Here is a 72,089-nt window from a genome sequence, read left to right on the forward strand (position 1 = left end):
AATGAAGCGAGAAATTCCCGCACCCGGAGGCGTCCTTCAGCTAGCCCCTAAACAAATATATACTAGTTCATTGATAATGAACGCCATACTAATTTTCAAATTGTACACAAGAAACTAAAATTAAAATAATACAAGACTAACAAAGGCTAGAGGCTCCTGACTTGGGACAGGCGCAAAAATACGGCGGGGTTAAACATGTTTGTGAGATTTCAACACTAGTAGGCCTCATGTTGATTTTATACTTTTCAACATGTGATCGATTGACACAATACAGGAAATGCATTGAGAGCGATGTTAAATTATTAAAAATATAGAACGGAATTTTATCCGCATTTTACCAATTTTACCTATACTTTATTTTTTAAAAACAAATTGCTTTTGCTACTTAAATAACACTAAGTATATAGATAATAGTGAAATGGAATCAGAGTCGTTTAGTTCAATCATTAACCTTTTATGTCTGGAACATACAGTTATAAAAGTGTCAAAATTGGCGTACCTTTGTATCGGGACATTTACTCGGGACACATAATAGCAAAATAATGCAAAGGGAGTCGGTCTTACATTGTGTTCATTCTTATAGCAAAGTAATTTACTAGTAAGCAATTCATTTAGAGAAAAGCGGTTTGATAATTTGATTAAGATGGGATATTTTGGATTGAGAATTAAATCAAATACATGAATTTAAATATATCCCAAAACGAAAAAAAAAAAAATATATATAAAAAAAAATAATTTAAATGCTGCTGCTATACTTATTCGATTGTCTTTGTTTTGATTTTATATCTTTTCTCATGTCTTGGACTTAAAAAAAAATACCGTTTGTATCGACCAAACTGAACCGATCAAAGGGCAGTATAATTATGCAAAAAATACGTATCATTAGGTGTTGATTGAGTGAAATATCTATTTGATTTTGGATGAGAGACAACAACAATAAACATTAACTAAACTTGTCAGAAAAGACTATATTTTATCGTTAAAACATTGTATAACAGTAAACAAAAATAATCATTATTCTCTTAATACTGTCATATTGTTAATTAGTTCATATTTGTTAAAACTGTTAAATACATTTCGTAGGAATTCCAATACTTAGTATTAGACAACGATATAATGTATTGTTCACCGCTACAGAGATGATAGTACTTATACATTTAATGATCTGATATTAGATGTAGCCATTCATATCTTACCAGATGTTAGAAGTTATTGCAGGCTAACAATTTGATTGGCATTCAAAATTCAATAGCGTGTAGTATTTAAGTATAGTGCTACTGCAAAGCACGTGGTTTTGCTGTATAGCTAATTGTCTGATATGGGGTGAATCTATTGCTTTTTTAAAGGTTAATAAGGATAAGAATGTAGTTTTATGAATTGTCTCTCAACGAGAATTGAAGAATATTAGTTCGTAAAAAACTAAAAAAAAAAACTTTAAAAAAGTATATACAAATGCGGATAAAGAATCGATGGAATAAAAACAATTGAATGGTCTGTTCTGTGGCTTTATAAATAATAATTAATAGAAAGAAAAACTTCAGTTGGATTAACTTGGAAACGAATTCTTAAAACTTTGTCATTAAATCGAAGACTTGATTGATAAGGTCTTTAATGTACTGTCATATAAAGATGTGATCGGGTGGAAAAGATACTTTTCACTGTAGTCAAGGACATTTATTGTATTCCATTATTTTTCTATCGCGGACTACTAAAATCTGCAGAAACAATTAATGGACATTGTACACAAATTGTGAAGTAAAAATTCTACGTAAAAATGGTCAATTAAAAGGGTAAAAAGATGAATAGCTCACCAGAAAACTTTGCCGATACTGCACAGTTGTTGCCAAACGAAACTTTCTATGAAGATCCGTACATGATGCCATGGTGGAGTCAACTTATTTTCCTTACTGCTTTTGTAATTTTGATAACTGTGGCTCTTGGTGGCAACCTGATAGTTATATGGATAGTCATGGCACACAAAAGAATGCGAACTGTGACAAACTACTTTTTAGTCAATTTAGCCGTGGCAGACACTTTAATTTCTCTTCTGAACACACCATTTATTTCAGTATTTTTGTTGTACCAAAATTGGTGGTTTGGAGACATATGGTGTAAATTTGCCAACTTTGTGGCAATCTGTACCGTGTCAGCAAGTGTCCTTACCCTGATGGCAATTGCTATAGATAGGTAAGTTTTTTTTTATTTTTCCTTTTGAAGACCCCCTTATCAAATGACCATAGTAAAATGTTTGAATTTTAAAATATGAATAAAAGCAGATATGACATTGAGACAGTAGTCTATCAACACAAATAACCCAAATGACAACTACAGGCCTATATACATTATAAACTTTAGCAATTATTGTTTTACCAATACAATTATAATTTATGAAATAAACATCAACAGTCATATTGATTAAAGTCTGTTTAAGTTTTGCTGTTAATATTAGTACTTTGAATGTACATTAACACTATTAATTTGAAGTAGCGCCATTTAAGCAGCACCTTCAAATTAATTATATATCTCTCATTTGAAAAGATATGATCTGTACTAGGATTTCATTACAATAAGATTGCTGTTATCAAAATTGTTACTGAACCATGGCTTCGTAATAGTACCATTGCAGTCATCTCTTCTTAAAGTTAACTACACTACGAATATATTGAGCTTTACAAAATTACAACCGTGGATATGAACCCGGATGGTTTCGTAGCAACACTCTTCTAGTGTTTTCCTAGCTTATGATTATATCAGCGAAATGACTAAGAACTGATTTTTTATTGACAATGAGAAACATAAAGACTGCATTAATTGGGACAGAAACATATTATTCTCCAGGAGATAATCTTAGAGGTTTTTTTATTGGTTTTGTGGCCCTCACTTCGTTTTGCAATCAGTGTAATGTTTTTGGAACTTGTTAGTCCTTTCATCTCTTTCGATTGTAGTCCGTACTCTTTTTTAACAAATGATTTTGATTGATCCTTTGAATTTGTACCTTTTGTATTGTAATAGGTATTAATACTTCATTATCTAGACCATATTTCACAAATCACATATAAAATTGCATGATTTTAGCTAGATTCGTATTAAATTCATATCAGACGCATGAGTAAGTCCACTATAGTTCTCTGTGGCAATAAGGTTCATTAGACGCGCTTTTTAATACTTTACCAGTATTTGTTATATATATAAAAACACGGAGCCCTAAAACGTAAAGTGTTCTACAGAACTATATAAGACAGCAACAGAGCAACCCAGCGTGTTCTATGATAAACGGCGAGTAAATTATATGATTTCGGATTATATGATACTCTTTTGAAGTAGTTCCAATAGTTATCGTGAGGCCAGTTCGAAATAATTCTCAATTGGCATGATTTATATAATACCATTTGGTTCATGTAGAGCAAAATTTGCTGTTTATTTTGTTGCTCAGTCTTTTGATTTCTATTTTATGTTTTCTCTATTGCAGTTTGTCTTTTGTCTCTTTTTTGTATTGTCACAGTGTTGTCAGTTTATATTCGACTTATGAGTTTAAATGTCCCTTTGGTATCTGCCGCCTCTCCTTGACAAGAACGCACAAATGATAAATGATTATTTTTTTACATAAAACCTGGCCCAAACTTAAAGACCGTTCATTTTTGTTGTTGGGTTGGTGAAATGTAAATTGATATACAGTTTTGTAGCAAAGTGAGTTGATTAAAGTTTTGGATAAAAAAAGAAACGATAAACTTAAGCGACCACTTTGTTATGCGATTATTGAAAAAAGAAAGGTTATGTTAACGCTCAAAACTGTTTCATCTTCACCTTTATAAAACAGTTTCTTTATTATGTTAGTGCTGATTATGTAACAAATCACAACCAGGTCCTATTGTTATATGAGATCTAAAATATATAAAGTTAGAATTAACCATAATATTTCCCTGTTATCGAATGTTCCACATGCGAAGATGAACCATCGAAGAGCATAGGAATACCACTATTTTCCCCAAAATGAATTGGAATTGAAATGATTGTCAAATAAATGGAAGGTTTGGCGCGCTGCAAAACCTAGTTCAATAAACGACCTTCGTAAATGAAACAGCTTGACGGGTTTCATCAGAACTAGTCAGTATAATTATATCGAAACTGATTATTTTGTAGAAAATACATTAAAGTTGAGAACATTTGTTACTCCCGTTTATAAGAAAATTTCTAAGAATAGACATGAACTTTCAACTATAATTACTAATCAAGATAAGAACTCGTTAGATATTTTTGTTATTACATAATCCTTAAAGTGCAATGAATTTATTTTATCAACGTGTGAAGCGCACATGATCGTATTAAACGGAAACGGAAATGACTATTACATATAGATGAAATGTAAGTCCAGTCACAGAATAGTTTGAGACGCACTATGACGTCACGGTGCCATAATGAATGTGTCATTATTTTTTTAAAAAGCTTTTAGCCAAAGTTCTTATAAATTATACTAGTCATGTCGTAATTTTAATGTAAAGATGTCAAACGAGTCTATGTTGGTAGTCGTTAAAATGAAAATATATCAAGATGCTGGACATATTTGTGTCAAAGCATACATTAAGGCTGCTGTTTTCTCCTTAAAAATGTTTCTCATTTTGCCATTCCAGTACCTCCTTACTATATATATACATTATTATAATAGGTTACATTAGCTGTATTTGGCAATATTTTTTTTCTTCAGAATTTTGGGTCCTCAATGCTCTTCAACTTTGTACTTGATCTGGCCTTTTTTTTACTTTTGTTAATCGTGATATCTATTATGAATTTATGTATATGTGTTTTGATCGTTGAACATCAGAAGAGTACATACATGTATATGTGTTTCAGAACTTATATTTAGTTTTTGAGTGCATCGGACAAGTTTACACATCAATAATCTCCAGAAAAAATATGTTGGTGACCTTCTGCTGTTATGTTTTTTTATTTGGTCGGGTTTTTGTCTCTTTGTCAAATTGACACATTCCCCATTTCCATTCTCAATTTTATTATAAATTAATCCCATAGTATATTCAGATATGTTTCATTGACATTTTCTTTATTAGCGTGGCGATAAAGATACTATTGTAATATGACAATGTATTCAGAGTAATATCTTCCCTTAATAACAATTAAAAAATGTAGGCGATGTTAATTAATATTTAATCAATATGTAACACCATTAAAATTATGACACTGATCGAAGAGAGCATTATTACATTGTACATTTTCTCTCTGTCTGACAAGAATGAGAGACATTTTCATTAACAAAAATATTTTTATTTAGCTTTGAAAAATCCTTTCACCGCTGGACATGTATAGTGAGTGGTATATGAATTTTTTTTTAAACAGAGTGTATTATTCCAAGTCTTAATAAAACAAAATATTGTTGGTTAAGTTCTCGCAACAAATAGAAGAAATTCAATTGATAATGGAAACGGGTGAATCTGCCAAAGAGACAAACAACCGACAAAAGAGCAGTAAACAGACAAAGGCCATTAATGGGTCTTCAACGAGATAATTCCGCACCCGGAAACGGGCTTCAGCTGGCCTCTTAAAAATATCGTGGACTAGTCCATCGAAATTAACTCCGCAGTTTTGGGATTTTGGTTCCTTACCTAGGACTGGCGAACAAATGTGGCGGGATTAAACATGTTTTGTAACATCTCATCCCTCACCCCAAAGCACCACCACCACCTTGTACATTTTGCCAATGTAGAATTTACAATCACACAGCAATACGCACAGCTAAATACAGTTTAATAGAAGTCCGAGTAAAATGACAATGATCAACATCAATTGATAAAGGACTACTAACAATATATGTTACTAAAACAAGCTTCATACCCCAATTAAAGATTCCGAAAGATTATGCCTCCATCATTATAAAAATAAGATGTACATGTACTAGTAGTATACTTGCCAGCTCTCCATATATAGACACAATTACATAGAAATTAACATTGTATACGTGTTTAGGATAATAATGTGATGTAGGAAAATCCTGTTTTGAACTAGACCGACAAGTTGATCCGTAATGTTCTAGCTCACAACGACAAGCCTGCAAGAACATATGATATATTTATCCTAGATTGACGCATACATTTTAGATACAAGCTAACCAGTCTGTCCACTTATTTCCAGATACCGCATCCTTGTCAAATAAGCACCAATACAATTTTCAATGATGTGGTGACTGGTTAGACGCGACTCGAAATCGAACCCATGACTTTATGCACCTACACCAATTTGTTCGGTTAAGTAGTTTCTATCAACTGTGCGTGCTTTATATGTTCATATAATTTCTGAATATGAGGTGCATTTATTATGTTAGGCTAACATACAATTTTATTTCATATAATTATACAAAAAATACAATGATAAGATATTTCGTTTTCTAATTTGTAAGAGGATTTATATGAGAATAAAATCCCAAGATGTTTTTTTATTATAACCAATATAGCAATGGAAGAATGCTTTTAGTACTAATTTATAAAACTAATTGTCATTTAAGCAGTTGTCTAACGGCTTTCTACGATATTTTAAGTGTAGATGACACCTTGTAGCACCAACGAGACATTTCTCTTGATTGAATTAGATTAGATTGGACTCTCAAAGAAGAATGTCCGAAATAAAACTCTCATCAAATTATTATCATGCTGCCAAATTAAGATTTCATCATAGTATTATACTTACAAATGTCTCTACACGCACAAATGTAGGATATAACGGATCACTTTTAAGTAAATAAAGGTTATATTTGAGGAACTTTTTTATATTCTATTTGAAAATCGATATAAAACAAAACTTTTGAACGGAGTTAGATTTCTTGTTTTCTCCTTGTCGTGTTCCTGTCAATAGCTATTCGGTTGGTTTACAGTAAGTTATTTTATATATGTTATATCCCTTTAGATCCTAGTTCAAGGGTTTGTGGTCCTAAATGGCCACCATCGGATTTCCTTGTATTGATACTCCATAGAATTATACGGGGAAAAAGAATGAAAAAAAAAGTACGCGAATATCTTTATTCCATCATCTACAGTTTTTTTCAATACATTTTGCTCTTTAAATAAGTTTGATTCAAGGAAATACGTACCATTGTTGCTCTCTATAAGTCTTTTGTGGTTTTATTGGGTTTCGGGGTTGCTGTCACGATACTGAATACCCCTTTTATTTACATATAATTGATAACTCTCGAACGTCTGATGTATAATAATATTGGTTATTTACTAGTATGTTATATAATGTCAGGTATCTCCCCTTTAAAGTCAAATTAAACATGTTATAGAATTGGTTTAGGAGTTTAAACGTCCAATCTATTTGCAGCACTGCCTTATATTTGTCTGTGTGTTGTTTTTGGATCTGATTGTCCTACCAGGGTTTTGTCCGGTTTTTTGTTGCTTTTGGTCTTGATTGGAGCTACATGTCTTGTAAATGCTACTAATTAAAAGGCCGTTTTGTGTACCACGAAATGCGGTCTGCATTTTCCATTGATTGTTTCTTCGCATACCCCGAAAACACTGACTTTCGGTTATTGAATAAAATTGAGAATGGAAATGGGGAATGTGTCAAAGAGACAACAACCCGACCAAAAAAAAAAAGAAGTTTGATAGTTGGATAAAACACAAAATAGCTTGGATTTTGTAAACAATTGAATGAATATCAATCTAGTAATATTTAAATGGATTTTTCCTTTTTGAATTGCATTGGAGTTCGGTTTGTGCGATACTTTTCGTTAATTTTTAACATATTTCATGCTAAGTTGTATATTTTCATACGCAATATATTAAACCTAAATCCTGTATTGAAAGTGGAAAAACAATGAAGTTCTTTTATCATTTTAGCACAATCAAATCCCATCTGAACAATATTTAATAATCCGGAAAAATAAAATTCTCAAAGAAAACCCCACTCTTATCGATTAACGACGCTATTTACCGAATATTTATATACAATGTGTATACTTGCTTTTAAAAGATTAGTACATTATATACACTGACGTATAATAACTCAGTTCATTCCATCAAAGACCTGTGAGAGTTTTATTAGTTTTTTATGATTAAATGCTGTTGTCAAGAAAATAACAGAGAATATCACCCCTTGTCTTTTTGTGTTTAGTTAGAGGCTATATGAGTAATGATTATGTGGTGTGATCAATATCGTATTTCAAAAATGTCTGATTGATTGGGTATTGATGACTAAATGTCTAAAATGTCTGATACCTAAATCGTAAAGATACAATAAATTCAATTGGTTAAGGTTAGAGTAATACAAGTATCATTGATTAATTGTTGATGTTTACGAAACTATCGACACTCGTGGCTATATTGCGGCAGCTATGATTAAGAACATCTGACTGCCCAGACAGAAACATCAACCTTCAACAAGAAAAGTGGCATTCATAGTCAATAAAAAAAGTGGTTGAAGGTTCAAACTCACAGTCAACACCAGTGCTGAAAGCTCACAATCAACATCAGTGTTGAAAGCTTACAATCAACATCAGTGCGGAAAGCCCACAATCAACATCAGTGTTTTAAGCTCGCAATCAACATCATTGTTGAAATCTCGCAATCAACATCAGTGTTGAAAGCTCGCAATCAACATCAGTGTTGAAAGCTCGCAATCAACATCAGTGTTGAAAGCTCACAATCACCATCAGTGTTGAAATCTCACAATCAACAACAGTATTGAAAGCTTGCAATCAACATCAATGCTGAAAGCTCACAATCAACATCAGTGTTGAAATCTCGCAATCAACATCAGTGTTGAAATCTCGCAATCAACATCAGTGTTGAAAGCTCGCAATCAACATCAGTGTTGAAAGCTCACAATCAACATCAGTGTTGAAATCTCGCAATCAACATCATTGTTGAAATCTCGCAATCAACATCAGTGTTGAAAGCTCGCAATCATCATCAGTGTTGAAAGCTCACAATCAACACCAGTGCTGAAAGCCCAAAATCAACATCAGTGTTGAAAGCTTACAATCAACATCAGTGCGGAAAGCCCACAATTAACATCAGTGTTTTAAGCTCGCAATCAACATCATTGTTGAAATCTCGCAATCAACATCAGTGTTGAAAGCTAGCAATCAACATCAGTGTTGAAATCTCGCAATTAACATAATTGTTTAAATCTCGCAATCAACATCAGTGTTGAAAGCTCGCAATCAACATCATTTTTGAAATCTCTCAATCAACATCAGTGTTGAAAGCTCGCAATCATCATCAGTGTTGAAAGCTCACAATCAACACCAGTGCTGAAAGCCCACAATCAACATCAGTGTTGAAAGCTTACAATCAACATCAGTGCGGAAAGCCCACAATTAACATCAGTGTTTTAAGCTCGCAATCAACATCATTGTTGAAATCTCGCAATCAACATCAGTGTTGAAAGCTAGCAATCAACATCAGTGTTGAAAGCTCGCAATCAACATCAGTGTTGAAAGCTCACAATCAACATCAGTGTTGAAATCTCGCAATCAACATCATTTTTGAAATCTCGCAATCAACATCAGTGTTGAAAGTTCGCAATCAACATCAGTGTTGAAAGCTCGCAATCAACATCAGTGTTGAAAGCTCGCAATCAACATCAGTGTTGAAAGCTCACAATCAACATCAGTGTTGAAATCTCGCAATCAACATCATTTTTGAAATCTCGCAATCAACATCAATGTTGAAAGCTCACAATCAACATCAGTGTTGAAAGCTCGCAATCAACATCAGTGTTGAAATCTCGCAATCAACATCAATGCTGAAAGTTCACAATCAACATCAGTGTTGAAATCTCGCAATCAACATCATTGTTGAAATCTCGCAATCAACATCAATGCTGAAAGCTCACAATCAATATCAGTGTTGAAAGCTCACAATCAACATCAGTGTTGAAATCTCGCAATTAACATCATTGTTGAAATCTCGCAATCAACATCAGTGTTGAAAGCTCGCAATCAACATCAGTGTTGAAAGCTCACAATCAACATCAGTGCAGAAAGCCCACAATCAACATCAGTGTTGAAAGCTTACAATCAACATCAGTGCGGAAAGCCCACAATCAACATCAGTGTTTTCAGCTCGCAATTAACATCATTGTTGAAATCTAGCAATCATATCAGTGTTGAAAGCTCGCAATCAACATCAGTGTTGAAAGCTCGCAATCAACATCAGTGTTGAAAGCTCGCAATCAACATCAGTGTTGAAAGCTCGCAATCAACATCAGTGTTGAAATCTCGCAATCAACATCATTGTTGAAATCTCGAAATCAACATCAATGTTGAAAGCTCACTATCAACATCAGTGTTGAAAGCTCGCAATCAACATCAGTGTTGAAATCTCACAATCAACAACAGTATTGAAAGCGTGCAATCAACATCAATGCTGAAAGCTCACAATCAACATCAGTGTTGAAATCTCGCAATCAACATCAGTGTTGAAATCTCGCAATCAACATCAGTGTTGAAAGCTCGCAATCAACATCAATGTTGAAAGCTCGCAATCAACATCTGGGTTGAAAGCTCACCTTCAACATTAGTGTTGAAAGCTCACAATCATCATCAGTGTTGAAAGCTCATTGATCAGGGTTGAAAGCTCACCTTCAACATCAGTGTTGAAAACTCAGTCAACACCAGTGTTGACAGGCTAATGGCCACTATTAACAGCAAGAGGTTCCAGCCAATGATGTTTTATACAAATGTTTAATTGTGGAACCTGTAGCGCCATATCTTTCATGCACAATTAGGATATAAATAAGTTAAACAATATGACCATTGTCCTCGTAGCCACTTTCAGCACTATAACATGGCGACCATTTTTATGATAGTGAAGAAAATCGGAACACTTGGATAGAAACACCGACCTTGGGCAATGAAGTTGATAATCCTAGTAGAATATATATAAGGAAGGATTATGTCTACATCAACATATTAGGAATAATAAAAATGCTTATATATAAGCAGATTAGGCACTTAAAACTTTTGATTACTGTTTATTGTATACGGTATTATAATAATGGTTTCAACTTGTCATCTGCACAGCACAATTTAGTTTTTTTTTTCTTTGAATCGTTAAAAAGGGGAAAACATTTTTTGGCTACATGTAATCTACTGAAAGTCTAGTAGATTACTGACTAAATAAGATAGGGTTCTCAATGCTCTTCAACTGCGTACTTTATTTGGGCTTTTTAACTTTTTTGGATTCGAACGTTACTGATGAGTCTTTTGTAGACGAAACGCTCGTCTGGGGTAAATACAAATTTAATCCTGGTATATGTGATGAGTTTATTTATGCTTGTTTTTAGTTCGGAATCAGTAGTTGTTTTTGTCTTTGTGCATTAAAGCAATCAACCAGTACTGTAATATGTTGAATTATTTCGGTTCGAGACCAACATTTAAAAAGACAATATATATAAAATTGTTTAGTTTATTTTTTTGTAGTGCTCTGAAAAAATAATTCTACAATATGATGTCGCTGCTAAATATTATGAGAAATGGGTTATTGATAGATCAAGTGCTAAGTATTGTTCTGAGCCGACCCTCCTTGTCAATGTCAATGCACAAGCCTATGTCTTGTACTTGAATTAGTGAAGTAAAACAACGCAAGAAAGCTTAACCTACTTACAGTTTGAGATTCAAATAAAAACCAACTAAGAATCCTGTATGAAAAATATGTGTCAGGGAATTATTTGAGAGCTTATAGTTTAATCTTGGTTAATATCACAGAACTTTTAATACTAAGTACATTATGTTCTATTTCACTATAATTCAAAATTAATGGCAAGTCTGTCAAAATGAATCCTCCGGTTTTTTTTTGTTTGAAAAAAACCCGGAGTGAACCCTGTATAATATGTTTGACCTAAACAATATTTACATATCTATTAGCTGCAACTAAAGAAAAGAATCCAGTATAACAACTAGTAATAGAAAGTAGCTAATGGTCTGCTAACAGGATTAGTGAAAACCATTGTACACAAGTACACAAGAACTTCAACGGTATTGCAATATTCTTTTATGACTAATTCAAAGAATATAATCATACATTTTAACAAGGTAAAATTCAATATTGCATATCTCTACGTTAAATTAGACCTAAGCTGTTATAAAACTGAGTAAAAGGTTCACTCGATAGGCATACTTAAGTCTATGAAACTTTTCAGGAAAAATGTAGTTCTTTGATAAATCGTGTCGTGCGTGATAAGATGATAACAAAAGTATTGAATGAATGGACTAGATGTCGCTCTAAATTGAAAGATGTCAGGATCTTTTCTTGAAATATATTTAATATCGTACAAATGTCTAATTCCTGCGATAATCTTATAATAAAGCGTCTGCGTCGGAGACAAACCCAATTGTATTTCGTGACATATCAATATCATATAAATATATTACAAAAAGGTATGCTTTGACCTAAATGACATCAACAAAGTTGATCAAAATAATTGAATTATATTTTTAAATACAATAAAATTTAAAACATTCCAAATTTTCTCTCATGTTGTGTTATTAAAAGCTAACATAGTGATGCTTGATTTATGTCTGTAATGAGTCACTTAACGATTGTATTAAAATAATGTTTTAGCAATTTCCTACTCACCAATACACTGAAATTATAAACACGTGACGACATGGGCGATTTATATTATGCAAAATCAAAAAAGTCTAAAACGAATAAAACCACCAGTGTACCCGGCACTAACACTTTAGATATGTTTATACATGACGAAAGCAGCTACACAAACACGACCGACATGTATGTATAATGTCGAAAAATACATATTCTTTTTATACCAGCTTTAGAAACAGGACGAAAATCAAGGCTCGCCAAGGTTTCCCCCTGTTTCATAGCGAGTACATCTACATTTGTTTTTTCCGACGATACACGCATATTGTTTTATCCTGTTATTTTTACCCGATATTTTAATGTACAGTTGTTAAAATCCAATTAGTTGTGTCTGATTTTCCAAAGAAATCGACATAGCAGACTACGAAAGGGACACCAAAATAAATTGTTTCACAAAAATAAGTATTCACATTGCCGTTTGCTCAACATTGGAGCAGAGTAACACGAAACTTTATTTGTACGAGTAAATAAATTAAATATTTACTTGTGTACCTGTTCTTTTGTACAACAGTTGCTGACTGCACGATACAACTTTTCCCATGTTAAATTGCCAGGAATAAAGTTTTTCTATTTTCTGTTAAGAATTACTTCGAAGAATGAAAATTAGAACAAGTAAATTGAAGCTCACAAAGTATCTTATGATACAACATTCAAGCCCCTACTAAAATGGAATAAAAGTAGCATTACTTCTTCAACCCTTCCACATCGGCTTGTGTGTCAAATAAAAATAAATAATCTCCTTTAACAAGCCAATAACAACGTCACAATTGTACATATACATTTGCAGTAATTATTAAACAGATTTATTGTATCCATATCTTTTGATGATAACATAGCATGTCTCATAAGTGAATCTGATTAACAAAATCCTTTTCTGTCGTACTATCCCTAAAGACAAATAAAATTGTAATGAAAAGACAATTATTCTAGGGAAACCTGTTTTTCTTTGCTATTAAAGTTGAAAAGAATGACTCAATTCGATTCATGGATTTTTTCGTCTGGAATTTATTTGCGATATTTCGGTGCTTGTGAAAAAATCGAGAAATTCCCCTATGACACCCTTTATTAGTTTGTTTAATCATTACTAAAAGCATAAGATTGTCATCAATATTAATAATAATGAAAGTGACAACATATCATGGCATATATTTATCAACCAAAAACCTTCCCTTATTTTGCGCAGATTACGAATTTGTTTATTTACTGTTGGATTTGAAAAACATAATTCACTCTAGTTTCGGTCATCATTTTATTCTTAATTCAGTATATGATTTTATATGGCTATACAGTAGGATAATAATAGCTTCGAGGAAAACAACAAAATCGGGTAAATTTACATAAAAATTTCCTATTATAGACATACAGATCTGTGATAAGTGTAAACATAATTAAGAGGTCCTTCATTGGGGGATATATTGTGTTGTTCGATAGTAAATTAAATTGATTTACAAAATGTATAGCTCTTAAACTATTAAAGAGCTTTTTGTTCTGTCGTATTTTTGTACCAAATTTAAGAGTCTATTTGTGACGTTAGCGAGAGATTTGACGTAAAATATCATTTCCCGTTACGAGAAAAACAATAAAATTTATTTATGATAAATGATTATAAAAATAAAACACACGACAGTAATTTGAAAATTTGATAGTGAAGTATGTTTTCTGAACTATCTTTAATCAAAACCCTTCTTTTATCCATATCTAAATTAAACCCTATCCTGAACCTAGAACATCTAACCTTACCATAGAAACAATACACGAATTCGTACCCAAAAGTATAGAGCTGTATATAGAGACCTCTGACGCAAAAAGAGGCAACTTATTTTCTATTTTGCAGTTTAATATTAACCATTAATTAATATGATGATGAGAAGAGAGAGAGAGAGAACAAGTAATTTCATCTGCATTAATCTGATTTATTGCATTCACCCCTTTTATAAAAGTAATAAAGCAATTTATAAACCATTATCGCGGTGAAATAGTTAAATTTACTTCATGTTAGGTTTAACTTCTATTTCTGGGTACAACATCAGTAGAACTGTTAAAATTAGTAATATTAGAATTGTTACAGTCATGACATTTCAATAAGAGACTAATGAAGGGCAATACTAAATGACCTTACTTTAATTTCTCTAGAATTTAATTCAACTGTGCAGTTCAAATATGCCCGCTGTAATACGCTAGATTATTTTCTGGTATATTTTTTATTATAGATTACAAAACGTAATAACATCAAATCTATTATTGTAAAACTGACATTTTGATGTTGTTATATAGGTATGATAGAAATCCACGCATAAAATGAAAATAACTAGTAAAGAAGGTTGACAACATCCAGTTAGACTAGGCCATGCATAACTTAATTTAATACAGACTGAAGGTGGATTGGCAGTGTGCTTGATATATGCAATGTAACATGTGCTTACCGCATCTGGTTCCGCCCCTTTTTTAGTTCATGATATTCCCCAGTCTATGTTGTGCACCTTCATTTGTTTCCTCTAAATAGGTTTATAATCGAGATTCGAACATCAGCAAACTGCTGTTGTGTCTAAAATATCATAATCATAATAATAATTAATAAGGAAACAGGTATCTACACTTAAGCTGAAATGAAAAAAAGGTTGAAAAACATCCATTTAGTTTTGGCTAAATTTGATCAAATACCGATTTAATACGGATTGTCAGTGTGCTTGATGTCTGCATATCAACAGATATTTACCATGTCGATGCATCTGGTCTTGTCTCTTTAAGTTAATGCTATGACCCTCCAGTTTTTGTTTTGCGCCTTTATTTGTATCTTCCCAATGAATGTATGATCGAGATTTGAACATTAGAAAACTACTGTTGCCTCTTATCTGTCACCATAATAAGTAAGCAAATTCGTCTCTTCTTTAAAACAACTGAAACACCCCCATACATGGTACATAACATTCAAGTTTCATTGTCTCCACTGTTGACTATACTTTTTGGACCTTTTTGGAGTATAGCTCTTCATCTTTTATGTAAGCTTTGGATTTCAAATATTTTGGCCACGAGCATCACTGAAGAGACATGTTTTGTCGAAATGCGCATCTGGTGCAACAAAAATGGTACCGTTGATTTTATTGTAAAGTATGTAAAATGCAAAATAGCAAAAACAACACCAACTCGAGACAGTTCAAAACGTAAAGTCCCAAATCAAATCGCTAACTAAAATTTCGCAGCAAACAAATTGACATATTGACTAACCAGGTTGCTATGAACAACTCAAAAATGATTTACTTTCTATTTGACTTTTAAACTCAGGGGCACATTCAAGACTGAAGTAGTTTAAAAATACTTCAATGCAGTTCTTTTTGTTAAATATCCTCAAGAAAAAAAACGTTTAGTGTTTCGCTATATTCGAAGCGAACACACGATAGAGCGCACACCGGCAATACGTTTTCAATTCAAAAAGAAATTGCAGAGAAAAGTGCAATCTTTCAAATAATTTTGTGGACTTAATTAGTATGGGTTAAGATTATATCTTGGTAATAGGAATAATCTCTTTTGTTGATATTACGTCCATCCGTCTTTATTGTTATCACTTTTCTTTTCCAATATAGTAACCAATTAATAAATTAATGTAGCTTCTTGTGCTATGTCAGATAGACAATAAGCAATTGTAACAAACTTTTGTCGGAAATAAAAATGTAGGTTGATTAATTAACTAAACACAAAAAAAACCCCAGATAAATCTTCCGTATAGGTTACGCACATAAGAATGATAAAGGCTTCTTTGTCAACTACAACCAAATGTACAGTACAGGTCTTAAATTGGTAATCTTTAGGTGGATCTCAGTCCTTATTGAGAAATTTTTCCACTCAAGGGTGGAGTTGAATGATGGTTTTATATAGTCCTTGTAAATCTATGCATTGAGTATGGCAACGTTTTAATGAAGGTTGAGCGTATTCTCGTATATCTATTGCGACTTCTATTTAAACACGGTTGTCTTAAAGCCTTTTGTTCCAGAGAGGTCAGATCGAATAGTACTAGTGTTCATATAATGTATGGAATACTTCTATTTCAAACTTGAAATTATATTTTAAGGTTAGAATTTGCTTTTAACTGATTTTGTGACATGTTGAATATTAAAGTATGTAGCATATGTTTTATAAAACAATACAAACATTATGCGCAAGGTAACGGACAGTTAAGGGTGTTAATGCAAGTTTTGAATTGCAGTTTTTTATTGATTGTATTTTAGGCTCACACGTTGTCAGTATAAAAGAATTTTACGCGAAAGTAAGAGGTTTTTCTAGCTTTAATTCCAGGTTAAATCAACCATTTCTATATAATGGAAAGCCTATAGCAAATGAGGAGTATACAAGTTGTTTTTCATTCGTTTGATGTGTTTGAGCTTTTGATTTTGCAACTCGTTAAGGAATGTTCCATTTTGAACTTTCCTTTGAGTTTGATGTTTTAGTTATTTTCCTTTTTTCTACCAATCTTTCATATTGAATGATCCAAATGACAGTTATTTTGAAGCATGTTTTTTCTATATCAAATTAAGTATCGCAATATATTCATTAATGAAACCATCGTGAATGTGTTTCGTTTGTACTCTCACGATAATTGAGTTTGAAAGTACTTTAGATTATTAATAACCCGAGTTTGCTCTGCAGTTCAATACACAATTCATATATATGAAGCTTCCCAAATGAAATCTTTATTTCGATAATACCACTTCATTCAAGGACATTGCTTATCTAGATAGAGTCATTACTTTATATGCACAGGACTCATTTTAGGGCTAAATTTTGACGTTCTAGTATTTTTATGAAATAAATCCATATTGATATACACTTGATAATTCAATAAAAATCCATAAATTGTCCTTAATGTTATCTTGTATTAGTACCATTCGTTTTACATTCCAAGTAAGACCATGTCAGGTTTATGCAATGACCAACTTTTAAAGTCAACTGTAACAATTGGAATATGAAAAAGAAAATCATTTGTGTTTCTTTTTGGGTATATCAGCTCGCTGAAATAGCATATATTCGATAATGATTTTCAATTTTTTTTGAATCCAGTATCACTGATGAGAAATTAATTGTCCAAGTGCGCATTAAATATAATGCTTTTAGAATAGTAGAAAATATAGTCTGGAAAAAGCTATACACAATAATTAAATAAAGTTATTGCCAACTATCTCTAGTTGATGAAATATGCTCCTCTCAAAGTATTATATCAAGATTATTAAATCTAACGAAGAGAATCATTCTATCATTGATATAAGTGACATATAAGAAGTACATGTAACATCTATGGTACAAATGTCTGAATACAATGTAAAACTACTATACTCATAATCATTCCTGTGGTTTGATAACGTCAGAATCGCCATTTGCTTGATCGTTCTTCTGCGTTGTTTCTGCATACGATCAGTTATTAAAGATACAGACTTTATATAGAATTACATATTGCAATATTCACCTAGTAGTGTTATGGCAAATGATTGACAAGTTCCACTTAAGACAATTGCTTAAAGGTTGAAATATAATAATAACCTAAAACATTACCTTAAATATTTGCTGATGTTTAATCTAAGTTCAAAATTTTAATCAAACTACAACAATACAAATTTCAAATTCTATATGTTTTTTCCTGTACAGGTATAATCATTAGTTAAGTATTATTCTAATAATAGAGAAAGGTTTTTTTTTATTATCTGTTATAAAGTTACTATACATTTCACCTGAAGGTGTAACATATTATATATACTCTTCGAAGGAGATTCGAATACTCTGTCGTAATTTATTTTTATTACTGTTATCATGTTTGGTTGAATATTTAAATTTGTGCTTTAAGATTAGTTTGAGTAAAATATTTCACGAATTCCTTATTTTAGCTTCTGCAATTAAATAAACACTGCTTTGGCCAGTGAAAACTATGTTTGTTATGGGTGATCTTAATTCGTTGGCAATTCGTTGATTTAGACTTAAACAATCGACATTAATTAAAGATCACTCGACTTTTAAACATTTACAATGCATTAAATACAGATGCTGTTGACCAGTACTGTTTTTATTGCAAGCAAAATGTCAACTCAAAAGAAAGATAAAACATGAAAGAAATAGTCAACTTTAACAAAGGCTTTAATATTCTAATGGTTATATATATATAATATTACATATACATTGCAAATGATTACAAGTTCAAATTGGCAGCCAGACTTAAATCAATTAACTAGTAAGACAAAGTAAAGTTTTCAACGTGTGATTTGTTTGTAGAGATGATTATTTGAAGATATATCATTTTACGTTTTCTAACTTACGGGTAAAAGTTACTGGTTATCAATAAACCGTAACGATTGGTCGTACATGTACTTTTTGTACTTAAGATTTTTCAAATGAATCAACGAAATTATTCTAGGCAATATAGTAACAGACAGTATTGATAATTTACATAAAAGGCTTTTAAATAAATCACATTACTTTTATACTTTGAATTAATTTAAAAGCTAACTTTGAAATATGAAAAAAAATATTTTCGTCAGGTTTAAAATTAACGCCATCACACCCAACAAATAGGAGTTGATTAAATAAATTGAAATATCCCAACAACTATCTGTTAAAAAAATAATATGCTTTGTGTCGTTTGAAAAAAAACCCACCTGTCTGTGATTTAAAATTTACCAATTAACCGATTTAAAATGTGAAAATTTGTTGTACGATCTGTCAAGTTATATTAAAAATGCATTAAATAAAGGCAAAAGTAGCTTACCGCTGTTCAAAAGTCAGTAATCGATTGAGAGAAAACAATTTCGGGTTACAACCTAAAACCGAGGGAAAAACATCTACTAACTAATTAAGAGGAAAACAACGCAACAACAGAAACACTAAGGTGCAACAAAAAACAAACGACAATGCAACATATATAGAAACGAAGTATAGGATAGGAATTGTCGTATTCCTGACTTTATACAGGACACTTTAAGAACACATAGTGGGTTGGACCTGGTTTCGTGGCTAGCCAAACCAAAAAATAATAAAGTAGGATACAGATTGAAAAAACCTCTACAAAAGCGGACTTTTTGAACTTTTGGTCGCATTGAATTTTGTATTTTGAATCAGTTTTCATAACAACTATACGTAAAGTTATTGGTTTTTCTTCGGCTAATGAGTGTGAACGTTATAGTAGTAACTTTTGCCACTCTTGTAAGTTTGTTTTAATGATCCTTAAATAAGTTTCTCATTCAAATAACGAAATAAAAGCCAATAGTAAAACGAAAAATGTAAAATAATATATCAAACATAAAAATACCTGACTATCATTTTAGTAAAAATATGGCAGACCTCATAACGTTTTTTTTCCATTGCATATTAGTTTGTCCTACTTTTTCCTTCAAATGCCTGTTAAATATGTCAATATTAAGTTCAACAAACTTCTACTAGAACAGCGAAGATGGTCTTTTTATCAATAAACAATCAGTTTTGTATAGTAAGTATATGATGCAGAACAAGTATTGTCACTTCTAGTTGGTTGATAATCTGACGAGCCTCGCTATGAGACAATCATCATTAACTAATGGTCAATCGGTTGCAAGTTGATTACATCGTCATATACAATATTCGATATTGAACACACAAGATCAATAATAAAATAGTTGTTCAAATTCAGACAGTTTTTTTGTGAACTCTTGCAAGCTAGGCTTGCATTTCAATTTTAACCAAGGAGAACGTATTGAAACATCTGTGTTGGCTTGGTTTTTTTTTTTATATAACGTCATTATATGGTTAATATATATGTTATTTTGAAGGAACAGATGAGTCAGACATTATTTTTGAAAGTATATATCAAAATGTCTTGATTTGGGACATGTAAAAACGTCCTTAAAAAGAACATGCAACCAATGGAGAAACGTTGTTTGAATTTTTGATGTACGATTAATAAAATTCACCCCAATCCTTTAGACTTTGAGATGGGGCATTATCAGGGGTAAAGTGAATTAGAGAAGTAGGTTGATTTAATTTAGGCAAGATAGTATGTACTCCTTCTACTTGAGATCATGGCCGTTGAAAGCTTTATTAAAGTTTTGTTCTCAAGCAATTACACAAAATTTGCGCAGTGCCGTTTAATCAAACTTTACCAAAAATACACCCGTGAGAGGACAATTAGATGTAATAACAACAATATAATGATGAAATTACAATTTACATAAAAAAAAAAAAAAATTAAACCAAAGCAATAAACACAAAAAATTACCTCAAGTGCCCCCTGTCCTAAGTTCAATAGACTGTTTAATAAAGGAGCAGAAACATTTTACTTGCTGAATAGTGTTTGGATTTAGTATATATTTCATTTTAATATCAGAAAAATCTTAGTATTGAGTTTTGAAATCATTAATGAACGAGACTAAAATCTGTGATATCACAGGCACAAACTGACAGATATATTGGTTCTATTGTACTTTTTAACGGTTTCTAGGGAACTATTGCATATGTAATGTATGATATAATACGAAATAATAAGCCTCAGACATACATGTCAGCTTTAGAAGACATTTCAATTTAAAAAACAATAGTGTAAATACGTTAACGACAGACAGCTTATATTTTTAGAAAAAAACTTGCCAAGAGAGACAAACAATGTGTAATATAATCATATAGGGGATGTTTATTTTAACTGAAATAATAGTGCTTTTCGATAGCAACAGCTTAACTACCAAGGGAAATAATAAACGCAACTGAGCCTATCAAGACATGATGAACCTTTTCGCACGGAGTAATATCTAAATAGCATATTTACCAATATATAGGACTGTAAGTACTCTACATAGATGTATTCTTTCTCGAAGATATGTTGATGTTGTCGACAGTATAGGCTACTGTGAAATCATTTATTTTCAAGGGTATCAAATTTTGTGGATTGATGAAAACTTGCATTTTCGTGGATATTTGATTTCTTGCTTTTACCTATCTCTGCATACAAACCCTATGCAATATTTGTGATAAATTGAACATTTGAATTCGTCGTTCACTTGCACTCACAAATTGAACGAACATTGATAGGTAACGAATTATAATGAATCCACAGTATATATATGCACGCACAGGTAAATAAGACTTAAATGGACAATGCAATCTGACATGTCTAAGCATGCAATTGAGACTAGCTCTGGTCTTGATTGGTAGTTGGTACTATTGTGCAACTGCAACGTCTAGTATGACGCGTGTTCTTTGAAACAAAGGAGTGGTATAACACCTGGTCACCAAACTGTCTTATGACTTTAATTTCTGTTCAATTAGGACAATCGTGTGTTTGGTCTAATAATATTTTCGATGGGTGCTACCAAAATTCTGATCGTTAGGATTTACTGGTCATAATTGTGTTATCAATGTTGAATATTGTACCATCTTTAAAACGGGCATAAATAAGTTTCTTGTCTAGTGCATATGGCCGCTAGTGTCTACATATGTACCAGCTTTCCTTGTTTGTTTGTTGTGATTCCTTTTGTACGTAGTAGGTGAAATCTGGTATAAACATTGTTTATTTGTCTGCTTACGTATCTTGATCTCTTGTTATATTATTACTGGCGATAACATTACTCGTGTTATCTACCAATTGCAAATATAGTTGATGAGATTATATGTTTAGTTGTGTTTACGGAGCAATTACAATAAAATGAGTCTTTGTTACAGGATTTAACTTACAAGATACATTTCAATTCTGACACTTGTCAAGCAATTGTTATGAACTGAATAGCGACTAACAACTCGGGTGTGGTCACTTGTAATGCTAATCTTTAAGATGATATATTCATTCAGTCACTTTGTATTTTCTTTTCAATCACTATCCTATGATACTGAAGGAGTTACTAGTACTTACCGTCTAGCTTGGTTTAGACACGGTTAATGTATTTCGTACAGAATTGCTAGGTGTTGGTTGGACTTTCATGTTAGATTTAGTAACTTTAAATACGATTTGCGATCATTCCATTTGCGTAGTCTTTATATCTAAGACTGCTTAAATACGTCTCTATTGAGTTGAGATAGACACATCAGACTGGTCTAGCAATTTGTCATTGTAAGAAATGCCCTGTATTCGGCGAACTGATCATGTAAGGAAAATACCACTTGATAAATATCGTTCATCCGATGCGCATTCCTAGTACGTTTAGTACCTTCATCATAAAATACCCAACGCGTACAATATAAGATATAACTGGTTCTTCATTATATCGCTGGGGAAATTTTAAACATGAAGCTCTGTCCTTCACAAATGTCATCTACAGCAACGAATCATTATAAACTTAAATGTTATTGATGCTTTGTAACAAACTTTTAATACGGGGTTTTCCGTTCCCTGTCACTTGCATGTTTTAATTGAATATGCTAATTACAATTTACAAAATCAACAGGAGATTTATAATATCTCACAATTTCAGTAGGCATGCATGATTCATATTATTTGAATGTGTGTTTCAACCTGGTACATACATGAACTAAATATTCTCACATTCTTATTGGTCAAAGTGTACACATTTAGGCAAATTGCCTATTTTGAACTTATTTTCTCTAAGGTCACAGTGACCATCTGCACTTTGAGATATCACGACCTTCCGTATATTTGTCTGTAGATAATATGTGTATGTGATTTGCCTTTTCGATAGTAGTACAACTTTATTAAATTTGCAATGCATTTTACAGCCGTCAGACAAGAAATTTCTTAATGAACCATGTCTCCTTATGCATATCTGAATTTCATGTATCATTAAATGAAAATAAATTCTGACATCTACATGACATATTAAAGATATTTTGATTGTTTTGACAATGATTTTACTATCAACTGTTCTTAAAATCAAATATCAATTAACATATTTTAGTAGCAGACATTAAATCATCGCGAAAACAGTTCCTCCTTGCAAGCACATAATACGTAGTGATGATAATTATAGTTAAATTTACTGAACACTGTTATTTGCTAGCTTTAATATTTTTGAAGAGAAAATCTCTGATTAAGGTTGTGAAATTGAAAACAAGAAAGTGTATTTTTTAAATATTTTAAACCAATCAATAATATATAGGAAAACATTGTTTAATTGATCAATTACTATTTTATTTTAGACATTACCAAAAAAGGGTAAAAACTTGACAAGAGAAGATAATTTAATGATCAGCTAAATGAACATATTAGACATTATTATGAAAAATGAAGCTTAAAGAAATGAACACTCTAAAAAAAAATGATAAGAAAATTAAGCAACAAGTTGTATTTTTTTCGGAAAAGACATGTACCAAGTCAGAATATTAAACAGCTACTGTCTTTTGACGAGGTAAATGTGTGGTTTTATTGACTTTTGAACAACTGTTATTCACTGAGGCCAACGACCGAAGCGAATGTCAGTTTTTCAAAAGTCAATAAAATCACATATTTTCCGAAACAAAAGACAGTATTTGTTTTATTCCATATTTCGTGAAAAATGTATGGTATGGCAATTATTTACCAAAACCCAATTGTACATCAACAAACGTTTTTTTTATTACCTCAAGTGTACCCGTAAAAGAACGCGACGTTTTGTGCGGTGAATATACTTTTTCCACAGGTGAATATGCTTATTTTTTTCAAAATCCCGTTCATATAGAAAACCTACTAAATTTGACTCAATATGGAATAATGACAGATATTTTGTACCCGTTCCGTTGGTTGGTAACGTTTATTTTTTCATCTATTATGGACTTCTCCTTTTTAATATACCTTGGAGTTCTTATTTTTAGTTATAACTTTATCCTGCACCAGAACTCGTAAATTCGTGTACAGTCAATAAAAGTATGATCCTTATAAACGTGTTTAAATAGTAGATACTGAATTGCCTGAAATGGCACTGAAAAAAGGCTAACGTCCATCATTTTAAATGAATTGCATTACAAGTGACTGAATCTAATCAAATGCATACATGTATTAATGCTTTTAGAATTGCAAGATAATTAATAACACCAAGTTGAAAGCTACTTAATTCTTAAAGAATTACACGTAAAGTAACTAAACGAACATGAAAAGTTACTGAAATCATATACATTCTTTCATAATTGCATAAAAGTGACAGTTCTTATTCATTATGTTTACCTACCGCCTCCACATATGTTCAACACAACTCAAAGTATGATTTGAAAAAAGGCTTGAGCTTTCATTATTCGACTATTTATTGAAAGTTGGATGGCGAAAGAATAGGTTTTACTTATAAAAAGAAGTTATAAATCATCCAGAACTACTTAATACCGTGGCATTTAGTAAAACTATAATAGGGTTAATTGAAAGAAAATAGACAAAAAATATGTCTTTACCTGTTTTTGATTTTATTGAAACTAAACAGACTAGGTATTTTTGTAACAGATAATTTGGAATATCAAAGTGCAATAATAAACTTGTCATTATTGTCATATTGCATTCAGATTTTGGCATGTGACATTTCTAAAAAAAGTTTTTCATTGGTGTAACAACCGATCTGTTTTTAATAAAAATGTTCACTGAGGGAAGATAAAATGTAGACGAAACAACTAAACTTCTGCATTTTGACATACAGAGTGTTGTTTATAACCTTAACTTGTTACTTTTGTTACAAAGTATGGCATTTTCATGTAATATCTGCTTGGATAGAGCAATGAACGACGGTAAAGGTATTTAGCAAATGAATTTATGCTTGTTGAGAATAACAGTATGATTTGATCTATTGAACACAGTTTCCCTAAAAGAACACTGTCGTTTAACAAAAATGTCATTTGTATGAGACTTACGAATACATTTGGTATTTCATCATTTCGCACAAAACAAATCTGAAAATTACGTTAAGTTCTCTAATTCTAAACTTGCAATCAAACACATGGAAATAAAGACTATTTACGATAATTTAATTGCAATTAGTGTTTAATCTAAATATTGCTGCCTTTTATCTCAAATTGATGCCATTACGGTTTAATTTGCAGAAATTGAACTAACAGATTTGTCCAATCAATATGCTAAGAAAGTTGCTTTATAGTAACAAATGATATAAGAAAACCATCAAAACATCATAATGGGAATGTTTATATGTTCCTGATGTATGTAAACTACATAACAACAGCTAACATAGCAAAAAGGAAGAGTTAGGGCCAATTGTTCTTGAATTTCTTTCACAAAAAGGTCATTTTTCAAAATGTCATCAAACGTTTACTATAATTAAATGTATGAGAGATGCACGTGTGTGTTCTTCCAGATTAAAAGCACGATATGGCAATATATGGAAACACTAAGCAATGTCTTAAGTAAGACAAATAGCGAAATATTGGTAGATTTTGTCCATTTTAATGAAAATTTTTGAAAGATAGTTGGTATTTGTTTTGCGTGAATTATTGACATTATTACTTAAAACGCAAGATTATAATATTAAAGTTAGCATATATGTTGTTTTTCTTTCAAATATATATTCATTCATATTGAATCTAAATAACGTTGATGTTCTTTGATGTAAAAATTCATGAAAATTAAATTTGAGATGTTACATTTGTGTATCAATAGTTATAAAAAGTACCAGGATTTGTGAAGCCATACGCGCGTTTCGTCTAAGACTCATCAGTGAGGCTCAGATTGAAATAGTTGTAAAACCAAACAAGTTCAAAGTTGAAGAGCATTGAGGACAAACATTCCAAATAATTGCGCAAAATATGGCTTAGGTTATCTATGCTTTGGTTAAGAAAAATCCTTAGTATTTCGAATAATTCATACTTTTGAAAACAGTAAATTTATAAAAGTGACCATATATTAAATTGATATTCATGTCAACGCCGAAGTGATGACTACTGGGCTTGTGACATCCTCGGGGACGAAACGTTCACCAGTAGATATGTGTGAATACTTTTTATATCACCCCTAGTTTTTGGTGGGGTTCATGTTGTTTATTCTTTAGTTTTCTATGTTGTGTCATGTGTACTATTGTTTTTCTGTTTGTCTTTTTCATTTTTAGCCATGGCGTTGTCAGTTTGTTTTAGATTTATGAGTTTGACTGTCCCTTTGGTATCTTTCGTCCCTCTTTTATACCTTTTCTGATTTTTTTGTAAGTTTTTACTGTAACAGAAACATACAAAACCAGCAATATAAACGTTCATAAAAACTGAAAACAAATAATGTTTACTGTTACTAGAGTAAAGGTTGGCATTGGAAAATTGAAATAATATTTTACTAGCACACGACTGCTAAGTTATGTCTATGTAAGTACATGTATCAGCTGTTTAATACTTAGATGTTGAAAATGTATACTTATCTTGTGGAGACGGGTAAACTTATTTTTATTTCATACTAACATCCAATAAAACACAACCTTTCTTAGACTAATAGATCTCAAGGAGTCTCTACTGGAGTTTTTAGTAGGTTTTTCTATATGAATGGGATTTTGAATAAATAAGCATATTCACCTGCGGAAAAAGGATATTCACCGCGCAAAACGTCGCGTGCTTTTACGTGTATAATTTTTGTAAAAAACGTTTGATGTACAATTGTTTTTGGTAAATATGTTCCATTACATTAATTTCTCTCGGAATATGGAATAAAACATTTACTGTCTTTTGTTTCGGTAAATATGTGGTTTTATTGACTTTTGAAAAACTGATATTAACTTCGGCCGTTGGCCTCAGTGAATATCAGTTTTTCAAAAGTCAATAAAACCACACATTTACCTCACCAAAAGACAGTAATTGTATACTATTCATTTAGGTAATGCACCGTCATATTTGATCAATTTGTTAAATTCTCAAGTGTCGAAAAAGTCATCTTTTGGTTGTAATGCAGTCCCATATAACAAAAAGAAAACTTTTTCAGATAGAAGCTTTAGTACTATTGGGCCAAAATTGTGGAAGGAACTAGGTACAAATGTAAGAAAAACTGAATTTTGGATACTTTTAAATGTCGGCTTAAAACATTGTATTTCGAAAATTATTTTGAACTTTTCTGACTTTTGTCTTGTGTATCACAGTATATATTTTCAATTTTTGGTATAGTACATAAATATTGTATTTTTGTATAGTATTTTTGTATTTTATATGTCATTTATGTACAACGCCATTGAATACACATTGTATATGTAGAAATAGGCGTTTAATTAAGTTTTCATGTTTCATGTTTCATGTTTCATGGCATTGTCTTTCCCTTACTAAAATATCTTTTTCGTTTTTCGTTGGAAATTTGAATGTCTAGTCCTTCATCTCAGTAAACCAATGTTGCAGAAATTACCTTTTAAATCTAGTAAGGAGTTAACCTAACTTTGAATTCGCCTGACATATTTTCCACTGAACGTTAAGCTCACATTAGATAATAAATACTTTTTCTTATATAACACAAGATAAAAATAGCACATTTTATATAGCTTAAGGTATAAACAATGCAGGACGTCTTGATATTTTAAATTCAATGTCTTTGATAATAGCCATTACGGAAACTTGCTCAGTGAATGAAGATTCATACTTCAAAAGCAAAATACTTGAGTACATAATAACAAATGTAATTCCAAACAGATCAAATTTATATTTCTTTGAAGAAACAAGGATTGTCTTGCATTTGTTTTGTAAAAATCAAACTACACAGATTTATTGATTTCTGGTTATTTGTGATTGCAAAATTATTAATTTTTCTGAATTTACGACCAATCTAATATACTAATGAAATGGTTTTCAGACTGTCATACTTTATTCAAAGTGTCATTTATTACAATCATACATCTTCGAGCATTGTCTGAAAGTAGTTCACCTTGATCCCAGATCGTGACATTACATAAAAGACCCCATTGAATTCTTCATTATTCAGCTTTTGAGTAAATGACAGCAAAATATAAACATGACAAGTCAGGTTCAGGTGGTTATCGTGTTATAGGAACAATATACTTTGTCATAGAAATAAAAAATGAAAAAAAATTGTAGTAGGCAGGCTATCAACAATAGATAGTGTAATTTAATTTGTATTACATATATTCAATCTTTACGGGCAGTTGAAAGGGGGGATAAGATGTGTTCGTTACACAACACTCGTGGTTACAAATGTAACGACAATAAGTAAACTTTTTTAAGATGCATTCATCTGCTGCCGACGATGTCAATTAATGTATCATGATCTTTGATGTAACTTTTGTTCATTAAAACGATTCTAGTTCGCTGATTTTTGTATGTTAACAATGTTAACTCCAAGATACAAGTCTATGATTCTTCTTATTAACTACTGTAACATGTATAAATGGCGAATAAAACGTTATCATGCACAATCATGTCTTAGAAGTCTAGATTTAAAAGTTTAATACGATCTTTTTGACCTCGACAATATTAAGATAATCACAGTTTACATAATGCATCGTTTTAAGCCTCTAAATGTGGTTGTACATGTTATTTGTTTTATTGGAATCTTTACATCCTCCGAAGTTTTAATAAGGTTGATATGTCTCTGACCACATTTAAGTTGAGGCTAGACATTCTTATTTCCGTGATACCAGCTATCAATTGGAAGCCTGTATTTTTTTCTTTCATGATTTATAAGTGGCATACACTTATCTAATTTAAAGCATTTCAGCAAAGTTTTCACTTTAGTTTTATTCAGAAGCCTAATGTTTTCTGAGGCATCAATTTATCTTGATACATGTAGATGTCGTTTGTGATTTTCTATGGCTTCGTCTTGAACAACTCCACAGAATGGCTGTCACATAATGATATAATAGTGATTTCACGTGATCTTGTCAACAGGGTATTTTCGGTTACAATACACATACACGTCATGGATGTTTTGATCGACATTATAATCGTTAACTTTGATGGAATGATATGTCAACAAAAAGTCAGTACCCAAAAACGTATTGTTTTTTGTGTTCATAAGAAGCAGAATTTATGCAAAACTCTCTGGAGACTGAAGAAAAGACATACTGATTATGTCTTTTCAGTCAAAATCCCACATTTCACTGAGTGATTGCATCTCATATATTCATGTTAACTGCAGATAAGGGACACAACAGAAACTCGCAAGTCAGCTTCATATCGCAACCAATTCCTCAATATTCGTACAGACGAACAACTTCAAACTAGAATCTATTATGATTTGAACTTTCCAATTGTAAATTGCCATTTTTCTTTATCAGCATACCCTTTGCCAATCGTTCGGCATCTGCAGGTCTGAAACCAGTTACACCTATGCATGTCCACGCTTTACGGACTTCATTAAAAGAGGTGTATTACTGTGTGTCTTAAACATAAACCTCTCGTATAGAGTAGTGAGGTATAAAAAGAGTTATCATCACAAATTGTTTGAACGATACAATATACTAGTAGTGTATGTGTCTAAAATTAGAAGCGACATGTTAACGGTATTGTATCTTTAAATACCAGAAATACCGTCTAATATAAAATTGATAATGGAAATGGGAATATGTCAAAGACACATCAACCCGACCAAATAGGAGACAATGTTCAGCCGGAGTCACAATAAATGTAAATACCGATTGTGTTCTATTTTTAGTTGTGACTTAAATATGGGTTGTATAATAGACGAGAGACATCAAATGAATATTACGCTGTAACCAACATCTTCAGTGACTTATTGTTTTAAATTCAATTTAGTTAATCCAAATTTAATACCGTTAAATTATTCATCAACGCGATAGTCTAACAAATTTCAATAAGACGATTATTCCAATAGGACGTAGCTTTGTACATGCTAGAAACAATAGAATGGATTTTAGGATTTGCGAATCGCAGCTACTAGTTATAAATAATTTAAATTAATGTATGCATTAAGGACGGTATTGTTTCCGTAAACTTGCATATTAGTATGTCAAGTTCTTTATTTTGCGCAGACGATATGTAGGAACTTCTTATGCAATAAATTTATAAATGATTAGCATGAGCAAAATGAAATTAGAATAAGGCCAAATTAGTTCTTCAGTCTTCAGTAAAAATATTAATTAAAGCTATCCTGCTGTTGAAAAAAAAATATCAATCTAATTTTGTTGTCTGCTGTTTGTCGTAAAATAATAAATTTTTTTTATATCTTTTTTGAAACGGGAAAGACAAATACATTTTATAGATTAAGACCGGAAGGACAAGTATATTGAAATAAAACTTGTTCATGATAATTCAAGTTCTATAATAAATTGTTCTGATTTCAGAACGTTCAAACCGTGAGTTTTATAGTAACTGTAACACAGTTATCTGTTGTGATATACAATTTGATTCCATTTTTTTCTTTAAAAGTTGCTTCTGGAGAAGTAACAAGTAAAAATTATGCAAGTCAATACTGTAGATGCAAATTTTTAACCGACTGTTTCACAAAATTGAGCGTGAAGATTACATTCGAGTTTCTAAATCATTTGACATAGAAGCATACAAATATTAGGCACTTGCACTTTTAGAATTAATTCATGACAAAAAGTTTCCCATCTGTTCTTCGCACTCTTTCCATATATTAAGATACTATTTAAGTAATAAGTAATTGTTGTAGATAAAACGAGTTTAATTTGGCAATGATTGACACTTTTGATCACATGTCCTAAATGTTAGTCAGAATTTGTTTTCAAATAAAAACGGCAGTATTCTGTACTATAAAAAAGAAGATGTGGTATGATTGCCAATGAGACAACTATCCACAAAAGACCAAAATGACACACATTCACTTATTCCGCTAAATACTAGTATTTAACTTATATCTTCTACTAATTTGGTCTAGTGACGACTTATTAACTTAAAGATTTCACATGCTGTGCTTTCGCAGGATGCATCAAAAATTTGTTTTGGCGCACGGTGCTAAAAGGTTAAACTTCGACGTTGTTGTAAAATGTTTGAAACCATATAGCAGCTGGAACCATAAATCTTTTAGTGTTATTTTAAAATTATTTCCGATTTCTTTTCATTCAGCAATCAATAAGACTGGTTCTATTGTAAATGAAACAAGCAATGTTTACGACTATATAATAACCTTTCATAATATTATTTTTATTTTATATAAAATTTTTAAGTACAAAATATAGGTTTTATTATTTTAGATGCAATACATGTTATTTGTAGCATAATGATAATAAGCCTCGAACTTGAAAATTGTCATCACCAGGAGATTCAACTCCTTAAGATATGGGTTCTTTAAATTGTGGTTGGTGTGTGGACAAAAAATGATATCAATATCATAAAACAGGTGAAACATCGCTGCATTCAAAGCAATTGACCACAGTAGGTCAATCAACATATTATGACAGACACAAAAACGATGAAAGAAACTGCTCTAAAACTAATTTATATGTTTGATTTAACTGTGAGCGTATTGTTCGGATTTGGCTATTCCTTAAATCATTTTTGCTTTTATCTCTTATTTTCAAATATTGTTTTAGATTTTCAAATATTTTGCCTCGATCATCCTCAAATACGCATTACTTATCGAAATGAGCATCTAGTACTGTTAATGTTAATGACATACAATAGTCTAAGCTATATAATAATGCTTAGATTCGACAGAAAGTGGTAATAACTTCTGACTGTAGAACTCTTTCTTTATTTGTATGTGGGTGTGTAATGGTTAGTTTTAAGTAAAATGTTTCATTACTAATTCTGCGGACGAATATCAGGTTAAGCTATTAACCTTGTAATTTTGTTCCGATTGGGGTGAAAAATGGATAAAAAACATTATTTTATAGTGATTTCAAATAGTCGCAATTTTCAATTGTCACATATATCATCTTAATACGCTAAATGGACAATTGGAGCTGTGTGTACAACGTTAATTTGGTTGGCTCATAGTCTTATATTACAAGTAACAGAAATAGACATATAAAGGCCCTTCATTGACAATGGACAAGGACATTGTATATGACAAGCGACCCATTTGTATGACAGCATTACTAATGAGCTCCTGTTTTTTTCATATCCGCTGATTAGCTTACTAGGCTAGCAACTTTACGATAAGAAACTATATTTTGTTTTGATTTTGTTTTTGGTGTCATTTACCGATAGAAACCTTTAAAGCAACCTTTAATTCACCCCCCACCCCCTTTCCCAAAAAAAAAAAACCAACAACAACAAAATAAAAACCAACGTTTAGTCAAACTCGAGTAGAAACATGCGCATAAGTCTTGAGAAATACAGGCTAGTCGGACACGTAAATCTTATAAATTTCAGAAAAAAGATAAAACAATTCAAAACCTTTACCATTAAACATTAACAATTTTAAAATAAATAATTATAGTATAACTATTCGCCGTATTTGAATATCAAAAATAAGACAACGCGTGACCGAACGACGCATGGATTAAACGAGTGCGCAGCACGAGTTTAATCCATAGCGGCGTTCGGTCACAAGTTGTCTTATAGTCCAGTCAAACTAAGATTTAACCTCAAACTAATTGCAACAGAAAATATTTTAGTTCTAATCTATAGTATTATGTCCTTTATATACACAGAAAAAAGTCCCATAAAATCTAACTTGAGGAAAACTCAAAATCAGCATTTTAAATTTCCTATGGAAATTAACATTGGGAGGAGAGATAACTCTTGCAAAAATTAGTCTTTTTTGGTCAGTTTTTGGTTGTTTTTCTTGAAATTTATGTATAGTATGATATTTTGATGGGGTTATAAGTTCATATTTGACTAAATTATATAATCTTCTGCTCATGAAATGTACAAAACAGAAGTGCTATGTTTTTACAGTGTTTATAGTTTTATATTTTTCGTACATTTTTCATTAAAGAAATTGCAAATTTGAAGCTTTGTAACCATTTAAAAAAAAATAATGTGAAAATTTGGTATTGTTTATATCTGTATATTATGTTTTTTCAGCAACTTACTTATCTTAAGAAAATTTAAACCACAAAAAGAAGAATACATGCTTAATAATTTTTATTGAATTTGAGATTCTTTACCTTGACATGTTGAAAAATTGATAAAATGATCAACTAATAAATTACGAAATGTAGATTATAGCTTCATAAAATATATGAAAACACCTTTAGAGTTGTTTGTTATACTCTATAAAGACCACTTAAAAATCAAGAATCAATACATTTTGATGAATAGAAGCGGTAAAGTTATAATTTTGTATCAATTTTTATAGATATTTCTGCCTTTTTTGCAAGAGGTATTTCCCTTTTCAATGCAAATCTCCATAGGAATTTTAAATGGTGATTTTTTTAGTTTTCCTCACGTTAGATTTTAAAGGACTTTTTTCTGTGTATATTTGGGGTATAATACTAAAGATTAAAACTTAAATATCTTCTGTTGCAATTACTTTCAGGTTAGTGTCAAATTTATGCTAGATTGACTGGACTATTTTTTTTGATATTCAAATACGGCGATTAGTTATACTTTTTATTACATTGTCAAATTGCTTTTTTTTAATGAAATTAATGCAGAAAATGTAAGGAACTATATGGTTTTCCTACGCATGTTTTGTTTCGACGTTATCGACGTCTTGACAACGCCTATTGTTGTATGACGTCAGAGAGTGAAATAACCACGTTTATTTCACATGTGAAATTATCGGATTTATCGAACTGGGAATTCAATGTAATTCATTGCAACCAATGTAATAAATAGCTTTATTAATAGAAGGGAAAACCTTTGTTCAAAATGCCATATATGTCAGTAGCATATTCTGATATTTACGTATGATCAGCTCATATTCATACCAGCAAAATCATATGGAGGTTTTCAACAGAAGAGAAGAAACAAAACTATGCCAAGCCTTTAATCGCACTAAGTACCGAAAAGTTTGCATGATTGATAAAGATTAACCATGATAGAAGTTTTTCTAAAACGTATAAAATCAGAGTTTAAATCCGTGTAAGGAATGAGCAAAATGTTTTTGTTCAATGATACATCATTGAAATCCTGTATTTTCTGTACCTTAGATTTACATTTGCAATTGCTAATTTATACGAGAATGAAGAATGCTTACAAATCAGTTCTTTTAATGAAGGATTATAATTTACGTATCGAGACAAAATATATGCAAATCTGGTTATTTTTTGTCCCTTTTGATCGACATACGTCTGTACAAACGCCTCCATCATGTCTATTAATTGGCTCTACATTTTGCTGCTTTTATTCTTAGAACCTGACATTGTGACAAAAGAACGGAAATACATTTACATAAGTAAATGGAATTTGTCTTTCTCATGCTCTGTCAAATTGTTAGTTGTATACTTATTCTGTAATGAAGATTATGTGTTTAACAGTATCATGTATATTTTATATGAAATACAATATAACTTTTGTCCAATATTTTAAAGTGTTATTAAATTTTCATCATATATCTAAGTAAGCCTGAATGGATTTGACATTGACTGGATTTATTTCGGATTTTTGTTTCTTTTGTCAACTTTCTTTTCCTAAGGTTTGGTAAAAATATAATTCGTTAAAAGCCTTTACAGTTTATGTGTCTGTAATGCTAAGATATTCGTAATCATCCAACTTGGATCCATTCTAAATTTTGCGAGTATCCGTTGGTATACATTTACACCGTCGCATAAATCACGTTCCCACTTTACATAGGGTTAGTGCCAATATGAATGGAACTCCATAACCTGAAACCAAAAGACATTTAACAGTCCATATCAATAAAAATGTTGTCTTTGTTTATTTAATATGCATCTTAGTTTCTTGCTATCTGAACAAATCACATAGAAGACCTGTAATAAAAACAAGGTACGAGTCAAATTTACATTGCTTTAGATTAACTTTTCTTGATGAAAAATACCTACAGTGGGTTCATTTGTTTTTAGTTATTTCGATGATTGAGAAGAAAAACAAAACAACATTCAGTAGACACTTTCGTGGTTTTATGCACACAAATCTCTATTGTCCAGCAATAAAATGCGTAGTTAATTTGTTCCCTCAAATCAACAAACGTTAGCTATAGTATCCATGGTATCGCACGAACTAATGAATCCATATTATGAACTCTGAAATAAAAAATAAATCGGTGTGTGCTTTCTAAAGATTCAATTTCATATAGACGAAAATAATGGTTTCTTACAATAAAACTTACAATGCAAATTCCAATTAATCTCGTAGGCCAACTTATTGTCGATAGAAATATATTTGAAAAAGGGAAAACACCGATATGCCAGGTACAGATAGGACTTATACTTTATTTCTGAACATCAACATTCGTATAAAAGAAGTTAGTTGCAGCGCCAATACCATGGCCTGTAAAAGTAAAAGTTTAAACTTGGTTGTAAACTTTGTAACTGCAAAATTGTTTTCTTCTTTCTAATTTTTTCGTTTTACTCCAGGCTTTTTTTCTTATATATCTTTTAACGAACTTATCTATTGTTTCCTTTAGTAAGTTCATATATATTGTACTTGTAACATTTGTGTACAATTTACAATATAACTTTTTTTTTATTTGTATACCCTTAGGGTATAAGGTCAATTGAAAGAAAAAGTAAATAATAAATATCTTACACTAATAATTTAAAAATAGTTCCTTCTTCATTTCTGGTTAATTTTAGTTTTAATCATCATTTCATCTTTGTTCTACGAAAGTATGAAAAAGCCAGTCAAATAGGTGTGAAAAAAATATAGTGTAATAGATTTTTAATGCGTTGTCGCCAATTTAGGAATGGTTCCCAAACGCTTACGTTAAAGCGCTAGCTGGTATTCGTTGAGAAGTATCCCCAAAGGTGTCTGCAACTCGAAAAGAAAATTTCCCAAAACAAATTATATCTTTAGAAATCAGATTTGGTCCCATGCGATCTGATTTAGTTAGTGTAATGAATTGCATTATAGTTTCAATTGCGTCGTTGTTATTTCAAATCTGTTATTGTATTTACTGAACCTGTCTCAATATTATAGTCTTGACACAATGCACTTTTATTTTATTTTTTTTCACATCACAAACTTCTATAAAGATAAACATTTGTACCAACAATGACTAAACTGGTGTATGAAATTATATATAAAAATTAGAGATGGTCTCTTTTGCCATACAACATCAATTGATTGAATGTTTTTTGTTTAACGTCACGTGGCAAATATTAAATGTATATTTTAACAGGACGAGTTTTACAGTAAATCCAATAGTTTGTTCGACCGAGATGAAGGAAGAAAACCTTGATCGCTACAAGAAAATAAAATTGAACCAACTTTTGGCATTGCAGAAGTGCACCTATGAATCCCTCACACACACACATGTTTGTGTTGGGAAGGGGACAATAAAAGTGTTATAATTGAAGTTACATATTATCGCTTAGCTATTTGACGATATTTTGCTATATAAAAAAGAAGATGTGGTATTATTGCCAATGAGACAACTGTCCACAAGAGACTAAATGCCACGGAAATTGACAACTATAGGTCATTACGGCCTTCAACAATGAGCAAAGCCCATACCGCATAGTCAGCTATGCATTTATATGTTTTATTCAATTAATCACACTTCATTTTATTCAGTTTTCAATTATATGTTCACATGGCCTGTGTTTTCACTCAAACGTTGTAAATATATTTCAAAACACCTGCAATTGATGATTTATTTATATGGAATTAAAAGATGATGCAAACATTCTTCAGATGGCGTACGAATATGTGTAAAACAGCTGAAATAAAGAATAGTGTACAAACTAGATTTAAACTCTTAAAAAGAATCGACATTAACAGCTGAACAATGTTGAGATAGTTTCCCCTTTTATCTATCATTTCCCTTTCAAACTTTATAACTGCTTCAGATTGACTCGTCTTTGAGGCATACCTAATGTTTATACTTATATATCACATATTATAAATAAACCGTTTTCATTCAGATAAATAAACTTAAAGATGGATATATCTTAAGGTTACCATGTTACTGTTTACAAGACAGCTTTCATCGATTGAAATCATAACACGCGACCTACCGCTTGAAGTGATGATGTGTTTTGTTTTCGTTTACCCCTTATGTTTATTATATCTACTGCATGATGACATACCATTGAAATTATAAAGAAATTTATTGTCAATAAAGCTTGTTGATGGATATATATTGAATATACAAATGTAGAGTAGGTCATTCAGCCAGTTCTATCGTTGAATCTCTCATATGTTTCGAAAAAATATTTTGTTTAGAGAGGGCTTACATAGGCTTTGCCTGTTGCCCAATCCAATTCAATTTATTTGAATCAAATATTGTTTAAACTATAGTAAATTACACTAAAAAATATTTCCGAAACAAATCTGTACCATGGTTTAGATTATCATAAATTGACCTGTAATATTGTTGTTATACTGACCATCCCATCAAAGAATGCACGTCTAGCATAGACAAATGTTCTTATATCAATAAGATGATAGCGTAAAGTAAATAATCTAAGAGTATTTATCTGATAACCAATTACTAAATGGTATATTCATTGAACCTGCAACAAAAAGAAATTGGCTATACTGATTAAAACCTGCTGTGGTGGAAAACAATTAAGAAAACATCAAATACCATTATCAGAAAAAAACATATTGTGATATTTGCAGCATGCTTGTATTGATACACATGTATGTAATCAAGATAAGCGTAGGAAAACAATTTCGCTGTTCGCCTATGACATGCCAATTATAACTCCTTCATTTCAATTTCCAAGCATTACTTTCGTATTTTGACAAAGAAAGCACAGTTTTGGGCAAAGATTTCTTTAACATTTTTTAGTCGTTAAAAAACATCGATGAATCGAGTTTATCTTTCACAATAATAACAAAAAATAAAAACCTTAAATGACAGAAACATGGGAAATTTAGAAGTTGATTCAAAGTTAAAATGGAACTACATGATTGTATTCTTGTACATGAGGGATGTCTAAACGACAAAAAAATAATTCGAAAAAAGTTAAATTTGTTGATAAAACCATGGAAGTATTATATTGTCAATATAATACTTCCATGACAAGACAATATATCACTCAAATAATTACATGTACTTTAGTCTAGTATAATTCTACTGTAAAGTGGACAAGAGGTAATCGAATAATCACTATCCCTACAAAATCGCCTTCCTATAAAACCTCTTGGTAATTCAAATAAAAAGGCATTAAAACAATCTTATCACTAAATAGTTTAAATTGAATTAAGGTGAACAGAATCAAATCGAGTTGACACCTTATGTCATGACGCTGGCTAACTTTCCCCGACAAATTGATTCCTTTTAAGGATGGTTTCGGAAGTGATTACCATTTTTGACGCCTTTATCCTTATAGTACTTTAAAAAGACACCTCTCTCTGACATTTATTAAAAGAAATGAGCTGTCGTTATTTTCATGTAGTTTTGATAAATACTAATATACAGTCTAGACGTTTGTAGGCATACTGCAGTCTATGTCCATGGTCTTTAAAAGATTATCCGTTTCAGATATATTCGTAAAACGTGTTAATTCCATAGCAAGATTTATCTATAATGTAGGCGTTTAAAAAGATGCAACGTTGTACTTTTTCAGTTATTGAAAAATCATCCGTTAATGTTATTGCTACCACTCTGGCGATGTCTCTGCTAGGGGACTGCTAGTACCCGAGAGTATTACTATATACCAATATCCAGTGCTGCGGTAGTTTCATAAAAAAAAGTTCAAGTTATCAAACTATGCTGTTACAAAATTTTGGAATTAGAATGTATGTCCCTCGTGCACAGCTCTGATTCCTTGCCAGGCTTATCATTGTTGAAGACCGTACGGTGACCTATAATTGTTAATGTTTGTGTCATTTTTTGTCTTTTGTGGATAGTTATCTCATAGGCAATCATACCACATCTTTTTTATATTATACGTATACTTCATTGTCTTTATTACATTATGTATATTTTTCTATAGCTCTTAATCTTTCAAATAAAATTCGGATTTTAAATATTTTGACATTGAACATCACCAAAGAGAGACATTTATTCATTTACTGTAGATATAGTGGTACCGTGAATGTTTCTTATTGTCCAAGGGGAAACATAAGGCGATATGACCCCAACTAAGTAAAATGTCTTCCAAACTTTTCATGACGAACACTTTTGGAAGATTCATTTACACATCTAAAGGTCACCATACGGCCAATAATGGTCAAGGCCCCATTTATTGAACAAAGACATAAAATACTCTAGTGAAAAATATAAAAATGTCAGATTATTCCAATAAAAGTCCATTGTTATTAGGCCCTAAAACGATATATTCATTGAAGAGAATGGAGCCAGATTCTTTTTATTAAATGTCATTATATATAAATATATTTACTATGGCATCATATTACATTTACTTTTCTTGCTTTGATGTTTATTCAAGACCAGAGTGTCGTTAATAAGGAATGAAAAGGCGATATGAGACTTGACTCCTATACTTCTGCTTTAATTAAACAGTTACAAAGTAAATACATGTACTTCTACTGATAAGAGACTATTCCATTTATGCACAAATCCTCAATTGAATTGTCACAAGGAAATTCCACCTTTTTAAAAGTATCTTTTCATTATATTTGTAAAGGCGGGGATTTTGATAAGTAATATAAAACACAATCAACATTAAATAACTGATCCCTGTTTAGATAACAATTATTATAAGAAATTTTAGATTTCAGCAACATTTAAATGAAGATTCCCCTTTTTTTCTAATTTACAAGCAAAATGGTATAATAGTTACCACATGTAATGCTACATGTATTTTTTTTTTAAATTATTGCGTCTCAACATTTAAAATCAGCTAATATAGATATAAGAGTAAATTCGGTTTCATGCAAACACAATAATTTGTTGAACAGAACTTTTTTGTTTTGATTTCGTTTCTTTATTTCCCGATAAATCCTATGTTTTTTTTGCCTTTAATCATTTCATTTTTAAATTGTTTACATGTACTTTTGACAGACAATCCGCTAAAAACTTTAAAGGTAATGTGAACACGTTGCAAGATGTCGCCACATCATTAATCTTTAATTCTTTTTCTCTGATTTCAAAGTATTCGTCACAGTTGTAAACACGGCATGTACTTTGTAATTAAACAGGATTCAGTCTAAATTACAAAAACCGTTAAAGACAAACTGAGAAAATGTATAGAAACCGAATAGTTTGCGAGACGATTAGTAGGCGGTATCCAGTACAAGATTATTTTTCGTTCCGGTTCACCAAGTTTAACTGTAATTAACGAAGAAACCTTCTCAGTGATTCTTTTAATTTTCTTTAAAAACATTGAAGTTGGAATTGATGATAGCTTTTTATGTTTCATTCTTATAATAAGATTAAAAAGGGTATCAGATAATCAAATCAGTCAGTATAGAATGGTTTAACCAATCTAACTTTTGAAAGGTATCCTTGTTTTTGTTTATTCTCCTGTACTTGAGATGTAATGTTAACAGAAAGTGCACTTAAACGCAAACAAGATCATGTTATGTTATTTAAGTACGCAGACAGCAAATTCTTATAGTCATGCTTATATGTAAAAAAATTTAATTATTTTATGCATAGATATTGTTTGCCTCCGCTTCCGTTCGGCGTAATGATGACAATAAACATGATAAAGAAATGTCTGGAATCTGCCTGTCTGTAACTTGTCCACTAGTGCATGTGTTGAAAAAGACACATGCACGTCTTTATAGGAGACATAAAAAAGAATCACAATTAATGCATATAGGTATCTCTAATAGAAGGCAAATCATTATATTAAGATGGAACAAAGTAGCTAAACAGATATTTCTGAGATCCCATCCCATCTCGTTCTAACAACATTCTGAAAAAAGCTTATTGGAGAAATTAAATTTTCTTTTGTTTTGCTGTAAGTAGGGAGCCGAGAAAGATATTGTTTTTTTTTCGCCGTCTTAAAGGTTGATAAGTTCAATATTGTCTCTGTTTTTGATCTAGTGCCTTTGTAAAAGAGGGACAAAAGATACCAGAGGGACAGCCAAACTCATAAATCGAAAATAAATTATCAACGACATGGCTAAAAATAAAAAAGACAAACAGACAAAAAATAGTACACATGACACAAAATAGAAAACTAACATTTCTCTTATTTGTATTTACAGGTATATGGCAATTATTCACCCGCTGAGACCAAGAAAAACCGGAAGAGTAATTGTCGCCATTATTGTCATATGGATTGCCTCAACAGTGTTGTCATTTCCAAATTTGATATACTCAACTACAGTGAACTTTAATTACACTGAAATTTGTACATTTGAATGGCCAGATGGCAACTCTGCTAATAGCAGGATAGATTTTTGGTAAGATATATGTATTGAGTTTCGCCTACTTTTTGTTAACTTTAATATTTGTAGTCAACGAATTTATTTTGTGAAAATAATATTTGTATTTCACAAACACAATATTCAATATGTTATTGAAAAAAACCCAGCAGGAAACTCTTTTCTAGAGAACAGCGATATTATAATTTTACAATTTTCTAGAATTCCAAAGAAATTATGAAAATACTTAATTAATAACGTTCAGGAGAAACCAGAGATAAAGCACAGTTAAAAGACACAATACAAATTGAAAACTCCACGTGTACTGCAAATTCTACTATATTATGACGTAGCCGAGGATATGTGACCATCTTTTTGAATGAATGGCACAAAGAAATGACGTAGTTTTTTTTTTATCATTTTACAGACATAATATGGTAAATTATTTTCTCATATTGAATTGAAAAATGAATCTATAAAACGGATTGTGGGTTTATAAAAAGACTTAAGAAATAGATAATGAAAATCTGCTGCTAAATAAACTCATCATAGATGCAAGGACTAAATTTTATATATACGCCAGACGCGCGTTTCGTCCACAAAAGACTCATCAGTGACGCTCGAATACCAAAAAGTTTTAAAAAGCCAAATAAAGTACAAAGTTGAAGAGCATTGAGATCCCAAATTCCTTAAAGTGTTGCCAAATACAGCTAAGGTAATAAATTAAGGTTGAACGCACTATTTCATGGTTAGGCTTTCTGGTTAACATTCTGGAAAATATGGCGGAGGTCGTTTGAGCGCATTGATAGGACACATTGGCGAAAGATCACATTTCCGATGAAGATAACAAAATGTACAGACATATGACAGTAACAGAAAAAAACGCCAAACGTGCTTTATAATTTTATAAATAAGTTCAGATATTGAATAACTTGTGGTCTTCTAATTGAATCGTGGTTACTATCTGTATAATTTACGCTTAATAAAAGGATGAAATATTTGCACGTGGACATATATGACTGGTTAACATGATTAATTGATCGTTGGTTGATATAAAGTTAAGATCTTTGGCATCCATATACCCTTTTTTGATTGTTTTTAGTTCAAACGAAAATACACGGACACTTTGTGACTACGTGTTGAAGTTGCATTGTACCAACATTTTTCAGCGCACAATTTAAATACATATCCAACAAGAATTGGAAAATATGCCCTTGTAGCAAATACTTCAGATTCAATGTTAACTCACTGCACATAGCACGTGTAACCTAAGATTGGACTCGTGCTGGTACTTATATTCTCACCTCGTTGGGCCACTACGCATGGTCCTTAAGTTTATTCGGTATGCACTGTACATATCTCCACCCTGTATTGCCTCTCTGATTGTTCCACAACAAGGAAGTGACACTGGTTTGTTGCATATCACTTGACACATTAAAGGACACCAGGGTATTACGTAATCAAAATAATTTCGTATTCTGAATAGAGGAAATATGAACTTAGCAACTTCCTATGGGAAAAAACATGTCATTTATTTGTTTTCTTTCTGAAAGCTAATGCGAACGGATTTTGAATAAACATTCGTTTTCACAAAATGTCAACATGAGAAATTGAAATGTAGGTGCAACGGGAATACATTCAATCTAAGGGCATTTTAATTTGCTGTTTACATTCCATGCAAACGGAAATTAGACTGCTACGGCTTTGTTGATTAATTTAAAGAAATAGTCAGGCAACAATCACACTGATTGTTTCAGTTGGAGAATTAAACGCCCACAGACAAACGGACACAGATTGTCGATCGAACTCTAGACTGAAAGGACAACGTATATGCAAGTACCACACAGTTCTAAACCAAAATGTTTTGTAGCTAAACAACTTTTAATTAATTAATGCTTCAAAGAAATTGGTACTCACAAAGGGAACACCAAATAATAATGGATAAAACAAAATATATAAATGTATCACATAAACTAGATTGAGAAATATGAATAACTCAGAAAAATGATTAGAACCGAACACTCACACACATATATATATGTATACATGTAGTACTCAAATGATTTATAATGTATAATTTCAGAGATCGCTATCCTTATTCGCATATAAAAGTTTACAAGATTTTTTTAGGGCACCATATATTATATATAAACGACCATATATACGACCCGTGTTAAGAGAGAGCCATATCTCCTGCACGTTAAAGACACCCTTGTAGATTTCGAAAAAGAGTAGGCTCATGCCGCTTCAAGACAGCACTCGCACCCGCAAAGTGGAAAGGGATTCATATAAATTGCAAAAATTGTTTCCTAATCCACTATAAATAAATATGTTTAAACTATACTCAAACATATCACAAAAAAGTTATTTTCATTGATGCTGGTGAAAGTTTCTATATTTTATTCATCAAGGAGCATGATGACTGAAAAACTCAGTCTGTTTTACAGAGGTATTTTCAGACTGTTAAAAATGCACAACTTCGATCGTACGTAACATTGTATAAAAAAAAAGCATTTTTTCAGAATATTTAGTTTGATAGTTTGATAGTTTATTAGAGAAAACTCAGCCGCAGAAGACTGCGTAACAGGAGCATATTTATATACACAATATTAATTACAACATAGTTCATCATACAAACATAATACATTTTTAAATTATACATCTTCAAAAATAAGTTTGTGTTTATTACAGTTTTAAATTATACAAGCATCTTTTCTACCTTTTGAATAAAAATTGACAGCTTAGACAGCACATTACTATTACTATATTTAAGCATGCCAAGTACTTTTTTTTCATTTGGATATTTTAAATAATATGGAGGTATGAACTTCCCCCTTAAATCCTTAACTTCATAGTTGGTACATTTACATATATAGTGGTATACATCTCCAAGACCAGCTTTACAAAGTGGACAAATCCTCTCATTTCGTGGTACACGGGGCATAAACTCCAGTAGATTCTAAGAAAATCAAATGAACAGGGATTGTATTAATGGTGCCACAATGTTCTTTCTGCCAAAAGCAGTTGGTCTAATGATTAATGTTTAATTTGTACCTTGTGTGTTTTTATAACACTATTGTGCAACAAGTATATAGTATTACCAAGTACCTTGATATGATCTAAGTACTTTCTGACGTATTGTATGCTGTGTGTGCAATACAGCATATAATACTTCACATTCATATGGAACTCAAAATTGTATGAACAATATAGACACAAGGATATGTGGTATGATTGGCTATGAGACACCTCAACCAGGGTTCAAATAAACTCATCATAGATACCAGCTTTGGTCCAGAAATTGAGAATTTGCACCAGACGAGAGACCCATTCGTGATGTTCGAATATAAAAATACTAAAAGGCCAAATAAATAACGAACTTGAAGAACATTGAGGACCAAAAGTTCATAAAAAGTATGTCAAAAACAGCTTAGGTATCTATTCCTGAGGTAGCAAAGCTTAGTATTTTAAATATTCAAATATGCAAAGCTTTGTGAATGATCCGTAAGATAAATAATTGAAATTTTTCAATCCTATTGGTTATTGATAGTCAGACATTATTTTATTTTAGGTATAATATCATTATTTTGCTTGCGACATACTTGATCCCAATGGCAACATTGACAGTTACCTATACAAGAATTGGTGTTGAGCTCTGGGGTCAACAAACAATAGGTGAAAATACACCAGTGCAGTTTGAAAGGATGAAATCAAAAAGACGGGTAGGTTTTACAATATAAAGAAACTTTATTTCGTCCAAAAGTTGATAAACATTTGTGATATTATTACATATATCTATATCTAGAGATGAGCGTATAGACGAAACAAATCAGGAACAATTTGCAAAGGTTACACGCTATGAAATTATTTCCTCATGTATGCTGTTTTCGTCTTTTAAACATTAGAATTATAAAAGATCCAGATTGTGTTTAATCCTCAAAAAATTGTACAACTGGTACTTAAATATTTCGAGGCCGCCGAGGCCACTCGGTCGTCGTTCATGCCTGCAACTAAATCGCAGTCACTTAGTCAGGAATATGAAAGACAGTTGTTTTCCATTCGTTTCATGTGTTTGAGCTTTTGATTTGTCCATTTGATTAGGGACTTTCATGTTTCTGAGTTCATTCTTTTTGTGATTTTACGTTCACTAAGATTCCTAAAACATTTTTTTTTATATTAATCAGTCTTAAAACAACTTATTATGATGAACAGAAACTAGTTTGCAGTTCTGTGAGAAGCAACCAGAAAAAAATACATGTTATGACGTCGATAACACTAAATCGTCAAGTAGTTCACTTTTTATGGAATATAACAATTGAATTTGTAGTTCTGTTTCTTGAAATTTCATTATCTTATAAATTAAAACATTTTTTCCCTGTGCAAAACAAGATGATAAACATATCTAGTCCATACTTTAATTAAGAATAACAATTTCCTCTCATTAGTCTTTTAAAATTTATTTCAGGTTGTAAAAATGATGGTTATGGTTATCATAATATTTGGTATCTGTTGGCTGCCATACCATCTATACTTTGTGTTAGTATCTACCACTAATATAACCCGGATGAAGTATATACAGGAGTTTTATTTAGTCATTTATTGGTTAGCTATGAGTAATTCAATGTACAACCCAATCATCTACTGTTGGATGAACGCAAAGTAAGTAGTCTTTACAATGAATGTCATACAAGTGAGAGGTTAAGCTAGCTACAAACTAGGGTAAATCCACATTTTTTTACAGAAGAAAATGCTTGTACCAAGTCAGGAATATGAAAGTTGTTATCCATCCGTTTGATAATATGCTTTTGGTTTTCCATTTGATTAGGGACTTTCGTTTTGAATTTCTCGGGAGTTTAGTATTTTTGTGACCGATAGGAAATATCTGTTTCAAAGTTGAGGATGGATCTGTTCCAGTTGTCGCAATCGCAAGTTCGTTCTATTTTCATCGAACTTGACATCATAGTATCAGCGAATGTTTACACAAACAACTCGACAGATGAAGCACATTAATTAGATTCACACTGTTTCTTTAATTTATACATATTTAGATGATGAAGACCTTGTTTTCTTACTGAAAGTAACTTAACTTTTATGATACTATTTCATAAAATATTGCACTGTAGAATAATGTGTTTTATTGATATCAGAAAGGAGACAAAACGCGATGTCATTAATTTTTTTTTTGGATTTTCTGGTAGAATTTGATCAAAAGCATATTTTCATATCATAATTTGAATATATTGTTGTAAATGTTGTTTCGTTGATATATTTTGGTATTATTCGTATCACTCCCTGCGAGAAACGAAATATACGTAACCAGTACAGGTGCTTTACTATGTTGATTTGTCCTGTTGGCTTGCTGTGATTAAAAAAAAAAAGTAAAATCACAAAAATACTGAACTTCGAGGAAAATCAATTCGGAAAGTCCATAATCACATGACAAAATCAAATAACAAAACGCATCAAAAACAAGACAAGAACTGTCATATTCCTGACTTGGTACAGGCATTTTCAAATGTAAAAAATGGTGGATTAAACCTGGTTCCATAGCGCTAACCCTCTCACTTTAATGACAGTCTCATCAAATTCCGCAATATTTACATTGATGCGTTAAAATAAACAGACACAATAAATAAAATAGTCAAAATATGGGTACATCAGTCATCATCATATAACAATTTTAACAAAATTCTAAGGAACAATTTAACAGAAAATACATCCCAAATCTGCTTTAATTTGTATCACTAGTTCATTGGTTGAAAATGGTTTAAATCTAAAAAAATAAAACAATATTAATCTGGAATACCTTAATTTGTCTTGACACGGCAGATGAACATGATATCAAAATATTCGTCTGATTCAATAAACTAAATCACATTTTATATATTAAGCTTATCTTTCTAATATGCTGCAAAAGAAAAACATTTATTTTTAAACAAATTTCGCGTGCTTGGCAAACATGAAAATGAATTAAAAATATACTTGAAAGCAATTATGTTTAAAGACCCCAACAAACGCGAAAACAGAAATAGACATACAAATATTATCCGAATGCATTTATGTCAACTTTACCTAAAGGAGTAGGACCCTTCGTTTGTAAATAAAAAAAACATTAGAACATGTTTCACATACCTACAAATAACTTCTGAAGCCAATAATCGTTTATACTTTTACTCATTAAAATCAGCAATGAAATTCCATGGAATATTATTTTTCATTTATTGCTTGGGTTTATGACTAGTCTCATGACTTCCATTATAATTTTTTTTCTTTACATAAATGAAAAAATAATCACAAACAAGATATAAAGTGTATGAGATATTATCATATGACATCTGTCAAAATGTGAAATTGGTTTGTTTATGTTTTGTCAAACTTTTGTCTTAATAAGAAATACAAAATTGTGTAATTTTTAAAAGTCAATACAAAATCATGTTTTATATCATGGAAAGAACATTGTTTTGTCTAATAACACCTTCACAAAGTTAAGCAGACATTTCATATTCTATCCTTTTTCAACACGCTAGAATAAAAAAATAAAAATCACAGAAATACTGAACTCAAAGGAAAATTCAAAACGCAGTAGATATAAAACAGTGCAGATTGTTCTTCCGTGCATGTAACTAACATGCGATTCTTTATGCAGTTTTGTCATTTGATCCCGGGTAAAATGGTGGAGAGTTGCTTCATTGACAATCATAATTCGTATCACCGTTGCCAAGTTCTCAACTATCTGAAGTCTATAAAAATAGAAAATGAAAATATGTTTTTTTTTAATTTCGTTTGATATGAAAAATTAGAAAGAAAAGATTGTTTAAGAACAGAAACACTTGAAGATATATATGACAAAAAGGGAGATAAGATAATAGACAAATGCCTTTAAGGTATGAAGTTTGCCTGAGGGTAGAAGTATCTAAATAAGTATACGTCAGAACATTCTAAAAAAAGGTAAAACTAGACAAAACCACAAAAATCTTCTGAAGTCACGTCAAGTTTATCATGTATTTACTACAGTCATAAAGAAGTTTAACTTATTAATATCAATAATAAAATAAATGTAAAATGTTTTGTTAATTTGTTGGTTGGGTTTATTAGTCTCGTCTCCAGACATCAATAATAAAGATATTTCCTACACAATGAATATAAAAAAAAATAGATCTAAAAAAAAATAAGTCTATCAAATAAGATTATATGTTATCGGTCAAAATATGAAATCATTATTTTTTTTATATATGTATTAAATCTTTTAATATAAAATACTCCATATTGATGTGACGCTGAGAAAAGGTTAAACGTTGTTTAAAACTATGCAAATGTTTCATTTGTTAAGCTTTAATTACAATATGTCAAAAAAAATAATTTTGCAATGTATTATAATTATCAATCTCTATATCAAAGTCATAGTAAGGCCTTCAACGCGCAGAATTTGTTTTCTCTCTCACCTCAATGAATGCAGATTAAACCGGCCCCTAGATCCAGTTTTGAGCGAAATACCTCTCTTTTTTTGGTTTTATTAACTATAAGAATATCATGGTTCAACGGTATAAATTTAGAAAGTTACTATAAACATGCCAAGAAATATTTGAAACCAAAAAAGACAATAAAAAATCAAAATTTCCGAAAGACTGACGTTGGTCCATTCAAGAGTTATTATTTTTCTTTGATTGGTACCTAACGTTAATTTTTTTTTGATAAACCCAAAATATGACATCCCCATAAAAGGAAACAAAAAATCAAAATCTGATATACTAGTTTGAAAAACATTTTATCAAAATAAGTACTTTTAGAAATACTATGAAAATCGTGATTAATTTTCACGAATAATGGCACATCAAAACTGAAATGCTATTAAAATTTGTCTTTTAAATCAATACTATAATAACCTGAAAATTAAAAGACCAAATGTTTAATTTGTATCAAAACAGTAGGAAATTATAAATCTAAATCGTGCTCCTATCGGATAAATAAAGAATACTAGTACAAACAAGTAAATTCAAAAATACGACATTGAAAAGAATACATGGATTGTTCTTCCTGTTATGTTAGTTATTTTTTTATTTAATGATACCACCATTTCAATAATGTTTCATCTTTTGCTTTTGACAGAGTTGTTTTTAATTAATGAAACAGTAAGAGTTTTCGTCTTTGTCATAAAATCGAACAGTTGTCTACTGAATATGTTGATCCTTCTTTTCTTATGTAAAACTCGAAACTTCTTTTGAAATAGTGCATGTACATATACATGTTTTGGAGTTTAATACGACATCCATTACTGAACTAGGACACAATTTTGTTTAGGGGCCATCTGAAGCATGCCTCCTATTTTTTTCTCATTTATTGTCTCCCATTGATCTCTTTTTTAAATATTTTATCATTTATTCTGTATACCATAAATAGACCTTTTATAGGGATAGACGAGTAATAATCACTCATTTGTCCTGCTTTTGTGGAAGCTACTTTATATAATTCTGCTAAGTAGTAAACCACATGAAATGAAAGGTTCAGCAAACAAGAGATTTGGTATAATCTTGAATAGCCTTCTCCGTAAATTTCCTTATCTTCATTCCGTTTTTAGCTTTCTTTAATACCTTTATTGTTGTCAAATGATGATCTGTTTATAAGAGTGTAGTAAAATATTTATTTGACTATGTATAATGGGTTTGACTTGATTTGAAACAAATTAGAGAGATATTATTAAATATATTTATGGAAAACATACAGAAACTTTTACGGTAAACTTTCATATAAAGTATGAAGGGTTTTTGTTCTTAAAGATATTGTCTGCACTTCTTGCTTATTAATTATTCTCATCGCGTTGATGTGAACCATCTTTCCGATAGAGATTACGTAGGCACTTAATGCATATTTGACATTTTGAAGTACTTTGAAGTATCATATGGAAACAACAAGTACCATACGTTATATAATTCTGCGTGCATTGAAATCGTACTAGTTAATTGAAGTATGTTATATCAGAAGATAAAATTGTCTAAAAATCTTATTTTTTTTAAATTATGCTTTACTATAATCATGATAATAAATTAGATGAGTTGTTTTGCATTTGACATTGTTACACCAAAATCAGTTTTAAAATGGAATAGTTTGATTCTTAATTATCAAATCTTATTAGTACTTTTTTTACTTCATAATAGTACAAATACGTTTACAAACTGCAAATCTGTTTTTGAGATTTATATGCTCATACAATCCTATCTTTGCACTAGAATTGTTTATCGTTGACAGATCTTATTGTACTGCAATGTCACTAAACACAACGATACATATATTCTGTAAACAATAAAATTGACTTTGAGTCAGTAATATACCACTGTGTTTTCGTTAGCACAAAATCAAAGTGCCGTCAATAAACAAAGTACAACGTTTATAGTAACTAATTGTTACTGTGATTTTCATTAAATGAACTGCTAGTTGGTGTTAAATGTCTGTTTCAACATTTTAAGCTCTATCGTGGAGACCATGTTTTTTTATGAAAAAAGCTGGAATGATTGGATAGAACCAGCATCAACAGGAAAAAATGGCAATTCTCGCTTATTAGTCACCAGCACCTTCATATAATGGAGCTTGAACTCACACTATCTTCATTGACATGATTGTGATACTTTTAGGACTTTTAGGAATTTTGGTCCTCAATGCTCTTAAACTTCGTACTTTATTTGGCCTTTTAACTTTTTTGAATTTGAGCGTCACTGATGAGTCTTTTTTTTTAGACAAAACGCGCGTCTGGCGTATATACTAAATTTCGTCCTGGTATCTTTAATTAATTTACTTGGACCACATGGTCACCGACCCCTTGATTCCAACTATAAATACTGTGACACGTAAATACTTCTGGATCTTTGATATCTTCAAAGTTATAGATGTGGAAAAAAGAAAAAAACAACACGTTAATAATGTAATGCGTCCGAAGCGCTTTTCTGGATTTACCTTATCTTTAATCATACATTTGATCTCATATTTTCAGTTTATTTTTATGGTTGGAGTAGGAGGAACTCCCTAATGCAAAATTAAAGTATGATACGTTTATTTTTGTTTGCTATAGCTCTTTTTGCAATTATTCAATCCATATGAATTGCAATCTGAGTTATACAATTCTGCAAGGCTTTCTATTTATTATTACTGATAAGGTTGCAACCACAGGTGCCTTTGAGCTCATACGAAATTACATTTTCATCTTCTTCTCTGTTACTTTATGTTTCACTTGTTTTACATTTGAAATGAATAGGGTCTCATGTGCAAGATTGTGCAGTTGAGAACTCTAGAGTTTATGGAACACATTCTTCGTTCTGATCTATATAGCTATTTTTATATAAATTGATTTAAAATGGAACGAACAAAAAAGTAAATATTGTTTAATTCAAATTGCTGTCAAATTAGAAGGAGACTGGATAAATATAGCGGGATTGAAGAGTGGTAATTTTTACGACTCATCGTCGATCTCGATTAGTAAAAGTCTATTTAGAACATTTAGTTTAATTTACGATGCAAAACTAGTAAAACAGTAACAAAGATACATTATTTACAGGGAATGTCTGAATTTTATAGTAATAATGTCTTTAGCATGTATGAGATATTTTAATGTCACTTTCTACTTTATAAAACATGACTTGTATTGAATATAGCTGGTCATGTAATGTATGCTGTTTTATGTCTTCGTCAATAATATAAGGATTAGTGAGTGAAATTTATGCCTCCAGACTATTTTCTAGGATTATTTTCTCTCATTTGTGAAATGTTTTTTTATTGCGGAGAAGACTGAGAAAGAACTTATTGATATGACTATAATATACCATACAAATCAGACATTTATCTCTTCTGCTCGAGATTTCATACAAAGATATGACATTTGAAAATGGCAAATTGAGTTATGATATTACGATTTACACACAATAACCACTGTTTCCGACATAAGAAAAATGTCCATGGAAATACAGCCTTTCTTTATTAGAACACCTACATGTAAGTTCATTCCCTTTTTCTTTGTTTGAAATTTGGTTCTTTAATCATGAACATCTAAAATGTCACCATGATTAAATTCTCTGAACCATTAATTTAGTCTAACATTAATTACGTCCAATCTCATATATATATAGCTTTTCATGTAACGAAAATTGATTTAGAATTCCGTTACATAATGGTAAATTACTGTCTAATTTTTTTCTCTCTTGCATGTGAATCTGAGTAAAGGTTTTATAAAGATAGACTTTTAAGACAATTTTACAAAGTTAAACAAATAAATCAGTTAAGACATGGTAATTTTGACTATTCAATTAAGTTTATTTCAAGAATGACGTATACCTTTTTTCAATGTTTAACTCAGATGTAACCCAACTAATGTAATAACGATTTCTTTTTATAGTTTTGTCAAGGCAATTGACAATGACAACTCTCATTGAATTCTTGTCGCTGTCGTTTCGTGGTTTTGTTATTTCCATAAACTATACAAATGCTACTTCCAAAATGTAGAGACAGAAAGGTCACAACTTTTATAAGTATCACAAACTTCCGGGTTCACAAATACTTCTAGATTGATAGATTGGAAATATCTGATCTTTGATTATCCTTATCTATTGAAATCTATTGAAATCCGAAAGTGCATTTTAACAACGAACTTCGTAAGGAAATGAAGAATGATAATTAGACGAACATAATATCAAGACGAAACTGAAGTTTTGACAGTTAATGAATTATTTCCCCCTGACTGGAATAATTAAACACCTAACAGTGCGATAATGTACTTTAACAATAACCACTAGATGTCTATATTTGAAAAAAATATTGGAAAACATCAACCCCTTGTGAGTTTGATAACATAAAGTGGTTGCCAACATTGTGTGATTCAATTGTTTAAAATTTCCACAGATTTAACTGTCAAAATAAAGCCACAACAATAATTTTTATCAGTTATTTTATACCAAATCTATTAATGGAACACATTCTATATATGTGAAGAATAAGAATCTTCTATCAACTTTCTATGTCAAGAACATAACAGTTTGCACTTCTTTATGATGTACAGCCGGATAGAGAGTAACAAATGTATTTAAACTATACAGGGTATTTTGTTAAATTATCAATGTCATTATATACATTGACATATGTTCAAAAACAGGTAGGTTGTGTTGAGAACATATTTTTAGACAATTAGAACAACTGTCTGACGGTTGACTCTTATTGTCCTGTCATCGGGCAATCTTTTAACAGTCAAAGTCACTGGTTTGTTCTATACTTAATCGTTTTTAGTGTCCGTTTGAAGTATGACAAAACTTTAGCAAAATGATAACTGTTATGTAACAAATATATGTCTTATGAGCTCACACTTAATAGTTTTTACCATATGAAGCATTTCTGTTAAATTAATTAAATACATTGTGTGTTTCAGATTCCGACAAGGATTTGTTCGTGCATTCTGTTGTTGTCCTTGTGCACCATGTAAGAGAATTCGGACAAGAATGTATCATGTTCGTGCTTTATATCCGGCTGGACAATTTACAATGTCAGAAAAGTTTTATCACCGGAATGGTTCATCAATGCATACAGTGACGGAAGACATGGATGACACATCATCCTCGTTGGTTAGAAAAAGTATCAAACATAATCCACACAAATTAGTGGACTAAAACGGTGTTGTTTATTGTTATATCAAAATTTGAATGTTATTGTTGTGATCTCATTAAAGTGTTTGTGTTTGTAAATATGTTTATATAATTCAACAACTACAGCGGTATTAATACCAAATGAAATACTATTGAAGATATTTTCAATTCACAAATTTGAGGAAATTAAAACAAAACTAAAGTGTATGTTATATGGTCGGGTTGTTGTCTCTTTGTCGCATTTCCGATTTCCATCCTCAATTTTATGCATAATTTTGAGTATAAAACATGACTGTGAGAAAAAATTGTCAAACACTTATTGGCAACATAAATATTGTTTTGGTGATCACTACTAACATAGCACATAAATAGTGTCAATGTCAGTAATTGACAGAGATGGTTCTGATTACTTTTAATTTTATGTATTAAATTACAATTTCTTTGTCATTTGTTCGAGTCAATTAAATTAATTATTATATCATTTCTGAAAGTGTCTGATAAAAATAATGATTACATTGGCAAAGTAATCATGATTAACTCTGATTACAATGAATACAAAAATACATTTTGAATGATGTGAATGAATTAACCTTTAATATAACTATAGTTCTTTCTAGAAAGTATTTGTTTTACATATAATTAACGTATAATTCGGGGTTAAAGAAAAGTATATTATTGCTTGAATATAACTTTTTTTTTATCAAATATATATATATGTACATCTTTAAATTGTGAATAAATGAACATATCTTTTACTAAGGCCTTCTTATGCTAATGATGACTTTTTATTATTGTAACAGTTTATTTTTTTTTACTGAAGTATACAAATGAATTAACATGCTTGATAAAGTAAGCCAAACTATCTTATCTTCTTAAGTAAGAAAAACAAAAAGGTTCATTTATTGACAATAAACATAGTTCAAGATTTTTTCATTGTAATCAGAATGAAATCAAAATGTAATCAGGATTACAGGGCATTCTGAAAAGTAATTTTAAATTAAATTAAATTACATGTAATCAGAATTTTGGCTGATTTATGATTACAATGATTACTTGAAAAATTGTAATCAATTACAGCTGATTAACGATTACAATTAAAATTACCCCAAGTCAGGTAATTGATTAATGAAAAGTCCGAAAACATCATGTTTTCTATTCGTAAAAGAACAAATAAAAGTGATTCATGATCTGCACGCGAACTTTTGTTTTAACTTATTAATTATAGGTATTGGGTATAAGTAAAGGGAAAGACATCCTTGAATTGAAAAATAGACAGTTGTCCACAAAACATCAGTTTTAACGCTTTGACGATTCTTTTGAGTAATCAATTGGAGTTGATTGATTGTACAAAGATATGACACTAAATTGTCCAAATAAAAAAAAACCAACCGAACATGTTTAAATTGTTTGTGAACTACACAATCCTATAACATATGTTATCAGCATGACTTAAAGAGTCTATGATAAAGGTGACGTCATCAAATCTAGTAAAGAAACAACAACAACAACAGTTAAAGCTCAAAAAGCATAAGAGATAATCTGAGTATTGCCTTATTCTTTTTAGACGAAGCTAAACAATTAGTAGTACAAGGATATAAAAGAAAACGTAAGTTTGTTTGCTCAAACTAATATTTATTCTCGTGTTGTACTGAAAGTGCAAGTAAGTAAATCCAATTGTTTACAGTTACTATCCATGGATAAATGTCAGACAAATCAAACAATATATGACTTGATTTTGTACAATGACTGTTGATTTTAGATGTAATCCTGCGAAATGAACTACCTTTGATGTTGGTTTTTGTCTTCTTAATGAACAAATACGCAAGTTCCGAGATAGTAACTCTCCTGTGATGAAGACGCAAAACGTCGCGTAACTAACCGGAAGGTGGGACACGTATCCACAACAAACAACAAAGTTAACGATGGCGGCGGAATTAAACAGAATGCTAAAACCAGCTTTACGCACATTTTTAATGGAAAGAGGAATGACTGTATCAGATTATAGTGTTCAACAGCTGAGAGAACTTGCCTTTAAAGCTGTTGAACTGGATTTACCGGTAATTTCAACACCAGATGACACAGACTCGTTTCTTCAATTTAGGAGTACTGTTGTATTAAATGGAGAAAAAGTAACTTTTCCGACTGTCTTTCAGTGTGAGCAGAAGGGGTGGACAGATGATTTAAAGAGTGTCCCAGTATTTTCTATGGCAGACGTTTTTGCCTATCTTGTTTCGTTTGCTAAATGGACACCATCACGATTGAGAACATACAAGAATGAGAGAGGCTTCCGACTTTCAAAGTCAAATCATATTTCTTCTGCTGAAATCTTCAAGTTACCACATGAACACTTTTACATAAAAGCGAGTTGCATCAGAGAAACATCACAGAAAGCTGATCCCTACATGACTTGGTGTTTGGTTAATTCTGAAGGTGTGTGCATATCAGCAGGATGTCATTGCACAGCGTAAGTAGTAAAGAAGCAATCATGATCAATCATGGCACAGTGGCGGATCCACAACTTTTTATATAATTCCATTAATGGGGCCCACTGACTGACATAACAGGGGTCTCCTTCATTCATGCTTCAGTGATTCCCTTTTTAAAAATCAATAAAAATTTTCTCATGAATTAAATAGTGATTTTAAATATCTGGGAGGGGGAGTATTTTATCTCCGATGCATGAAATATATTCTGTCACAGCCCCAAAAAATATATTTTATTTTCTAAAAAATTATGAAGAAAAAAACCCTGATTTCTTAAGGTCCCTTTAGGTGTCCAAAATTATATATTTTTTTTAATTTAAGAGGGAAAAGCATACTTGTTTTAATATTTTTCTGTATATGAGACATGTTCATGCAGTTGGGTTCATATATATGTTAAAATGCAAAAAAACTACTATAGTTGGATGTTATATATTAACAAATTCATAGTTAATTCAGAGTCCTTGTTAAATCTCTTATCTTCAGTTCAGTTAAATAAGAAATTAATTGAGAGTTTACTAATCTCAGTAATTTAATCAATAACTTATTCAAATATTGCTTTTCCTCATTTGATACTGAAATATTTTTGTAGGTCAATAAACAGTTCATACTTTAATTAGTAGATGTACAAATGTATAATGTAATACCTTAAATAATAAACTAATTATTTAAATGAAATTCTTTTTTGTCCTCAAATTCACAATGTGTTACATATTCTTTTTATTTAAATCAAAAAGGTCTTTAAAGTTATAATTATTTATTTATTTAAAGTCTGATGTCCATATGCATTCTTCTATTTAGACAAAACTAATGTAAGCATACTTCTTTGATATTCTATCCTTAAATTTTCTTGACAAGTGTGTAAAAAAAGGTTTTTCCATCTATAATTTTCTAGTACACTTATTTATATCTTCTACGTTTACCAGTCATTCCAATTTGTGTAATAATCATATTTACTAATAAAGAAAACAATTTATTTAACAATGCCTATGCAATTTTGTGGTATAAGATGTAGGATATTCAGTTATTTTTCATTTTGTATGAACTTACAGACTCATTATTTGTTAAAACATTATATGTACAATGTATATAATTTTATGTACATTGTATTTATTAATGGTATATGGATAAAAGGTATACATCAGTGAAACAGCAACTGAACAAAAAAAAAAATGAAAAATGAAAATGGATTTATATTGGTTGTAATAACTTGTTCACAACCATGTATATATGAGTCACTTAAGCTTTGAACTTTGAACTTTGAAAAAATGAGAAGGTATCCATATTTTGAGAATTACATGATATTTAAGGAGGATAATAAATTCAAGAGCCAATTTACAGTATACTTTCAATAAATCTTAGTTGTACATTTTTTTTTTGTGAAACCTACTCCAGTGATAAAGTGAAGTAAAAATAAGAACTTATCTTAAATTGTCATCTGGCCATAATAATCTAAACATATAATTGTTCTTTACATACATGTATATGTGGGCATAGTAATCTTAACATATATAAACTGTTCTTTACATACATGTACAAATGTATATATATCTTTTATACACCTGAATTTTTTTCTCTATTTTTTCAGGGATGATGGAGGATGTAAGCATGTTGTGGCACTGCTATTTTGCCTAGCAAACTGGTCTGACAGACACATTGATAGAAACACAGAGACATGTACAGATACCAAATGTGGTTGGGATATTCCAAGAAAGGTATCTGTTCCTATGAAACTGGATAGTATAGAACATTCAGTAAATCCCAGGGTACAGCCATTTGAACATGTGTATGACCCAATAAACCATGATGACAACATGGCTGATGTAGAATTTGAAGCAGGTCTCCACAACTTAATTCAAGGTCATGACACCCAGATTATTGAAGTGCTTGATAAATCTGAAGACAGTTTAACCATGCCTAAATCTATCATTGAATCAGCAGAAGACTTCTTGGAAAATTCTTCTTTTTTGGAATACCTCAAATCAAAAGTGAACCAGGATGACTGTGATCAAATTTATTCTTTGACAGAAGGTCAGTCTGATAATCAGAATTGGTATGAGTACAGGCTAGGTAGGATTACTTCATCAATCATTCCTCTTGTGTATCACTATCAGGGTAATGATAAAAACAATTACATTGTCAGACAGATATTGGACAAAAACAACAATTTTTCAACTCCTGCAATGATTTATGGGAAAGAAAGGGAGCATCTTGCAAGAGACTTATACAGCAAGGAATATACTTCTCAACATGAAAAGGCTGTAGTTGAACTATCAGGACTGATAATAAACAAAGATATTCCACATCTAGGAGCTTCTCCAGATGCTATTGTTAACTGTAAATGTTGTGGGAAAGGCATTGTAGAAATTAAGTGTCCATACACATTCAAAAATCTAACATTAGATGAAATCAGTGAAAAAAAATATCATCTTACCAAAACGTCTGATGGTGTCATTGAATTAAAGAAAACTTCAAATTGGTATATACAGATTCAATCTCAAATGGCAATTTCTAATTTACAATGGTGTGACTTTGTACTTTATCTTGAAGGAAGTATTAAAACAGAAAAGCACAAATTACATGTTGAGAGAATAACATTTGATCCCCAGTTGTGGACTAGTGTATTGGACAAAGTTAACTTGTTTTACAGTAAATATGTTGTCCCTAAATTAATCCAGGATTAATAATCACAGATCTTAGCATGCTGAGCATATAATATACTGATAATAAATTATTTTATTAATGTTCAGTGAACTGTGTTATTAGTTCAATTACAGAAACAGTCAATGTGCATGTAAAATTTGTAATGGTGACTACTCTAATAATATTTGGGTCTTTTAAAATTAATATTTTTATATTACTGTTTTATGGATGTTGAAAATCATAAAAAAAAGTGATATTAAATTGCAGTTAACAAGTACTGTTTTCAAATTCATATCGTTTGTTTTAACATATATTTAAATTAGATGTATAAATACATGAACATGTACTGCTACAGGTATCTTATACTGGAGTACATGTATGTTTCTTTCGAAGGAAGATTAAGTTCATGTATTATTGCTGTTGAAACAGCTATCCAGCAGAGATCAAAGGACAATAAAACAACAACTTTTTGTCACCTCATGACCTTATAGTAGATGATAGATAGGAATACACTAACATTTGACCACATCCCCTCAAAAACAATGCAAAAGGAAATCAAAATCAATCAAATTGAAAGATAAATTTCTAAGCCTACTGTGTCATATTTATTTTCACTAGGAAAGCTTTAAACTGAGGACTGACCAAAAGTTTTACTACAAGTTCTTATATATTTACAAATGTAAAACACCCTTTTTTATACTTCTGGTTCTGTTTTGCAACATTTTTTTTATGGCGGCAGAGTCTAACACTTATTATTTGCTGGTTCTTAAATAAGGATGTGTTGTATAAAGAAGTATCTGGAGTCAGAATAATTTGTCCTGGTAGGGTGACACATCATCATTATATGCTTTTTCCTTGTAAACCATGTTAGAAATCTAGCTGTTGGTGTCGTTCTGACAAGTACATGTATAAATAAGAATCAATCTTTCAATTATTCCTATCTCAATAACATTTTCTCCACCTGAATATGGATTTTTATTATCCTTGTTTAGATTTAGTTTAACTTTTGATAGGCATCATGCACTGAAGAGACATACATTGTAAAAATGCACATTTGGTACAATTTGAATTATAAACTTGCCACTGGACATAGAGAAACCATGAATAAATCATTTGAATAAATGACTGTTTCAATATCGTGAAAGTAACACATTATGAATAACAGATGTGGGATATACAATGATGGAGGCAACAACCCAACAACAAAAAATTGATATCTTAAGAACAAATATAGGCCCCTCACAAGAAATGCTTTCTGAAAAAATCATTATCTGACAAAGACAAATGAGGGGTTACTGATTTAGGAAAGGCACATCATGATTTTCAATGCTGAGAAAAACCGCACACATGCTACATGTATATAAATGTACCAATGGATAATATGCCAAAAAATGACTCAAGGGTGTACAATGATTGTGGTCTTTTTACTTGTTTACTGGCGGTTGGAATTCTGTAATGTTGAAAATTCACAGGTTTCTCTCTTATTTCATTAACTTTAGTCTGACTGTTTTAATTTATATGTAATTACTCTAAATAACAGCATAACAATGTCAGATCTGCATTTTTCCTCCCTCACAAGGATTTTAATTCATGCTACTGTGATATCATGATAACACTGCCAACACTGTAACTAGCAGCATAGACCATTCGACCACCTACATTGTACATGTAAACTGATTGTCTAATGTAAAGTTTGAAATAATGGTAAAACATATAAAGCTACACCATAATCTCTGTCATTACTTCCTAATTTTGATTGCAGGATAACCAGGTTACTGCATAATCATATAAATAAGAAGATGTGATATTAGTGACAATGACACAACTAGTTCTCTCCATCCAAGTTGCAATGTATTTAAAGTTAAGAATTATAGGTCAAAGAACGGCCTAGAACACAGAGGAAGCATATTTTACTTAAATGGTCATATTTTTTATGTCCCACTTTAAGGCTTTTTTACGCATGTACGTTCTATGGACATGATGGACACATTCTTGTTTTCTTCACATTTCGATTTACACTGTTCTGATGGAGGTTACTACTAGGCATGAACAAAACACATTGAAATAGTTCTATAAAAAAGAAGATGTGGTATGATTGCCAATGAGACAACTATCCACAACAGACCAATATGACACAAACCTAAAAAACTATAGGTCTTCAACAATGAGCAAAGCCCATACCACATAGTCAGCTATAAAAGGCCCCGATAAGACACTGTAAAACAATTCAAACGAGGAAAACTAACGGCCTTATTTATGTAAAAAAATGAACAAAAAACAAATATGAAAAACAAATGACAACCACTGAATTAAAGGCTCCTGAATTGGGACAGGCACATACATAAATAATATGGCGGGTTGAACATGTTAGTGGGATCCCAACCCTCCACCTAACCTGGGACAGTGGTATACATTGTAACATACATACTTTAAAAATTACTTTAAATGGCAATATGAAGTCATTCATTTGTGTCAGCTTATTTATTGGAAAACAATTCATAAAATGTTCTACAGTGGTAACAATATAAATATTCAACAATATAAATATTCAACAATATAAATATTCAATAATATAAATATTCAACAATGATCAACAATATAAATATTCAACAATGATCAACAATATAAATATTCAACAATGATCAACAATATAAATATTCAACAATGATCAACAATATAAATATTCAACAATGATCAACAATATAAATATTCTACAGTCATGACAGTGCTAAACAATTCCACTTATCATCCCAGGCATTGACATGAAGCTACTGCATAAAAAACAATATATATTAAAACAGAATAACATATATAATTTCATTTAAGTGATCTGTAATTTGTTACAAATTAGCCCTAGCTTCCCCATGTTTTCTCCAGTTCCCCACCAAAATGCAAATAAGACTAAAATTTAAAATATGTTTGTTTCCGCTATCCCCCATGTAATCATGCTGTGACATCCAGTTAAAAATAAATTAACCTGCCCTCCTGGTCTGTTCACAAAGGATAGTCTCAGGGAGGGGAAACAGATATTCTTCTAGGTGCTGCCTAAATCCACAATTTCATATTAATCTACATGTACATGTATGTCTTTTAATATCTACTGATCGTCTAGCAGTGCAATTAAGGTAGGGGACCCTCATCTGGAGTTTTTTTAAACAATCCTTTTGTATTGCTAAGATGCTAAAATTTATCATGACCCCATCTTACAATCTATTCTAAGAAGAAAATTAGATACCCCCCCTTTGAAATCAGCAGTAAATACCATAGCCTGATATCATTACCTATAATTGTAAAGATCATACATGTATATTGAAAAGATATCATATCTATTTTTTGTAACAAAATCAGAGGTAATAAAGGTCAAAGATTCAGTATTTCCGCAATAAACACAAAATTGATACATTGATTAAACACCAAAAGCAATACATTACGTTGGTGCAAATTTTAAAAGTTTAATTTTTCAGTTAAACATACTGTTTTCAACCTATTGAAAAAGTTATGTGGTATGATTGTCAAATGAGACAACTCTTTGTCCAAGACTAAAATTCATTGATAAAAATGTATACAAGACAATTTAAGAATTCAACAGTAAACAGGCCTGCATTCATGGCATTTTTTTTTAAAGTACAAGTTTTAAAACTAGATTAATGTGTATATTTACTTTTTAAGGTAATATCTGTAAATGCGCCACTTCTATATCTCTATGGACATTTTACCGCCTAACTAATTTTGGCATTAAATTGCATAAAAATGCTGAAACTTTGACCATTTGATTAGTCAATGGTTTCAGAGACCATGCTATAGTATTTCCTATAAGTTTAAATAGCTTTAGTCTTTGAATGGCTCTTTCAACATGAATTCTCAACTTAGCTATAGAGCGAGTTTGTTTAATTTCATTCACATTAAGTCTTTTCTTTTTTCCCCAAACACACTTGCGAGTAAATGGTGGCATATTTAATGTTGCTTTTTTTTCTGTTAACAAATCTCTTATGGTGAAGCCTCTATCTGCCATTATGTCATCTCCCTCTTCAATATAATCCATGAAACCAGACTTTTCAGTAATAAAACGATCTGATACATTGCCGCCATAAACGTCTGAAACAAAAGTGAAGGTTCCAGAAGGTGAGATCCCTAAAAGACATTTCCCAGTTCCCAGTATTTTTTGATTTATAAGTGCTATATGTTGAGGCCTGTGCTGTAGGAGATCTTGGATGTTGAAAAAAAAATTCTGTGCAGTCAATTATAGTTCTTGTTTTTGGGTATAACATTTTGAATGAATGCGGCATATGTTTTCTGACTTGTTGCTTTGATGGCCATTTTATTAGTTTTCCAAATAAACCTGACATAAATGTTATCCATGTTGTAAATATCTGTGAAACACGGGTCTTTGAGATTCCAAAAATATCAGCTAAGTGATAATCTATTAGACCAAGACGAAGACGTACTAATGTAAGTATAAATTCCTGAAAATCTGTCAATTTCCTTTGTGGTCCAGGCTTTAATCTATTTCCAGTTTGGTAGTTTTTGTCATTAACACTTCCCTTGCCAGACCAGTACTTTAACTTGGAACATTTGGTCATAAGAAGCTGGAAAATACCCATTAAAATAGCGAAATTTTGAACACCAGTGTAAAACTTTACATGTTTGTCATCTTTGGTAACATGTTTAACAAAAATTTCTCTGGACAAGCTGTCTTTATCTTCCAGGGTATGCTTGAGTCTGTTATTTTCCTGTTCCAGTAGCCTGATATCATTAGCTGTAACTTCTGTTTGAGTAGACGAATCTACAATCACTTTATCATCTCTGTGATAACTATAGTCATGCTCTTTAGTTGGCTTACATGTGGGATGGTTTAATTTTGATACATATCTTTGACCTAAAAATAAAATTAAGAGTAAATAAACAGCAGCACCAAGTGTTTTGAGCATTTTTAAATTTAATAAAAATTTATAACTCAAATTTGAGTTATTGTATGACATTTGAGATAAATTGTGAATGTACATGTGTCCATGTGACATGTATGCCCCAGTTTGTATAACATGATATGTAGATGCATGCATGTGTTGTGAAAATAAGCATGGAAAAAAATTCTTCAAACAATTTATATTTAAATTTCAACCTTTTCTCTCAGAAAAAAATGATTATATTTAACCATCCCCATTCATAGAAGCCAAGAATTTTTTAATGAAAGATTAATACACATTGAGTTCTTTAGAACAAACGGAATGATAAAAGAGACAAGCAGTTACTAGACCTGCTTTCACCATTGGTGACACTGGTAAAAAAAAGTCATGGTATTATAAACCAAACAATAAATGAATATACACCTTAAAATCATCCAATACACTGAATATAATTGCCTAACAATAACCAATGAACCATAAACATGAGATCAAGGTCAGATGAACCATACCAGGCAGACATGAACAGCTTACAATATTATCCATACAACAAATATTGTTGTCCTATATTGCTTATAGTTTAAGAAACCAAAAACAGACCAGAACACAAAAACTTAACACTGAGTAATGAACCGTAAAAATGAGGTCAAGTTCAAACCTGCGAGAATGACATGTACATCATAAATATTTCCATATAACAAAAACAGTTGAATTTTTGCATACAGTACAAAACAATGTATACATGTATGAAAAAAAGATCAATACTAAAAAAAATAACTAAAACCACTGAACTATGACAATGAGGCCAAGGTCAGATGACACCTGCCAGTTGGACATGCACACCTTACAATAATTCCATACACCAAATATACTGGACCCATTGCTTATAGTATCTGAGATATGGACTTGACCAACAAAACTTAACCTTCTTTAATGATACATGTTAGATAAGATAAGATAATTTATTTTAAATCGGTAGAGCTTTTTGCCGGCATTGATCCATGAAATGAGATAGCAGTTGACTGAAAAACAGTCTGACAGGCATGAGGACCTTGCAAGGTACAAATGTACACAAATACCAAATATATTTATCCTTTTACTCATAATAAGACAGAAATTAACATTACAAAGCTTTTTAACCTTTTTTGTTCTTACCTGGCAAATAATCAGTTGTAACAAACTTTTCTGTGCTAATGACCTCGACTTCTCCACAAACATAAGGTATAGCTGAAAAGATAACTTGGCTCTCAGGGATGGATCCATGATGATGATCAGAATTACATGCATGCATTGGAGATTCAAGGTTATTGTCTGTTCCAACTTGTGTTGAATTGCTGGTTTTTCTGTAATATTAAAGTAAATATATCATTACATAATAAAAAGAAAAACATACATTTTGTAAATACAAATGATATACAAAGTATTTATTGTATCGACAGTTAACACGTTACTAATGCTCATGATAAAACAAGGATACATGTCGATGATGTGCATGTACTATACATATTAAAAATATATAAATAAAACATTTGTTCTCAATTAAAAACAATCATTAATATACTTTCAGGTGATTTTGATAATGACTGGCAAACTGCTATTTAAAATTGTGGTCATATGCATATGCCTCAGTGTTATACATGTAGCTGAATGAAATTTAATAAAATTGAAATAAAAATTAGGTTTAATATTTTGTATATATTAGTATCCCTCAATGATGTAAAGCATGGATAGATTGAGAAGAAATGGTATTCATCCTCAATTTCTTGTCTATTACTGTATTACAGGATAAGTTAATGTTTTGATTGTATAACGCTAGGGAATGGGCACTGAGATTCAATTTTCTAAAGACTAATATAAATAAAAATAATCAGTAACAACACCAAAATCTCTCATATAATGCTTTAATACATAATGACTTAGTCATACATTGTATTAAAGTATATGGGGAAAACTACTTCTTACTACTCTCAAATCCGAGCTTTAAACATGTAGCTGTTTACCAGTCTTTCATCTTAAAAGGTAATAGATTATTTTACAAAATTAAATGCCATTTTTTGCATTCTGACATATCTTGGAGTTTTTGCATAATAATGATAAACAACATATATATAAATAGGATTTTTTATGCAAAATCAAAGTATGATTTTAAAAAGGCACCCACTCACCAAAAAATAATGCTGAAAATGGCCAAGTCCAGACTTGCAAACAATTTGGAGAGCACTTCTCCTAGTAAATATACTTGTTACACACCCATCCCCTATTCCCCAGACCATACAGAAGGAAATCAAGAAAGATACATTGCATCAAGAGGTGCTGGGCAGGTTTATTTATATGACATCAAACCATACACCATCTCAAGTCTTAACTATAGTATAGAAATTAAAGAAAATCTACAAACCTTGCAACATTGCTAGTCAGCAATCTTTTTTTGTGGTTACTCAACACTGTAGTTTATTTTTTTAAGAATGTTTTTGCATTACCCCTTTTCTTTCCTGTTCAACTGTTGTAACTTGTAAGGCTAAGCAGAGGCACATGCTTCGATTATAATAGAGAGCCGACCTTCCCATTGATAGAAACCTGTTCCTTTGGTTCATCATCATACTCATATAGACCTGTACAGCTGTAGGCTGTACAAGTAAGATCGAAACTTTGCTTTTTTTGGGGGGGGGGGGGGGGGGGGGGTGAAAATGACACAAGAACCGTGGAATCTGTTTCTCAATCCGTTAATTACCTTTCACTCAACGGCTTCTTGAAATTGTTGTGAGGAAACAATGTTGGTAGAGTGTTGTTGTTGTTTTCATCAAAGTGCAGTGAACAAATACGTGTGTATTTCGTTGGAGTCCAATCATTCGGCCGCCTAATCAATCTCAACCAGTCTCGCCTTTCCTTTGCGTTCCTTATCTTATTTGGCAGAGAAATAAATGTCACACCTTGCATCCAAGGATACTTATGCAGTTTGTTAAACTTTCTAGTTGATGCGGTGCAGTTTGGAACACAACAATGATAAACCACCATTTTCCCGCAGGCGTCCTTAGTAGTCCCACCTTCCGGTACAGAAATACACGGAACGCAACCTCAGACCGGAGATTTCATCCAGTAACGATAGCTCCGACAGGAACCCGAAACTTGCGTATTGATCATAATAAAATATAAACCTGATATAGGAAATCCATTCATGAAAAAAGTGACTACATTCACAGCAAAAAGACACAAACAACATTAGACGTCATGTTGTTTTTCTTTTTAATGCCACAGTAATGCCTTGAATGGCTATTAATGATCGTTGGCTTTACCTTATGGTAACATGGTTTTGAATCCTCTAAAGCCAATCGGACTAGAACACATATAACCTTGATTTGTATCTAAAATACAAAAGTTATAAACTTGAACCTTTAGACACAGTTTATTATGTAAAGAAGGCAACAGCAGTTTTTCAATGTTCAAATATCATAAATGAAAAAAGGTGACCAACATACATTGAGGGAATCATATACACTTCAAAGAGAGCGAGACCGAGTTTTTCGATAAGGTAATCACAAATCGTGTGAATAAGTAAGAGAGAAATGGTATCTACGGTTACTGAGATTCTACAAACAGTGGTACATTGGTTGGAATAGATTCGAAATGTTTTACATGTTTGACTGTTGTATCAGAAATAAACATATCGTATCTTAAAATCTACAATAAACTATTACTCTAGTCCAAATTGAAGAATCCATGGCAAAAAATTGATTTCAATTTCAAAAATTCAACGAAAATTTGCATTTTGATTTTAAAACCTAGATTTTGGAACATTATTGAAAAAAAACAACTTTAGGAATTGTCTCGAAATTATTGATTGTGTTAGTCCTCAAGTTGTTGGTATTATTGAGGTATTATTTACATCCAATTATTCATCTCCTCCTTGTATTACAATGTGGTAAAGTTTTAGACTTTATTTTACAAGGAACAAATTGCCTTTTTGGAAAACCTTTCGGAATTTTGGTCCTCAATACTCATCAACTTCGTACTTTATTTGGCATTTTCACCATATAAGATTTAAGCGTAACCGATGAGTGTTTTGAAGGCAAAACATAGTTTATTTTTCATGTTGATAGTTTTAACATTTACTTAAGTATTTAAATAAAATTGCGGCATACAGAAGTCTGTGCAATTGTTTTTCAGACGATGGTGTTAACTGCTTTTTTCAAGAACATTATGAATGTCACGTTAAGTATGTTTCAGCAATATTGAATTTTAGTATTTCATGTAACAGTGTAAATCACAAAGATTAAGAAGTCAGTATCACTATTAATGTAAAATGTCAGTATTGATCGCCAAAAGTTTCCAGGAGGAAAGTTAAACACATATCTGGTATCTTCCTTAGGGTCGAAGATATTGCCTTTTCACAGGTAAAACAGAATTTCAGACGATGTTTCAAGTGGCATAACATCTAACAATACAATATGATAACTTATTTCAATCCTTTCACTATCTTCTTGACTATTGAAATTATCTAAAAGTATGATATATAAACAAGCTCAATTCAGAAGTTGCATAAAATCACATTGGTTTGCACATTTTTTGACATGATTGAATGATATATAGTCAAAATAACGTGAATAATGCCAAATCTACTGCATCCTAACAAATAAATCTGTCAACACTGATTGTAAAATATTTGAAAATCCAACACCTAATGAAAGCGAGGATGCATGACTGCTTCATTTGCAGACAAAGTACTTTTATGTCATTTTATGTATACTAATTATATATAATTTTATCATATCGAAAATCGTTACATGACGGTGTTTTTTTCTTCCTCAATTGAACTAAACATTATTCTATCTCACGTTTTTTTTCTTTCGAATAAGGCTGTTTTATATATATGATTCGGCCGATTGAAATATACATCTCTGCCTTTTAACCTATCATAGGGTGTCTATAAGCAGGCATGGCAACCCTACAAATAACATCAATTTGCTAATAGTCAATTTTGAACTTACCTATAAACTACATTTGTACAAAAGCATTGAAAACTTATATTTTCTTTTCAATGGTACAACCAAGAAATAACGAGTTAAATTGATCTTTTTTGTCGTACTTTTTGAAATATCTTGCATATGCCTTGTAGTGATAGTTATCAAAGGTACCAGGATTATAATTTAGTACGCCAGACGCGCGTTTCGTCTACATAAGACTCATCAGTGACGCTCATATCAAAATATTTATAAAGCCAAACAAGTACGAAGTTGAAGAGCATTGAGGATCCAAAATTCCAAAAGGTTGTGCCAAATACGGCTTAGGTAATCTATTCCTGGGATAAGAAAGTCCTTAGTTTTTCGAAAATTCAAAGAACATTACTTTGGAGTGCACGCTCTGTCATGGATTGTGCGTTTTATTGAGACATAAACGTCATTTTAAAACGACACATGAGTGTTGCCTGCCATGTAACATGTAACATCAATGTAATTCAATTAAGTGAAGGTTAAATGTGTAGAAACATGGAATCAAGAGTTATCTGATATACCTAGGAATTTTATTTATCGGAATTTTCTTTATAGCATTAAAACGAAGGGTAATCTAATAAAAGTATATTAAAAGGCTTCCATTGACGATATCTTGGATTTTGACTAGATTATATCGTTTTAACCCTACTTTGGTCTATCTAATTGTATTTAGGTTTCACTGGCTGTAAGTTTATAGCATTGTCATATGCAGAAGGATGTGTGGGATAATATTCATCATTAAATCTTTCATCAGATGATGACGGAAAGAGTTTGTTCAAAATCTATTTTTTTCAAAAACACTTGAATTCGATTAGCAGGTTATATGAATGTCCTCTGTGATATCATGAATATCATTTTATGCACATTTTAATGCATTTATGCAGTTTCATTCATCTTATCATTTATGAATACTCATATCAGTTGGAAGCCTTTTAGCAGTATTTAAAGGTTTCAAAGCGAGTGCGAATTGGATATCACATGATATCATTTCGAGATATTTGATATGCTATCAATATAAAAGAACCTTTTCTAGTTTACAGTCTTTACTTAAAAGAAGATAACGTGAGTAAAATATCCAGCGATATTCATATATACGAGTTTTCGAACATTTGTCTCTTATGGCAAAAGTGCACTTTATGTAACAAAGACTATTCCGCAAAACATCGATCTTTTCTTTAGCACATAAACTGTCCTGATGTCAGATTTCTGTGAAGTACAATACATCCGACTTTTCGAGCTTTTGTACACTTCAGAATGAACTCACGCTGACCAACAAAATATTTTCCGGTGGCGTGTAGGATATTGAAAAATAAATTATCTCCATTATGAACTATATATGAGGTCATTGCCTTAAAGAAGTCTAAGGAAATGTTGCCTTTTTCGTAACAAATTAAATTGATGAATAGGTCGACCAATTACCTCTTATGTCGTTTTATGAACAAATATAACTCATTCAGATTGTATAGGTTACACGGTCTTTTTCTAGATTAACAGGACTTGAGAAGTGTGATAAAATTTTAAAGAACTGAAACACGGATATTGATTTTCCAAATAACTTATGAGTGTTCCAAATCCTTACGAAGTATATAAAATAAACACATCAGTATATTTTATTTTCTGTCGGGACTTGAACCAAAGATGAAGAACTTCTTGCATTCTACTTAATATCTGTTAAAGTTTAATTGCGTGGCCTCTAAAATATTCCACGAAACCTCATTCCAAATAAATAATATATATTCCACTAGCAGTTCAAACTGAACTTCTCGTTATTGTGAAATTGTCCACTAAAAAGGTGGTGCAAACTATATTTGAGAGTTCATAAGATTGAAGTATCTACTTATGAAATTGTATTCATTTTAACTTACTTCTCATACACCAATTATTCTGTACTCTATTATAAAAATGTATGAATTGATAAAGAAAAAATGACAAAGTATTACAAGTATTTAGTTTAAGTACGCCCAAACAAATATTTATAATTTAAAAAAAATAATCACAAAGACATACTGCTTATCCAAAACAAAAACGTTTAAGGTTTCAATAACTGATGTAAGGGTTGGCATTTGTAGACGCGACTACTACCAAAGTGGTTGTGTATTAATTCTGATTCAAATGAACTGTAAGTTACCTTGCAATGTACATGTTACATTGCGTCAATGCCAAATAGCTGCCTTTTAAATTTGAAAAAGTAATATCAAAACGAAAAAATGACCAACAAGCTGTCTATCATGTTCATTTTTTTACTTGTATTCTTAGTGTAAAAATAGGTATAATTCAATAGTAACCATTATTTTTACTTCGTCTGTTTTATAACTTAATTTGCTAAATCGGAGACCTGTAGGAGTGGCGCTAAAATTGATAACAATACTTATTTTTCAGCTTGATATGATTTCGTAAACATTACAGAATAAAACCTATCAAGGATATAACTGTATCATCCCTTCTAGCAGTTCTAGTCTGAACTGTAATTTTTGAAAACGTATAATGTCATCACATGAAATCTTGTAATTGCATTGCCAATGTGTTTGTATATCTTATAATGTAACACATTGCACATAAGTAATACTCATTTATGATTGGCCATAGTTCTTTAAGTTAATTCTTGTAAGAAAGCTGAAAGCTCCATCTGCAGATACAAACTGCAATCGTCATCATTTATACATTTGTATTTCCTGCAATATGCTTGAAGGTTTAAACTTCAAGGTTTTTTTTTATCTTTTAATCTGTACAGCAT

General features: G+C 31.1%; 3 protein-coding genes across 3 annotated transcripts; 2 read left to right on the forward strand and 1 right to left on the reverse strand.

Annotated features, from left to right (window-relative positions):
- The first annotated feature begins 1,207 nt into the window (after positions 1 to 1,207).
- On the forward strand, positions 1,208 to 54,704 carry LOC134724626 (tachykinin-like peptides receptor 99D). The gene is made up of 5 exons (XM_063587766.1): positions 1,208 to 2,187; positions 41,571 to 41,768; positions 45,301 to 45,451; positions 46,195 to 46,388; positions 54,130 to 54,704. Exons 1-5 carry the CDS (start codon positions 1,799 to 1,801, stop codon positions 54,365 to 54,367), a joined length of 1,170 nt encoding a protein of 389 aa, XP_063443836.1. The 5' UTR covers positions 1,208 to 1,798; the 3' UTR covers positions 54,368 to 54,704.
- A 1,461-nt stretch (positions 54,705 to 56,165) lies between these two features.
- On the forward strand, positions 56,166 to 59,650 carry LOC134724627 (uncharacterized). The gene is made up of 2 exons (XM_063587767.1): positions 56,166 to 56,807; positions 58,412 to 59,650. Exons 1-2 carry the CDS (start codon positions 56,266 to 56,268, stop codon positions 59,505 to 59,507), a joined length of 1,638 nt encoding a protein of 545 aa, XP_063443837.1. The 5' UTR covers positions 56,166 to 56,265; the 3' UTR covers positions 59,508 to 59,650.
- Positions 59,651 to 63,521: 3,871 nt separating this feature from the next.
- Positions 63,522 to 67,382, reverse strand: LOC134726145 (uncharacterized). Its single transcript, XM_063590544.1, has 3 exons — positions 67,099 to 67,382; positions 65,523 to 65,710; positions 63,522 to 64,342 (listed from the first exon to the last, which is right to left on the reverse strand). Exons 1-3 carry the CDS (start codon positions 67,380 to 67,382, stop codon positions 63,522 to 63,524), a joined length of 1,293 nt encoding a protein of 430 aa, XP_063446614.1.
- Between the last annotated feature and the right edge of the window lie 4,707 nt (positions 67,383 to 72,089).

This window comes from Mytilus trossulus, chromosome 7 (genome assembly GCF_036588685.1).
Source record: "Mytilus trossulus isolate FHL-02 chromosome 7, PNRI_Mtr1.1.1.hap1, whole genome shotgun sequence".
In the NCBI taxonomy this organism is placed as follows: domain Eukaryota; kingdom Metazoa; phylum Mollusca; class Bivalvia; order Mytilida; family Mytilidae; genus Mytilus; species Mytilus trossulus.

Bases quoted from the DNA above. Each gene is read 5' to 3' on its own strand.
- LOC134724626 (XM_063587766.1), top strand. From the start codon at position 1,799: ATGAATAGCTCACCAGAAAACTTTGCCGATACTGCACAGTTGTTGCCA. The intron at 2,188-41,570 runs GTAAGTTTTTTT...TTGTATTTACAG, and splicing joins ATGGCAATTGCTATAGATAG to GTATATGGCAATTATTCACC. The intron at 41,769-45,300 runs GTAAGATATATG...ATTTTATTTTAG, and splicing joins AATAGCAGGATAGATTTTTG to GTATAATATCATTATTTTGC.
- LOC134724627 (XM_063587767.1), top strand. From the start codon at position 56,266: ATGGCGGCGGAATTAAACAGAATGCTAAAACCAGCTTTACGCACATTT. The intron at 56,808-58,411 runs GTAAGTAGTAAA...CTATTTTTTCAG, and splicing joins GCAGGATGTCATTGCACAGC to GGATGATGGAGGATGTAAGC.
- LOC134726145 (XM_063590544.1), bottom strand. From the start codon at position 67,382: ATGGTGGTTTATCATTGTTGTGTTCCAAACTGCACCGCATCAACTAGA. The intron at 65,711-67,098 runs GTAATTAACGGA...TTAATATTACAG, and splicing joins AAGAAGCCGTTGAGTGAAAG to AAAAACCAGCAATTCAACAC. The intron at 64,343-65,522 runs GTAAGAACAAAA...TTTTATTTTTAG, and splicing joins TACAACTGATTATTTGCCAG to GTCAAAGATATGTATCAAAA.